General features: G+C 34.6%; 1 pseudogene; it reads right to left on the reverse strand.

Annotated features, from left to right (window-relative positions):
• Positions 1-40,471: 40,471 nt before the first annotated feature.
• On the reverse strand, positions 40,472-49,972 carry LOC149551536 (F-box protein At3g44326-like; annotated as a pseudogene).
• Between the last annotated feature and the right edge of the window lie 22,117 nt (positions 49,973-72,089).

The raw sequence follows: 72,089 nt of genomic DNA on the forward strand, positions 1-72,089 counted from the left end.
CCTTCTCTTTGCTATTTTTCCCAATGCTATTGAGAGCACTGAAATGATTCTTCACAGTAATGGCATTTCTTTCCAACTTTTTATTGACATGAATCTTCAATTTGGAAAGCATAGGTCTCATATTTTGCATCTTTAATAAGTGCATGAAAAGCTGACATTGCTCTACCACTATCTTGTTTCCGAAAAATATTTGATATAGTCTTGAAGCCCATAACCGAATGGTTCTTTCTGATTTTTTTCCTTCCAAACTAGTAATAATCGTTTCATCAATTTCAATTATCCATTTTGGTATTTTAGAACCTTCATGTCGATTATAATTAGGAGATATGTAAGGTTCTTGTGCATTAGGTTCCTGTGCATTGTTATCTTCAACATGGTCAATTATGCAATTTGGATTATGACTTGGTGGCATTTCTTCTTCAAAATTTTCATTCTTCAAATTTTTAATTTCGGAATTATCATTTTCAATAGGTACATTATCATTCCCCAACTGTACAGATTCATTATCTGACTCTATGATTTCAGCTTCGATTAATTCATCGTCAACTTGACTTATATTTAACATACCTTGTCTTTTCCTTCGGTGTTCCATTTTGTCCCTTTCCCTATATGTCACAATGTCTTCATTGGATATCTTCCTTTTGCATTTATCCTTTCGACAACTGCTGCTTCCCATTTAGATGACAAATTTGAACACCTAAGTTTATATTTTCGATTGGTTGGGCCCCAAAACACGACTTTTTGCAAAACCCGTGAAAAAAGAAGTGAAAAAGTGATGTTTTCGAGTCTCTAGGGACAAGAAAATATTGGAAATTGATGCTAGTAAAATCGGAAATCCGATTTTTCAAAGTGAATTTTTGGGGGGAAAACTTCCTATAATTTCCCTCCTTTGCCATAATTATATTAATAATATGAAAATCATTAGAGGGAAACCGACTTTAGTTTATTACTAAGCTAATAGTATAACAGTATTAATATATAATAGTATTAATAGTATACTAGTATTAATATATAATAGCATTAATATATAGTAGTATTAATATATAGTATTAATATAGCTATAGTATTAATATTATTATTATACCTATAATAGTATTAATATTATTACTATAGATATAATAGTGTAAGTATTTAGTGTTTATTTATATTATTATTATTATGCTACAATATAGTATTAATATATATATTATTATTATAGCTATAATAGTATTATTATTACTATAGATATAATAATATTAATATTTAGTGATTATTTTTATTATTATTATTATTATCATAAAATAGTATAAATAGTATATATATATCTATATATATCCTTTCATTTTTTAACCCATATACATATGAACGATTCAAATATGTCCTTAGGGGTCCTAGGACCCCTAGAGACATATGTCATCGTTTAATGGGACAAAAGGGGTCATAGGTCACCCTATGAACCCCTTTAACCCATATGAATGATTCGAATATGTCCTTAGGGGTCCTAGGACCCCTAGGGACATATGTCGTTATTTAATGGGTCAAAGGGGGTCATAGGTTACCCTATGACCCCCTTTGACCCATATGAACAATTCGAATATGTCCCTAGGGGTCCTAGAGACATATGTCATCATTTAATGAGTCAAAGGGGGTCATAGGTCACCCTATGACCCCTTTTGACCCATATGAAAGATTCAAATATGTCCCTAGAGGTTCTAAGATCTGTAGAGACATATGTCATCATTTAATGGGTCAAAGGGGGTCATAGGTCACCCTATGACCCCCTTTGACCCATATGAACGATTTGAATATGTCCCTAGGGCTAGGACCCCTAGGGACATATGTCGTCGTTTAATGGGTCAAAGGGGATCATAGGCTGACTATGACCCCCTTTGACCCATATTACCTATTTAAAATATGTCTCTAGGGATCTTAGGACCTAGAGACATATATCATCATTTAAGGTCACAGAGGGTCATAAGTCACCCTATGACCCCCTTTGACCCATATGAACGATTCAAATATGTCCTTAGGGATTCTAGGACCCCTAGCGACATATGTCATCATTTAATGGGTCAAAGGGGGTGACCTATGACCCCCTTTGACCCATATGAATGATTCAAATATGTCCCTAGAGGTCCTAGGACCCCTAGCGACATATGTCATCGTTTAATGGGTCAAAGGCGGTCATAGGTCACCCTATGAACCCCTTTGACCCATATGAATGATTCAAATATGTCCCTAGGGTTCCTAGGATGCCTAGGGACATATGCTATCATTTAATGGGTCAAAGGGGGTCATAGGTCAGCCTATGACACCCTTTGACCCATATGAATGATTCGAACATGTCTCTAGGGGTCCTAGGACCCCTAGGGACATATGCCATAATTTAATGGGTCAAAGGGGGTCACAGGTCACCCTATGGCCCCCTTTGACCCATATGGCCCATTTGAATATGTCACTAGGGGTCCTAGGACCCCTAGGGACATATGTCATCATTTAATGGGTCAAAGGGGGTCATAGGTCACCCTATGACCCCCTTTGAACCATATGACCCATTCGAATATGTCCCTAGGGGTCCAAGGAGGTCATAGGTCACCCTATGATCCCCTTTGATCCATATGACCCATTCGAATATGTCCCTTGGGGTCCTAGGACCCTTAGGGAGATATGTCATCATTTAATGGGTCAAAGGGGGTCATAGGTGCCTTTGACCCATATGGCCCATTCAAATATGTCCTTAGGGGTCCTAGGACCCCTAGGGACATATGTCATCGTTTAATGGGTCAAAGGGGCTCATAGATCAGCCTATGACCCCCTTTGACCCATATGGCCCATTCAAATATGTCCCTAGGGTTCCTAGGACCCCTAGAGACATGTCATCATTTAATGCGTCAAAGGGGGTCATAGGTCACCGTATGACCCCTTCTGACCCATATGGCTCATTCGAATATGTCTCTAGGGGTTCTAGGACCTCTAGAGACATATGTTGTCATTTAATGGGTCAAAGGTGGTCATAGCGCCATTTGAATATCTCCCTAGGGGTCCTAGGACCCCTAGGTGCTAATGTCGTCATTTAATGGGTCAAAGGGGGTCCTAGGTCACCCTACGACCCCCATTGACCCATATGACCCATTCAAATATGTCCCTGGGGGTCCTAGGACCCCTAGGGACATATGTCATCATTTAATGGGTCAAAGGGGGTCATAGGTCACCCTATGACCCTCTTTGACCCATATGACCCATTCGAATTTGTCACATATGTCATCGTTTAATGGGTGAAAGGGGTTCATAGGTCACCCTATGACCGCCTTTGACCCATATGACCCATTCAAATATGTCTCTCGGGGTTTTAGGACCCCTAGGGACATATGTCCTCATTTAATGGGTCAAAGGGAGTCATAGAGACATATTCGAATGGGTTATATGGGACAAAGGGGGTCATAGATCACCCTATGACCCCCTTTGACTCATATGACCCATTCGAATATGTCCTCAAGGGTCCGAGGACCTCTCGGGACATATGTCATCATTTAATGGGTCAAAGATGGTTATAGGTCGCCCTATGACCCCCTTTGACCCATATTACCACTTTGACATATTCAAATGGGTAATTTGGGTCAAAGGGGGTCATAGGGTGACCTATGAACCCCTTTGACCCATCTGAACGATTCGACCCTAGGGGTCCTAGGACATATGTCATCCTTTAATAGGTCAAAGGGGGTCATAGGGTGAGGTCACCCTATGACACCCTTTGACCCATATGAATGACTCAAATATGTCCTTAGGGGTCCTAGGACCCCTAGGGACATATGTCATTGTTTAATGGGTCAAAGGGGGTCATAGGTCACCCTATGACCCCCTTTGACCTATATGAATGATTTGAATATGTCCCTAGGGGTCCTAGGACCCTATGACCCCCTTTGACTCATATTACTCATTCAAATATGTCCTTAGGTGTCCTAGGACCCCTAGAGACATATGTCATCGTTTAATGGGTCAAAGGGTGTCATAGGTCACCTTATAACCCGCTTTGACCCATATGAATGATTCAAATGTGTCCCTAGGGGTCCTAGGACCCCTAGGGACATATGTCATCATTTAATGGGTCAAAGGGGGTCATAGGTCACCCTATGACTACCTTTGACCCATAGTACCCATTCAAATATGTCTCTAGGGGTCCTAGGACCCTTAGAGACATATGTCATCCTTTAATGGGTCAAAGGGGGTCATAAGTCACCCTATGTAACCCTTTGACCATATGAATGATTAAAATATTTTTCTAGAGGTCCTAGGACCCCAAGGGAGATATGTCATCATTTAATAGATAAAAAGGGGCAATAGGGTGACCTATGACCCTTTTTGACCCATATGAATGATTCGACTATGTCGCTAGGGGTCCTAGGACCCCTAGGGACATATGTAGTCCTTGAATGGGTAAAAGGGGGTCATAGATCACCCTATGACCCCCTTTGACCCATATGAATGATTCGAATATGTCCCTAGTGGTCCTAGAACCTCTAGGGACATATGTCATTATTTAATGAGTCAAAGGGGGTCATAGGTCACCCTATAGCCCCCTTTGACCGATATTACCCATTCAAATATGTCCCTAGGGGTCCTAGGACCCCTAGGGACATATGTCGTCATTTAATGGATCAAAGAGGGTCATAGGTCACCCTATGACCCCCTTTGACCCATATTACCCATTTGAATATGTCCCTATGGGTTCGAGGACCCCTAGAGACATTTGTCATCGTTTAATGGGTCAAAGAGGGTCATAGGTCACCCTATGAGCCCCTTTGACTCATATGAACGATTTGAATATGCCCTTAAAGGTCCTAGGACCCTTAGGGATATATGTCATTGTTTAATGGTTCAAATAGGGTCATAGGGCCATTTGACCCATACTACCCATTCGAATATGTCCCTAAGGGTCTTAGGACCCCTAGGGACATATGTTGTCGTTTAATGGGTCAAAGAGGGTCATAGGGTGACCTATGACCCCCTTTGACCCATATGAATGATTCAAATATGTCCCTAGGGGTCCGAGGACCCCTAGGGACATATGTTGTCATTTAATGGGTCAAAGGGGGTCACAAGGTGACCTATGACCCCCTTTAACCCAAATTACCCATTCAAATATGTCCCTAGGTGTCCTAGGACCCTTAGAGACATATGTCATCATTTAATGGGTCAAAAAGTGTCATAGGTCACCCTATAACCCCCTTTGACTCATATGAAGGATTCGAATATGTCCCTAGGTGTCCTAGGGACATATGTCATTGTTTAATGTGTCAAAGGGGGTCATAGGGTGACCTATGACTGCATTTGACCCATAATACCCATTCAAATATGTTCTTAGGGGTCTTAGGACCCATAGAGACATATGTCGTCATTTAATGGGTCAAAGGGGGTCATAAGTCACCCTATGACACCCTTTGACCATATAAATGATTCGAATATATCCTTAGGGGTCTTAGGACCCTAAGGCACATATGTCATCATTTAATGGATCAAAAGTGGTCATAGAGTGACCTATGACCTCCTTTGACCTATATGAATGATTCAAATATGTCCCTAGGGGTCCTAGACTCTTAGGGACATATGTCATTATTTAATGAGTCAAAGGGGGTCATAGGTCACGCTATGACCCCCTTTGACCCATATTACCTATTCGAATATGTCCCTAGGGGTCCTAGGACCCCTATGGACATATGTTGTCATTTAATGGGTCAAAGGGGGTCATAGGTCACCCTATGACCCCCTTTGACCCATATTAGCCATTCGAATATGTCCCTAGGGGTAGGGGTCCGAGGACCCCTAGGGACATATGTGGTTGTTTAATGGGTCAAAGAGGGTCATAGATCACCTTATGACCCCCTTTGACCCATATGAATGATTCGAATGTCCCCAGGGGTCCTAGTACCCCTAGGGACATATGTCATCGTTTAATGTGTCAAAGGGGGTCATATGTCACCCTATGACCCCCTTTGACCCATATGACTGATTCGAATATGTCCCTAAGGGTTCTAGGACCCCTAGAGACATATGTCATTGTTTAATAGGTCAAAGAGGGTCATAGGTCACCCTATGACCCCCTTTGACCCATATGAATGATTCAAATATGTCCCTAGGGGTTCTAGGACCCCTAGATACATATGTCATCATTTAATGGGTGAAAGGTGGTCATAGGGTGACCTATGACCCCGTTTGACACATATGAATGATTCAAATATGTCCCTAGCGGTTCTAGGACCCCTAGAGACATATGTCATCGTTTAATGGGTCAAAGGGGGTCATAGGTCACCCTATGACCATGTTTGACCCATATGAATGATTCAAATATGTCCCTAGAGGTTCTAGAACTCCTAAAGACATATGTCTTCGTTCAATAGGTCAAAGGGGGTGATAGGTCACCCTATGACCCCATTTGACCCATATGAATGATTTGAATATGTCCCTAGGGGTTCTAGGACCCCTAGAGACAAATGTCATCATTTAATGGGTCAAAGGGGGTCATAGGTCACCTATGACCCCCTTTGACCCATATGAACAACTCGAATATGTCCCTAGGGGTCCTAGGACCCCTAGAGACATATGTCGTTGTTTAATGGGTCAAACGGGGTCATAAGTCACCCTATGACCCCGTTTGACCCATATGACCCATTCGAATATGTCCCTAGGGGTCCTAGGACCCCTTGGAACATGTGTCATCATTTAATGGGTTAAAGATGTCCATTGACCCATATTACCCATTTGAATATGTATATATCGTCATTTAATGAATCACCCTATGACCCCCTTTGACTCATATGAACAATTCTAATATGTCCCTAGGGGTCCTAGGACCCCTAGGGACATATGTCGTCCTTTAATGGGTTAAAGGGGGTCATAGGTCACCCTATGACCCCCTTTGGCCCATATGAACAATTCAAATATGTCCTTAGGGGTCGAGGACATATGTCATCATTTAATGGCTCAAAGGGGGTCATAGGTCACCCTATGACCCCCTTTGACCCATATTATTCATTCAAATATGTCCCTAGGGGTTCTAGGACCCCTAGAGACATATGTCATCATTTAATTGGTCAAATAGGGTCATATGGTGACCTATGACCCCCTTTGACCCATATTACCCGTTTGAATATGTTCCTAGGGGTCCTAGGACACTTAGGGACATATGTCGTCATTTAACAGGTCAGAGGGACCTATGACCCCCTTTGACCCATATTACCCATTTGAATATGTCCCTAGCGGTCCTAGGACCCCTAGAGACATATGTCATCATTTAATGGGTCAAACCTTTGACCCATATGAATGATTGAAATATGTTCTTTGGTGTCCTAAGACCCGTAGGGACATATGTCGTCATTTAATGGGTCAAAAGGGGTCATAGGTCAAAAGGGATCATAGGGTGACCTATGACCCCCTTTGACCCATATTAACCATTGTAATATGTTCCTAGGGGTCTTAGGACCCCTAGCAACATATGTCGTCGTCTAATCCATCAAAGGGGGTCAATGGTTGACCTATGACCCCCTTTGACTCATATATTAATAATATACATATATATTAATAACATACATATTAATATAATAATATATAATTATAATTATAATTATATATATATTATGTTATTATATTTAATAAAAATATTATGTTATTATATTTAATGAAAATATTATGTTATTATATATATATATTAATAACATACATATTAATATAATAATATATAATACGTATTATATATATATATATAAATTACTTTATTATATTTAGTAAAAATAATAATAATAAAAAATATATTTATAGATTGTAATAAGATTAACATAATATATTATTATATATTACTAGATTATATCTTATATCTTTACATTACGTTATTATATATATATATAATATTAAAATACGTCTTTACATAGTAATATAAGTGAAATAATTTATAAATCATAAGCTATAACTTTTAAACTCAGTTTTCCCTCCAAAATGGGTTGGGATTTGAAATTTCCCACCCGAAGCATATTGGATATCCGATTAGGCTTGGTATTTACCAAGCCTACCCGGTCAACCCAAAAGATGTGTTTGAAGAGGGTTTTAGTGATGCTCAGACTTCGGGTAGCCGTCTGACAATGTTATTTTGGTCGAAATTGAATGAAACGAAAAGAGTTTTTTAATATCACTCTCTAAATTCCATCAATATAATTTCTGTCAAATTTTGAGTTTGATAAGTATTTATTAGTTAATTATAAATGAAGATTATTGTAAAGTGTTGATTGACATACTGATTAAAAAATAGCTATAACTTTAAAACGATATAACATTTTTTAAATCTAAAAGTTGTGTCACATTCTATACTTCACCTAGTATAAGAAAAAAATTAAAAATTAAAGTTTGGTAAAAATTTCTATTAGTTAGGATGGTCAGATATGAGAATTTTTTTCTAAAAAATTTTAGGTAGAAAATTCATATTTAATTATTTATTTGGAATAAAAATATCAAAAAATATGCATCACATCTGAGCATGAGTCTACTTTTCATGTCTATAATTATATTAAAAAAAATATTATGATTTAATTTTGATTAAGGTGGTCAGACATACACTTACTTTTTATTTTCGCTCTGAAATTTTCTTAGTACTGCATTAAAATTCAAACTTTTGACCAATTAATTGTTTTTTTCTCCTGATAAGGCCTAGTAGTTTAGAAACTACATTCAATTTCCTACAGATTATTTTCTTACAACTTTTTGATATAAAGTCCATAACCACTTCAAAATTATGTGTCAAGTTGACATAAACCTGATTTGCTAATTTTTCACTGCCACTTAAGGCCATAGTTTGGTACACCATGATCTGCACATACCCTTAAACAAAAACTATCCCTAAATATATTTTTGGGTGATACAGGATTGCCCTTGCACTACTAGATGCTCCTGCATCAGACAACAAGGGTAGACTGAAAAGTGACTCAATCACTTTAGGGTTGGTAGAGGAAAACCCAAATGGGAAACCTTCATTGTTGATATCCAAGTTGAAACTTCTATTAGTCGTCCCTTCCACTTCACTAGGTACTCTTCACACTGCCTATTTCTGGTACTCCTATCCGCATGACTATCTAGAATCTCTTCTATCTCCTCCTTAGAAGTAGGAATTGGACATGGCTCCACCTTCATCTACACCATCATCATGATATTCTATTAAGTCTGCAATGTTGAAGATAGGAGAAATGTGAATCCCATCTGGCAACTCCACCTCATATGCATTTCCCAAGTCATGTTTCTTCAAAATTTTGCAGGGGCCAAATTTCATCATCTTCAACTTGTTGTCAGTACCCACTGGAAACCGTTCCTTTCGTAAGTGTACCATAACCAAATCCCCTAGTTGAAACTCCTTATGTCTCCTCCTTTGTTCAGCCCTAGCTTTATATTGTCAATTCATCTTAGTAATGTGTGCATGGACCTCCTCATGTAGGCTCTTGACATGTTCAACAAATTCTTTTGCCTTGACACTTGTCCTCTCCCCTTGCTCCATCTTTCTTAATTCTAATATAGTCCTTGGGCTACTTCCATACACAATTTAGAATGGTGATCTACCAGTACTCCTATTTACAAAATTATTATAAGCAAATTCTGTTTGTGGTATAACTAAATCCCATCTCTTTTGCTTATCTCCCACTAAACACCTCAACAAATTGCGTAGACTTATATTTACCACTTCAGTCTGTCCATCAGTCTGCAGATGATGTGTAGAACTAAACTTCAATTATGTCCTCAACTTCTTCCATAAAGTCCTCCAGAAATACCCCACAAATTTAGTATCTCTGTCGAAAAAAATACTCTTTGGGAGACCATGTAGTCTCACCACCTCTCTAAAAAATAAAATTGCAATATGTAGAGTCTTGTGGCATGGGATGAAATGTGCCATCTTGGATAACCTATCAACCACCACAAAGAACAAAATCCATACTTATGTCCTCCCATGGCTTTGATGGAACAGGCAATGGCTGATAGAGTCCAATATTTTGAATAAATCCTTTGGCTACTTGACATACTTGACAACTCTGCACAAACTTATTCACATCCTGTGACATTTGAGGCCAAAAATAATGTTCTATAAGAATGGCAATTTAGTCTTATCTCAACCAAAGTGTCCTTCCATTCCTCCACTACATTTCTCCTTGATCAAAATTTCCCTCATGGAACTCATTGGAATGCACAATTGACTGCCCTTGAATAACATACCATCCTAAATCAAATAATCTAGCCACTTGGTTCTATCTACAGTAACGAGTTCTTTACAAGCCTTCAATGTTTCAACAAAATTTGGATCCTCAAGATATAGATTCTTGAGTTCATCAAACCCAACCACTTCAACTTGCATTACTACCAGCAACAATTGTCTCCTACTCAATTCATCTACAACCCTATTAGACCTTCCACTTCTATGTTTCAACACAAATGTATAGCTTTGCATAAACTCTACCCACTTCAAATATCTCTAGTTTAATTTACCTTGGCTATTTAGGTACTATAATGCCTAGTGATCAGTATATAAGAAAAATTCTTTTGGAAATAAATAATGCCTCCATTTCTTTAAGGCTTGAATAATTGCATAGAACTCTTGATCATAAACATAATACTTCTTTTTGGCATCATTCAATTTTTCACTAAAATATGCAATAGGCTTACCTTCTTGGCTCAATATAGCCCCAATAGCACTGTCACTAGCATCACAATCTACTTGGAACACTTTACTGAAATTAGTAAGTGCCAATATAGGTTGTTCTATCACCTTCTTCTTCAATAATTCAAAACTTCTTGCAGCTACTGTAGTCCACTTGAACTCTTTTCTATCCTGCCTTATTGTTTCAGTCAAGGGCACACATATGCCACTGAAATTCTTAATGAACTTGCTGTAAAAACTAACCAAACCATGAAATGATCTCACCTCAGTAACAAACCTTGGAGTAGGCCATTCCAAGATGGCTTTTACCTTCTCTAGGTCCATTTTGAGACCTTTCAGATGATTCAACAAACCCTAAGTAGACTAACTCTTTTTTTCACAAAACTACACTTCTTTAGATTAATCAACAATTTCTCTTCCCTCAACCTTTCAAGAACACTACAAATGTGCAATAAATATTCATCCAAAGTCTTGCTGAAAATTAAAATATCATCCAAATAGACAATAACAAATTTTTCCAAGAATTTCTTTAGTACCTCATTCATAAGCCGCATGAAGGTACTTGGCACATTGGTCAATCCAAAGGGCATGACTAACCACTCATAGAGACCTTCCTTGGTCTTGAATGCACTCTTCCACTTATCTCCCTCTCGTATCTGTATCTAGTGATAGCCACTCTTGAGGTCTATCTTTTTGAAGTACTGAGCTCAACTCAAGCAGTCCATAAGATCATCCATTCTCAGCAAAGGGAATCGATACTTGATGGTTATCTTGTTTATAGCTTGAGAGTCTGTGCATATTCTCCACTCTCCATCCTTCTTTGGTGGCAATACTACAGGTATTGCACATGAACTCAAGCTCTCTCGAATCAAACCCTTCCTCAATAGCTCCTGAACTTGTCTATTTAGCTCCTCAGTTTCAATAGCAATCATCCTATGAGTAGCCTTGTTAGGCAAACTAGCTCCAAAGATTAAATCTATTTAATGACTGATTTGCCTTATTGGTGGCAACCCTTTTGGAACATTATCATAGATGACATCTCCATACTCACTTAATAGGCCCAAAACTTTAGGTGGAATTTCACTATTACCTTGCTTCTCTTTTCTAGGAATCAAAGCATAACACATATGCTGATGTTTCATACCATCCAAATAGTTTTTTCTATCAAAAAAGCATATTCTAGCACTACTGCATACCTTTTCACCTTCCCTTATCAAGGGCTTCAGTTTGTGGCAAAGTCCATCCTTTGTTAGAGAGTATGTATTTGCATGACCATCATGTATAGCATGTCTATCAAACTGCCACGGTCTTTTCAACAACAAATGGTAGACATCCATTGGAATAATGTCACTGAGGACTTCATCATGGTAACTCCCAATCTTGAACTTCACCAAACATTGCTCACTAACTAGGACCTTATGATCATCCTTTACCCACACAATCTGATAGGGTTGGGGGTGTTTCTTCCTTTTGAGCTTTAGCTTAGAGACCATCTCCTCTAACACCAAGTTGTCAGTACTGCCATCATCAATAATCAAATCACAAAATTTATCCTCACACTTGCACCTGGTACAAAACAAACTCCTCCTTTGTCCAAGTTCAGTCTCACCACTTAGTAAGACCCTTTCATTTACTAAAACCTCTCCTCTTTCTATATCCTCAGAATGTGATGACTGTGCATCCTCATCCACATGAACGACCCTTGCTTGACCATCAGCTCTTCTATATGTCCTTCCTTGTCATTGAGGGTATACAAAGGCATGATGACCTTCCTCATTGTAATGAAAATAGGTCACATAGCAGCCTCCTCTTCCTCAACCTTGTCCATGTCCTCTACCTCTTCGTCTCTAATCTCCAAAGTTTTGATCACGAGAGTGGTTGAAGCCCTCGTCCCTCTAATGTCTGCTAGTACCCATATCTTCATTTTTATTTTGGGTCTCATTTCGGCCTCCAAATGACCTACCACCATCCCTTCCTCCTTGACTGAGCCCTCTTTGTCTTCCTTCAAACCTTTTGTCAAGCTTCTCTTCAACTCACAGGGAAAACTAGTATGCCTCTTCAATGCTAGTCATTCTAACCAGATTTAACTCCTCTCGAATGCTAGGTCAGAACCCTCTGAGGTAATGGGCAACCTTCTCCTTATTTTCCTCTACATGCCTTTCCCTAATAAGAAGTCAATAAAATTCCTTTGTATATTACTATATAGATTTTTCTACTTGCTTTAACCCTTGCATTTTCTTGAAAAAATCAAGCTCATAATTAATAGGAATGAACTACTTCTTTAGTTTATCCACCATGCGATCTCACCTTGTGATTTTCTCCTTTCCTCTTCTATATCTTTCTAGCTGAATCTCTTGCCACCAGGTTTTGGCATGGCCTTTGCAAAATTAACCCTATCTAGGTCCCTAATATCCTCATACTCAAAATACTTCTCTAGTTTATTGATCTAGTCGATCAGTTCATCTAGGTTTATATTTCCCAAAAACATACCCACATCAATTTTAAGTCTTTTTCCAAGCTTAGAAATGGCCCTAAAAAGCCTCTCCTCTACCTGATTTAGGACTTCCCCATTGCCTTCCCCTTCCTATCAAATATTTTCTTCTTCTTCATTTTCTTCCTTCTTTCGTTGCCTGTGACAACATTTAATCCTCTGCAGATCTCCCCCTACAATGCTTGAACTTGTCTTTGGAGGGCTCTAACCTCATGAGTAACAAATCTGGCCCTTCTACCACATTCCCTTCATGGAGGTATCTTCTTGTCTCAAACCCACAACCACATAGTCCTGGTGCAAACTACCTCACAGTCGATGCTTTGTCTACACACTCAGGAAAACCAGCTCTGATACGACTTGATGGAGACACAACCCAAGACCAAAATGAACACAATAGGAAAAAAGAAATGTTATTATTAGTGAACAACCTTTTGCTACATTTAGTACAAAGAAAACAAACCCCAAGACATGCCCTATGGGCTTACAATAGACTGAATCTAGAGAGAAATTCTGCTCATAGTGCCTTCTCCCAAACTCCACTAAGAACTACCTTTACAATGCCAAAAATGTTCTTAAATAGACCCCAATTGGTTTATGGTTAGGAATAAATTTCAGAATATGCCAGTTGGTATCCACCGCAAAATAGAAGGTTCTAGAAATCTCATTAGAAGTTGGTGTAAAAGTGGAAGAATCTAGAAACAATAGCTAAACTTCTGGGAGGCATAACTTTTGAACCGAGACTCTGATTGATGAATCGTTTACATTTTTGAAAAGCTCTCAAAGCGCTCTATAGCCCTATGAAACATCTTCATTTTTACCCCATTTTTTGGGCCCATACAAGGCCACTTAGTGCCTCAAACCTGACTTTGAAGCACTCTTAGGAGGTCTCAAGGAAACTTAAAACTATAATAACTTTCTAACTGTAAAGCCTTTTGACTTGAATTTTTTTTGGAGCATTTTAAATTACAAGTATAATCATCCCTCCAAATTACACCCTCTAACTCATCATAATTTTGGCTTAATTACAAAATAACCTATTTTCTGCTTTGACATGTATCCCAAGGTGCTCAAAAACTATAACCTAGAAAACTAATAGTGAAACTGTGAGGGTTGGAACCTTTATTTGACCCAAATGGGTATCCAAAAATGAAAACACATTAAATAGAAACTATCTCTAAGAATATTTTTGGGTGATACAAGATTGGCCTTACACCACTAGATGCTCCTGCATCACATGTGCTTGTATTACATTTAGTCATAAGCAATATGAAATTAGTAGTTGTACAAATTAATAAAATAAACACACAAGATTCTAGAAGCTTAGTTACCCAATACAGTTGGAAGACACCAGCTTTCCATAATTCATTTGATTTGGAAGAATTGTTTCTGGGTTCAACAACATGATAAATTTTGTATCAATGTTTTAAGATCATTTTCTTTTCTTATAGCACTGAATCATCTTAACAATAGATCATGGAGTGTGATTTAAAATGATGACACAAAAATTATCACATGATCTAATCTAGAAAGAGTTCTTTCAAATGCTCAATACAGGTTAATTGTGTTCATTTCTTTGATATTCTAAGGCATTAAAAATATCAATGGTTACTACTTTAATTAGCAAACAAAAGAAACTATGTAAATTATTTAGTTCTTCAAACTCTATTGAGTGCTTGCAAAAGGATGACCCTATAAGAATCTTTGGCATGAAGAATGGAAGAAGTATGATGTGTTGTCTTTGATGGCCAAAAGTATGTAATTGGCAAAGTGTGTGACAACTGGTCAAAGGAAGAAGAAAATGAAGGAAGTCAACTACAAGTAGTTATGAGTTTCACTGGCATATACTGCCATATCCAAGATGGCACAAGCAGTTTGGAGTAAGTTTGAGTTGATTTGAGTCATAAACATTGAGTCACCAATGATGTGATAGAAGGTAAAAGTGAAGCGGTGGAAGTACGCAAGGACGAACATCAACCATTGGTTCATGGTAGGACTAGTATAGCTACCAATCTAGACCCTAAGCATAGGAATTATGGATCTCCTATGAATGAAGTAGGCATGGAATTCAAATTTTGAATTCAAGAGAGTAGGATAATTTGATCATGGGTAACCGTGCCCTGACAACGAAGAAAGAGTATATACAACTAAATTAGTCATAGTTGAATGGTGTGGTTAAAGGTTATTGCTACTATGAAAGAAGGAGAGAATTGAGAACAAAGAACTCAAAAAGAAGAAAACTAGAAGAGGTAACAGTTGCACAGAAAGAGAGAAGGAATAGTGATAGGCTGTTGTGGACAACCAAGGGAGAAGTGAGAACAAAGCACTCACCAAGCAAGCAGGAAGATCAGTGTATCTTCAAGGAGACAAAAAATATTTACATGGCAAACCAGTGCCACATTCAAGGTCAAAACACTTAGTATGCTTTATTACCATTGCATCTATTTGTAAGCTCTTAACAGAGAAAGCTTCATTAGCAAGCTTATTGTAAAATCCTCTAACAAGTTGTCTCTCAAAAAAAAATTTGTAAATCCTCTAACCAAGTAGTTCTCACAAAGCTTTTGTAACCATGACAGGTTGCAGGCACTCCTAACAGGGCGCACTTTCAGAAGAAGCACCTGTAGCTCTTAATAGGACACCCCTTTACATGTATTATAAGGGTTAATGGGTATATTATCTTCACTATGGTTTTCATCCTCTCATTGAGGGTTTCCACATGCAAAAATATTTGTGTCAATTTGATGAATGTTTTTGTGTGAGTTTACTTGCTTTTATCTTACTACATTTATACTGATTCTATAAAGTGGGTTGCATTGAGGTTAGTTGAAATGGTAAGAAAAACAATCAGTTTAGTGGACAATACTGATTCACCCTCCTCTCTGTACTAGTTGGGACCAACACAGGATATGGGCTTTACTTGATTGGAATGGATGAGAAAATCTATAAAGTGGTTCGAAGGGAGTATCTTGGAAATAGGGCCGAGGATGTCAAAAATCCAGCATTGGGTTGAATTTTTTCTTTCCTATTCATCAGCTTCCAAGGAATCTTTGTGCTACTTCTCGTGAGAAAGGCACTTTAATGTTTTTGTTTTTCCCTATTTCTATTCCAAACATGTAGTCTATTTCATATAAAAGGAGTTGATATGCCCTACAGATCGTGATTATTGGGGAAACCTAGGTTTATAGCCTGGTTTGAGCTTAGAGAGACCAGCTATGGAGTATCTCTTCTCAATTTTTGCAAGCCTACTTCCAAGGACCATCATTCCTCACACTTCACTTGTTTTAACCTACAAGTTCAACGGCCTAGCAACATGGCCTCTGGGCACAGTTGTCCAAAAGGGTTTAAACCTTGGTGACTAGCTCATCAACAAAGTGTTTATACCATGACACAAAATGTTTTAAACTCAGCTAAAATTAAATTGACCTTTTAATCAGCTGCATATTCCTATTAAATATAGTCCAATCTATGCATCAGGGAATGGAAAGAGAGATTAGCTAATCCCAGGTTCTAGACATTAAAAGAAATCAACAAAATTCACCAAACACCAAACCCACCTAACTGTTCATTTACCCTCTGAATATATATTGCCTTAAGTAGTTCCTATTTCTAAAGAATTATTGACCATCAGAGGTTTGGTACACATGTAGGTGATTGGAACGCTTTAGCAGAAATGCTGCAAGAAAATATTGATTCATCACCTCTATATATAAGGCAATTTCAAGAGCTATTTTCTTTGCATAGAGTTATGGATCCAAGATAAGCTCACACCATCTAAGAAGTTGGAAAATGGAGATGAGAGAAAATAGATGATTCATGCCTATGAGTGTGTAGTCTGAACTGAGGTTGAGGATAAAATGCATGTGATACTTCATTACCCAATGATTCAGTAACAAGAAACGATTCCATATCTTTTTAGATCGGTCAATAAGGGTTCCAATGGGCCTTTGTGGCTTGTAAACAATAAAGAATAAAATGACCATTCTTAAAAATCACAAACTAAGGGGGAAAATTAAACTTGAGAAAAGAAAGTCAACTTTTGACTATTTAACATTTTTAGCCTAAGAATTAAGCCTTAGTGAAATGTTTAAACTGGCTGCATTAATCGAGCTTTACCCTACCAATCTCATTTTCTTAAGACTTCCCAGATTCATTAGCAATCCCAATTTGTGCATACCCAATTTAATAAATGGAGTCAATAAGACCTCAGTATGTTGAAGCATTTCACTACAAAGGCTTAGGAGGCGATCATTACTGTCATCTACTGGTACCTAGTGATTCATTAAATTTCTTGTGTGGGGAAATGAAGGGACATGGAGATGAGTTTTTAGAAATGACAAATTTCCTTAAACCAATATCTCAAACAATACACATAGTTTCTTAATCCTTTCACATTTTCGATAAAAGCTAGTCAAAACATGAAATAATGATCTCTACTACCTAAGGGGCAAGCGTACAATAATAGCATCCATTATCATTGGTAGTAGTAGTATTTTTGAACAACCTTGGACACCTAACCTTGAAAATCACACCAAGAATGGAGAGAATGTTGTGAGCACTAGCAATTTCTATTCTTATAGTATTGCTAAGTCAAGGGATTCTAATGCCCTTCAGATCAAACTAGTCTGTAGGACTTCGCAACATGCATCACATTAACTTTCTAGCATCATTACAAAATATACTAATTGTAGTTTTAGGTGAAGTCATTATTAAAGATTTATTTTATTTACCAAATTTTTGTTTTTAGATTTAATTGTGTATGTATCTTTTTGCTGATGCTAAATACATAAATGGAATTTAGAAATAAAATCTTACTTTATAAATGGATTGTAGAAATTTGATAATGTTATTCTATCTGTCTTGATGTAATTGATTTGCATATTATTGTAAAGAAAAATTATGCATGGTATTTTAGATCATATTTTATAATTGATAAATTGTTAATTCATCAAAATAATCTTAAAATCAAAATTGTCATTGATGCTGAAAACATTCTGTTTGTTTTTTTATTTCAAATCTTTATGACTATTGAGTGTTGGTCCTAAAATTTCCAATGAAATAAGAAGTGAAATGAGGTAGTAATCCTCCACATACTACATGAAAGAAAAATAAATTGGGTTAGTTAAATTCTTAAAATAAAATAAAGATATGAAAAGACTAAAGTTTCTTAAATTGAATAAATTATTGACATATTTGGGAGACTTATAAGAAGACTTACAAATTATTTCTTTAGAGTTTAACTCTTCATGTTTCAGTTTGAAAATATTTTTAAAGTTTTTTTGGTGTTAAATTTGTATTTGAAAAATCTTTGGAGTAATATTAATGTCATATTATTTAATTTAGTAATTAATTTTCCATAATAGTCATGTTTTATTTTTCTTATTTTTAAAAAAAATATGGTATAAGAAAAAATAAATTTGTTTTTGATAAAGATAGCAAGGAAGGACTCTGAACCCATAGAATAACAACATATTATAAACATATAGCAGTGCCTTGGGCCATTACAACCAAATGACGAGTTAGAGCAGCATTAACCACCAAGACCACCCAAACCTTCAGACAAAATTATCAAAAATAATAGAGTTCTTAACCATGCTATCTAAACCAAAGACCTCTTGTAGAATATGAACATAATTAAAGTTCATAGAGTACTTAAAGTTTAAACAACAAGACACTTTGTTGCAGCTAGAGTTTGAACACAAATAACATAAGTCTTATAAGTTCTAAAAATCATAAACCAGAAGTAACCATGTAACTAAAGAAACCTAAAAAAAAAACCCAACACTTAGTTTATTTATCTTGATTATCCCTTTTTTATGGCCTCCCAATCTTTAGCTAGCTTATTGAGTTCATCTGTCCATTTAGTGAGGTTGCACAATCCTTGATCTTCACTCTGAATATTCTTTTTTGTCCCTCCAACCTTCTTCAGCCTGCTCTTACCTATGAAGACTCCAAAGACAGTCTTTTCCATCATTTCTTGTTGAATTCTGCATATAGTGGACATCATGAGGCTATACTCAATGTTGCTAATTAATTTAGTGTACATTTTGTTCAAAGAAGTAATCCTTCTCCATAGGTTATCCATACAAGTCATTAGGTTCTTTTCCATTTTTCTTAATTTAGCATCCACCAAGTCAAGAGTAGTCTTCTTATCTTTATCCTCCTTTTTTGTAGTCATATTATCCTAGTTTTGATTTTCCGTTCCCAAATCCACCTCAATTTGAGCCTCCTACTCTTTCTCCTCAACTTCTTCCCTCTCCTCTTCCTCTTCTTCCCAAGCTTCTTGCTTCTCCTCTTCCATGTGTTCTTCTTCCTCTTCTTCATAATCTTCTTCCTTATAATTAGTGGCCTTCTTACAACCTCCAAAAATACCATGCTTAGTTTTGTAAACCATTTCTTCATCTCAAGTATCTTTCATTTCTTCTCTACTATCTTCTAAGTAACTCTTTTCTTTTTTTTTTCTTAACCTCTCCAACCTCCTTTCTCTAAAGCTAGATTTGTATTTGTTCTCAATGAAATTAGGGTTATCCTCTATATTTTCATGGTCACCCTCCAACCCCTATTATCAACATCAATAATTTCTCTTTCCATTCTGCTTCGTTAAGGGGTGGAAACAAGGTTATTTGTTGAGGAGGCATTTTTCCTTTTGGAAGGGATTTCCTTAAGGGGGGATTCTTCTAGAGAAACATACATGGACTTTTTAAGGTAGATATTTTTAGGTTAGAGATTTTTAGGTTCCTTGCTACTTTTCACCATGTTAAATGGGTTCTCCTACAATGGTTCTGAGTTAATTTCTTCAATTCTAATAGAGTAACTAGTTCTAGCATTAGGGTCCTTTTTAAATGTTGAACTTCTCCCAAAACCTGGGCAATTCAAGAATACCTATTGATACAAAACAAAAATAAGACCCTATTTGAGGAGAGGATTTTCACCACTTGCAATGTTGTTGCTCAGAGAGGAGAGCAAGTAAAATAGAACATCTATTTTTCTCCATTACATAAAAGGTTAAGCTGAGGGAAATGGTAAGTATGGTATGTGAAAAATCAAACTATTGCAGTCACTAATTATTAATCTCCTATCATAAACGATTATTAAACTGCTGAAAAAAAATTCCCAGCTAATATCGAAAAATAACACAACTGTAATTTCACTTATAAAATACGGAAATAAATGTGCAATACAATGAACACAATATTTTCGGACAAATTGTCCCTAGAAAAACCCCTAAGGGAAAACCAGTTCTACAGATGAGAAATTATATTAAACTTCAGCAAATCAAGAGATACAAAATTCCTTGCCTCTCACTGGCAGAACTCCGACAACCTCCTAATTTTTCCCGTTGATATCCCCCACTGCTATCCCCATGCTAACACTGCGCCCTTGCTAACACTACAAGATTGTTTGCTAACACTGCAAACGTTTCTCCAAAACTTCTTATCCAAATGACCCAATGACCCCTTTTTATACTACTCCTGTTGGTAAACCAACGACCAAGATTCTTCAGCAAATCAAGAGATACAAAATTCCTTGCCTCACTGGCAGAACTCCGACAACCTCCTAATTTCTCCCGCTGATATTCTCCACTGCTATCCCCATGCTAACACTGTGCCCTTGCTAACACTACAAGACTGTTTGCTGACACTGCAAACGTTTCTCCAAAACTTCTTATCCAAATGACCCAATGACCCCTTTTTATACTACTCCTGTTGGTAAACCAACGACTGAGATTAAATCAAACCAACGGCTGAGATTAAGACAACTCGACAGCCAATAATAGAATTGGTTGCAAGGTGCCCAAAAGGGAATCTCTAAAATTAGTATATATTAATCATTTACTAATTCTTGGCAAGTGGACAAACAGCTGTCCAAACCACCCATAAATACAACTGCTATTCATAGATAAGGACGAACAACTGTCCAAGCTACCCATAAATACTACTGATATTTTTGAGTCAAAAATAATAGCTATCCAACTAACAATAATTAACATGGTAAGGATTAAATTTCCCTTCACAAGTAAAATACTTCATAACCCATAAAGTAACTATAGAAAAAGGAGAGAGGAGTGATAATCTCTCATAGCCATTATTAGACTTGACACTCTTTGGCCACACAATATCCGTAACTATATTTCTTTTGTGCCACGCAATATCCATCACACTTGAGCCATGTCGGTTCCACAATTAGTTTAGGGGTAGTAACAAACATTAATATCCCAATATCGAGATTTCCCTTATGCCACGAGTTAGCAAATTTAGAAGAAATGAGATAATTAAAACCTCTCATAGCATGAATGTTATAGCTCAACCCTACATTCTAAAAGTGGTTCCAAAATCTCTATATTGTGCATCAATTCATGGCATTCCCCCAATTTTACTTTCTTCAGGGGCCCTCCCATAATTTTCACCTTACCCAATACTTGTATATCCTCTTCAATTTTGATCTTCTTCTTAACAATGTCAGCGGAATTACTATAGACTTTTAGTATGTTTTTCATTTTTTCCTTGTTCAAATTATCACCACTTAACTAGGAAGCTTCAAGAATAGCACACTCATATAAGAGAATGGAGTGAGAGAAAATGGGCTTGAAGTTAATCATTATTATGATGCCCCAATTTAAAAGATTTTCCTTATGTTTATTGATGTGACTCTTCACCTCATTGGTTGCACTCCAAATTTTCTCTCAAAACGGGGTAGAAAATCTAATCAAAATTAAATTGTACTTTTGATCTTTCTCGCATGTAATATATCTCCGGTAGAACTAAATACTTAAATCTATAATAAATACTATCATAAGTAGTTTTGGGTTTCTCAAAATCTAGTAGACCATTAGATTTGATAAAGTTTCTTTATTTTTTAAAATGTCCTTTCTAAGTTTAGTTTCCTTAGTAAATCTCTTAACAAACAATAAATCCTTTGAGTTATTAACTTTATCTTTCCTGCCAACCTTCAAAATGAAACTAGAGAAGGTCTTATGGATAATAGAATTGTGACTAATGTTTTGTATATTGCGTAAGTGCCTTTTTTGGATCTTCATGGATAGAATATAAGGCCAACTCATATCCTCAACATACTCCTTGTACAATTTTGACTATGTATCATTTAATAGGATGATTTTTAAACCCTCTATGCAATCTCTACCATTTACCTGCTTCCCTTCTGAATAGTCCAACCCCCAGTTTGCTAGACCTTCAACACATTTATTAGAGTTCACTTTGATATTTTTAGAAAAACCCACTATCATTTCCCCTTTTTTGTTTCTCACTAAACCTCATATTCATGAAATTCCATGGTTTCCCATAGAGCAACCATCAAAATTGCAGTTCAACTAGTTAGTATCAAGTGGGTACCATTTAGTTTTTTTCCTCTTCAATATACCAGTCCAATTCAAATTGATGAGGCTTTGGTTGATATTTGAGTTATGTTTTATTCTAGTATCAATAATAGAAATAAATGAAATCTCTTAGGATAAGTAGCACCATTGACATTCTCCCTAATGATCTTTTTACTATGTCGAACAAGGCCTAAACTGGTTTTCTCTTTTCTTTAAAACTCCTATTATCCCTCTATTTCCACAAAGTACAAGCCATGGTAGGAATGATCTGAATCCAATTAGGGGGATTTATTCCAAAGGTAGATCATTTGGGAAGAGTTCTTGGCATGATCCATTAAATTTGAAGAGTCTGCAACACTAATCCCCAAAATTCATAAGAAAAAGCACATTGAATAAAAATATGATCAATGGACTCCTCTTCTTTTTCACATATAACACATCTATTAGGGAGAAAAAACACCTCTTCTAGAAAAATTATCTAGAGTAAGAATTTTTTTGTGAGATACCACCCATCAAAAGAACTTGATCTTAGAGTGAGCTTTAGAAAAAAACCATATTCCATAGAGAGTTTTTGTCAAAATTCATCCCTTGAGATAGAAAGGTAGTTCTAACAGAGAAAGAATCGATATTAGTATGTTTCTAGATCCATCTATCACTTGTGTTTGAATAAAACAACAAAGTACTAGGGAGCATCTTCACCAAATCACTAACATTGTCCCTTATAATGTTAGGGATTCTTCTCAATCCTTTATGCCTTTGCCAAAGCTCAATTAAATGAATCCATTCAAATTTTTCCTCCTTTCACTCCAAGTAATTCTCCACCTTTTCTCCTAACATTCTAGTAAGCCAATTTTGGATATTAGAGTTTGGGAAAGAAGTATTATTGGAAAGAAAAATTGGTTTCTTCCCCTATAAATGTTAGAGCCAGTTTCCAGCCACCAAACAATGTACATGAATTAGCCATCCTATAACATTTTCATTGATCAAATACATATTTTAATTAGATTCCCATATTTTGGGTCTCTCTAACAAAGGAATCATCATGGAAGTGAAATGACAAATCTGGCCTCAAGACATTGAAACTAAGAACTAATATACTCTAAATGAGTCTTTTTTTCATTTTCTAGGTTGCTATATTTTCAAACTATTTTAGTAATGACAAAATAATGCTAGAGCATTAACAAAATGAAACCTCAATTTTAAATCCTCCAAAAAACTATTTGGATTTCTCTAGCAAGACATTCTTATGATCCTAAAATGGGAATAGAAAACTATCAGCCTTTAATAGTTAATTAGGCTCAAAAGTAATCTCCCTTAAAATGCCAGCTGACCCTAAAATTTATAGAAGTTTTTCACTTTAAAAATGATTGAATGAAACCATTTGAAATATGTGTAAACACAACTTACCCCTCCATAGATCTTTTTCCTTATAATAACTTTATCTTTGATAAAAATAATAATTAAGACAAGATCCATATAATTTTAGCAATGGAAAGGATTACCTGCAAAATATACTTAATATATATTAAAAAATATATGAGACAAGACCTATATAATTTTATCAATGGAGAGGATTAAACTTACTGAACATAGACTTAAAATATATTACGATCGAGTGTACTAAACTTTATAAATGCTACACAACTAGATGTATTGTATCTCCATCCAAAGTACATATCTTCATCAATAACAAAATCAAACTAATGCTCTTCCCATCAATCCATGACTTGTAGAAGCCACATCTCATGACTGTGATCTTTGAGCAAAAAGAGAAAGCCTCAAAGAAAAGTTTGATGACATGAAAATTGAGGAAGGTGAGAATGCTACCCAATATGCCTCTAGAATGAAAGAAGTGGTAAATGCAATAAGAAGTTTGGGTGGACATTTGGAAGATGACACTATTAATAGAAAATATTTAAGAACCCTGCTCCTTATCTATGATATTAGAGTTTCAACCATACAAGAGTTGAGATGTGTACTAGGAAATGCACTAACTTTTGAAGGGATAGTAGGAAGACTTACTGCATTTGAGCTTTCCAATTTTGATAACTATAGATCGAAGAATCTCAAATCTACTTTCAAGGCCAAGCTAACATTCAAAGACACTAAGGAGGTGAAATCAAAGAAGAAGAAAAAGGAAAAATATGCATCCAGTGATAGTAGCATATATGAGGAAGATGTGGAACAATTGGAAGCATTATTGGCTAGAAGATTTCACAGAGGCAAAGGTAAATTCAAAGGTAAGCTACCTATCATTTTCTTTAAATGCAATGGAGTAGGTCATATTGTTGTAAGGTGTACACAGAAAAAGAACTACAAAGAAGGAAACAAGTACAAGAACAAAAGAGAAGATGATGGTAGAGATTACAAGGATAAAGTCAAAAGATGTTATATTGTTGAAGAAGATTCTAATGAGAATGATGACTAAGTAGTCTATGTAGCTATGAAAAATGAATCAGATGAAGATGAGGCAACAACACCGGTAACCTGTGTGAACAAAAATGACAAATGGATCATAGATAGTGGATGCTCACATCACATGATAGAAGATAAAAGTAAGTTTATTACCTTTACTCAATATGATGGAAATAGTGTTAGATTTGGAAATGATGTTCCATGTCAAATCAACGGAAAAGGTTCTATTAAAATTACAGAGAAAATACCATGTGATAATGCATACTATGTTGAAGGATTGAACTACAATCTGCTGAGTGTATCACAACTAGGAAATATAGGTTGCAAAGTAGAATTTGGAAACAAAACTGCCAAAATTTATGACACTAATATAAATCTAATAGGAAAAAGTGAACAAACTAGGAGTAATCTATTTTACTTAGCTATGAAAGATGCAACCTATCTTATTGTAAAACTTGATGATGTGTGGCTATGGCATAAAATATTGTGTCATGTTAATTGTGATAATCTGATTAGTATCAACAAAATGAAGAAAGTCATAGGTTTGCCAAAATTGAAAAAGTCTAAAATAAAAACATAATGAACAAACAATGTCAATTAGGGAAGATGACTAAGTCAAGTTTCAAAAGAAAAACTTACACTTCCAAAGGAGTATTAGAGCTAGTCCATACAAACTTATGTGGCCTAATAGAAGTCCAAAGCTACCAAGGAGACAAATATATAATGTTGTTTATGGATGATTATGCTAGGATGATGATTGCTATGTTCCTAAAACAAAAATATGATGCATTTCAAATGTTCAAGTGGTATTTGGGTAGAGTTGAGAAAGAAACAAGAAAGAGTCTAAAGTGTCTAAGATCAAACAGAGGAGGAGAGTTTACATCGAAATAATTTGAGACATTTTACAATATTAAAGGAATTAAAAGAAAAACATCAGCACCAAGAACTCCCCCACAGAATGGCATTGCAAAAAGGAGGAATAGATCAGTAATAGACTATGCCAGAACATTCTTGATCGAGAAAAATGTTGTGAAGTACTGGAGAGAAGCTATAAGTACTGTTGTTTATACAATAAATCAAGTCCAAATCAAGAAAGATACAAATGCAACACTTTTTGAATTATGGTATGGTCACTCACCTAATGTAAAACATTTCAACATATTTGGTTGTAAATGTTATATTCTTAAAGATACTAGAAATAGCAAGTTTGATGCAAAGAGTGATGAAGGCATATTCCTTGGATACTCCACTAGAAGCAAAGCATATAAATGTTTGAATACCAACACTAATAAGATTGTAGAAAGTGCAAATGTAAATTTTGATGAGCATGCAAAAGTCTAAGTTGATGAATCTAAGAAACTAGAAGAGTACATATCTTTTGTATACTTCTATGAAAGAATGCGTACTAAAGATGAAACTGCCAATCAAGTTTCGAATCAACAAGAAGTTTCAATATCAGCCGAGTCATAGCCAGTGAATGCCGAGTTGCATTCAAAAGCTGAGTTACAAAATGAAAATAATGTACATTCTAATTCTGAAGTCAGTACACATGAGAGAGATGATGAAATACCAAAAAGAGATGTGCATAGTGACTCTGAAGCTAAAAGATCAAACATGGAAAAATGGACAAAACCAAAGAGTAAACAATGAATTGTAATATAACTTTTGGACTGATTCTATTCTACCTAGCTCATGTAAATTCGTAAAGTGCCAATTTCTAGTACAAAGAACAAGTTAAATAGAGAGAGTAAAGATGAACGAGGAGAGAATCTTGGAGGGGAAGAGAGAGGTATTGCATCTAATACTCATAAATATTGAGTTTCAAATTAATATTAGATATAAAATTATGTTAAATCTATTAAAAAAAAGCACAAAGTAGATGACATCTCCATTTAAAAGTTTAGTATAAAAACGATAGTCAACCATTATGCATAGGGATGCAATGTACAAAACTAATTAGTTCTTGAAAGAATCAAAAGACAAAAATGTCCAACATAAATTCAATAATTTTTTATTGATGATGTAGAATTCCTTGAATGTTAATCAAATGTCAACAAAATTGATTTCCTTGTAAATCTAGCAATTTGATTACATGCACAAAGAATAAGCCCTTAGGTCAAAACTAAAATTTGATGAGTACTGTTGGAGAGGATTCCTCCTTGAAAATACTTGCCAGAAGTCATTTTGTAATCTAGATCTAAATTGTGAGAAGCTATTTTTTAATCTAGAACCAAAGTGCTTATGAAAAACCCACTTGACTTTAACCCCAATTTTTGGCAATAGAAAATTTTTGTAATGAACAGAATGCAGGACAAGAGAGAAACAAAATGATTACATAAACAAGGATTTGTTTAAATACAAAGCAAATAAGTCGATGCCCTTGATGTAAAGGAAATATTCAAAAGCCATGTCAAATAGCCTACAGAGGAAACTTGGCAACAACATGTCACTCCCTTGCCACCAATTGCCATGACCTGAGGTTCATATTTTCTACAAAATCCCTCTGTGCATATCCTGCAATTCTCACATTAATTGTAATTGATATGTCGAATAGTTCATGTTTCAAGGAGGGATTTCTTTATCTGCAGAATACTAGCTTCATTTCTTCTCTAATAATTATGGGAAGTCCTGATGGCAGAAACTAGGCTAAAATAGAGGGAGATTATCATAGTGGTGTGCTTTTTTATGCCAGTATAGAAAGAGAGTGGGACTAACTACCTAAAAAATTGTATAGCATGCAAGACTGAGCCTATTCTTAGACCTTCTACTTTCTCAAATACATTGGATAATAGAGGAGTCAACATTCCCTTGTGTGGTGTAGGTGGATGAAAATGAGTGGCAGCTCCACATAGGAAGCAACTACATAGATAGGAACTTTTGCATATGTTTGACATTACCCCTAGAAATTTTTTTGTTGCAAGCTTTCAAGAGTGACCAGATCTAATTTGATAGGAGAACAAGACCAAGGACAAGGAAAAATAAAATGCCCTAGAAATGAAAGCAAACCTGGCAAAGTTTAACAATGATTGGGTATACAAAGTATCGTGTACTCTATGAAATTAGTAGCTATACATCATAACTATATTTTTGCATGCACATGCATTTTTCTTCACTTTTTTTATTGGAAAGTTGCTAACTCATTCTTGTTTCTACACCAAATATTTTATGATGGTATTTATAAATTTCCATGGCTACATTTTGAACTAGCTAGGTTGTTCCACTCTTTTCCTTTTTTTGTGACTGGTTTTAGTCATTCTAGTTTCTGATGTGAAAGCCTATTGGTCAAAGAGCATCTCCATGGACCAAGACCATCTACTACTATGTTTATTGGACATCTAATCAATAATTCAAAGCTACATTGAAAGTAATACAAGATTTTTGAAACTGGCCATTCTTCACTTGATTTTATTTGTTCTATTTGTTTTTATGTTTACTTTCTTTTTGTTATTAAATAGATGCAAGATTGTGTATTGTCAGTTGTTTATTTTAGCACTTTCGATATCCATTTATCTTTTAGTAATATGTTATTCCAGTTCATTTCCTTTTTGAATTTAATGCTTTATCAAGTGTAGTTAAATGATCCTTACTTCATATTTTCATAATTTTCCCTTATCAAATAATATTTTTCTATAGACAGATAGGATTTGTGAGTTGCTTCTCTAAATAGGGTATTCACAAGGACCATTGATGGATTCTACTTAGCTTGGACAATAAATTAGATCTTTGTAAGTTTGGATTCGTAAACAGTAGATAGATACTCCTCATCTTTTCAAATTGAGTATTCTATATTAATTCTCTCTCTATCGTACACATCTAAATTTCTTGCTATTAGTTCAATCAAAATTCCTAGTTTGACGTATATTATGCTAGGCAGTGATGATCTCTCTATTTCGAAATGGTCAGGGTCAATTGACATGTCTTTTCTATTAATTGCTTCGAATATGTAAAGATGTGTAGGTAAATAGTTTAGCATTTTCTTATTGTGTTCGTCAATAGCTAAGTTTATTTGAAACAAATAAGGAAATCGTGGATCATTCAGAGTGACATGTTCTATGGTACTTCACTAGAAAATAATAATATTATTATATCTTATTTATAGTTGGTTGATTTTTCATAATTCTCAATAATTCTCTCTTGACAGATAAAACTCTTATTTACATATTTTTGGGAAGTCAAATTACTTGATAGAGACTCCATCAAGATATGTCCCTTCTTTATCTTATAATTATCTCTCAACATATAAAACTCTTATTTGCTTATTTTTGGGAATTCAAGTTACTTGACGAGACTCCAACAAGATATGTCCCTTCTTTATCTTTAAATGATATGTAGAAAATTTGTAAAATATTACATAATTATGCTATATCTTGGAAGATTTTAAGCTGCCAACATGGTTGAATTATTAAATTGTAGATGAATGTATATGATAATACCATGATCTTCAAGGATTTATTATTGATTTGAATATCATAATCTTTGTTTTGCACATTGTTATAATATATTTCTTAATAATTTAACTTATGCTAGAATCTCTTTAAAATGTATGATTAATGTCTCTACCATACTTCTTCACAAATGATAAAAACATAGGAGTAATTTTATTTCCCCAAAAAAGTATTACAATATTTATTTTGTATCTCATTTTTGGTAAGAAAGTTCTTTTGGTAGCATGAAGTTTTGTATTTTCCATTTCGATGTTGTCCATTTTTACCATTTTTAGAGGAAATATCAGGTCAATTGGTAGGAAGCAAAATTTGTAAGGGAGGCTAATGTTGGAAAAAAAGTTTTGATGCTTTTTCTAATTTTATGCATATCTTTAAAATATACATAATATGAATATACATAATTTCATTCATATGGGACGGGGTACATGCTAGCTGCCATACTTTCCTTTTCTAACTATTAGGATTTTTTCTTTTTTGAATTTTAAATTTGGCATCGACGTGAATTGAGATTTTCAAATTTCAAAATTTGGGAGGCTAATTTATTAGTTGTTTTCTTTAAATTATCTTATCCTTCTAAATTTTTTAACAATTACAAGTATGTAAAAACTTCCACTCAAACATATTTCACTTTGCAATCACATTATATAAGGGGATATTAGATCATAAAAAATATAAATTTTAATTAATTTAGGGTTTGAATTGGGGATTAAGAGGTGCACCACGCTTATACTACAGTGCAAAATAGAGCAATGCTTGAACGATCTAGCAAAAAGCTACTAATGTGGGCCTTTCTCTTTTCAGGAAGAAAATAATTTGTGTGGGCCTTCTCCTTTCCAAAAAGAAATTAATTTAATATTGTCATATTAGATATTTGAATAGATATCAAATATTTAGTTAGAATAGATATTACACTATCATATATTTACTAGGAATAGATAGATTTAAGGTATCTCAAAATTTCATTAGGCCAAGCTATTTGTAAGCCACTAAAATACAAACACAAAAACTAGTAGAAAGTATTGAACTATTATAAAATCCCCTTGTGGAAATGAGAAGTTCATCTAGAAAGCCCTATACTCTATTCTTTCCTCATTTCAACTTAGTAAAAGAGAAAACATAAGACTGAAACTAATACAAACTGGAATAGAAAATAATTGATATCAAATACCATTCAATTGTCCGCAATAGTAGAGGGCGTCGGGCGCAATGCATTACATAGTGGGATCCAAAAAAAATTTGCACTGAAAGGGCCTCCCTTATCAATTTTTGTTTCTATGGGTCACTGCAAGAAGTTGGGTCTCACTTTTGGCCAAAAAGTGGAAGTGTTTTTCCTGTTTTTGAAATATTTTGTCAATTGATGCCAAAATTTGAGCCATTTAGAGATTAAATATAAAAAAACTTCAGCAATAAAAATTTTAGTGCCTAGAATATTCTTTTTGAATATGTAATTTATTTCTATACCCATATGATAGATTAATTTTTTGGTATGGATCTTTAAAAACCACTTTTTCAAAATGCCTGTTACAGGACCATACCACGCTCATGTACGAACACCATAATTTGACACAAATGAATGAATTTTTGTGAATCCTTTTAAATGGAGTTACCTGACACACCAATGATTGATGAGTATATTTTTCTTGAATTTGTTAATGAATATTTTTTTATTATTAATTTTTAATTGGCTATAAAAGAAAATTTTAAAACCTGTCGTGTACGGACACCATAATTTGATAAAAATTTCACCTTTTTCAATTTTTTTTTAAAAACTTCAAACAAATTGAATGTAGATTGATGACATATAAATTAATTTAAGAATAAAATATAAAATAAAAAAGTTATTAAAGTTTTAGTGAACATTGCTATTTTACATTTAGGTACCACCTTTGATGTGTTTTTGTTTCGTAAAAAAATTTGATTGGGAAGACCCTCTAAAAATTATGGCAAGGCATGAATTTGTCAGTTCAATGCCTTAGCCAAATCTTGAGAGGCCAAGGCATAGGCTTGGTCTCACCAAGCCTATCCCAAACCAAAATCTAAGGTAGGAAAAAAAAATCCCGCCTCATGTTGTAAGAAACAGGCACCTATTATTTGAATTTCAAAAAATGGGTACCCATTTTGAAAAGCTAAAAGCGGCATGTAAAATTTGCCGAAAACTTAAAAAATTGAATTTTTAAGAAATAGGTACTTGTTGTTTACTTAAAAAAAATGGGTGCCCGTATCTTAAAAATTTGAACTTTTTATTTTTTGAGAAACAGGTACCCATTTTTTGAAAATAAAAAAATGGGTACTCAATTCTTAAAAATAATAGGTGCCCATTTTTTAAATTTAGGGTCGGGCACCCGAGCCAAAAATAGGTGCCCATTTTTTAAAATTAGGTACCCGTTTCTAAGAGGTCTCATTTTGCGAATTTGACTTCTGCAGAATTGTGACCCAACTTTGTGCATTCACCCCTATATTACCTTCCACCCCCAATGAGATGCACCATTTTAGACATTACAACAAAGAAATGCTCATATTCTCAATGCAATTCCATTTTTGTTAGGAAAACCTCTAACTGTGGTGAACTTGTTGAAAGAGTTTATGTGTTTCTTTAACTCGTCTTTCTTGTTATTATCTATTACTATTTTATTTTTCATTCTATTTGTTTTGTTCTATAAATTCTTGTAGCTTGGATCGAAATCATAAGTTTCAAAACTAGTCATCTACTTCAGTTGTGATCAAAACAAGTATATAGTTCATTGCTTTCGTTTTTGTTTTATTTTATGGCGTGGTATTCCACCTCTGATAGCTAGAAATCTTGTTCAACTTTTTTTAGAAGCTAATGTATTTATTATTTTCATCTATTCATGTTTCCCAAAGCCCTACTTTTTGTACTCTTCCACACTATGTGCACTTTGATTACCTTTTAAAACTCTCAATTCTCAAACCTTCCAACCCTCTACATGAAAAAATTAGAAACATGAAGAAGTGCTAGGAAAAAGCTTCACCTAGGGTTGCTTGAGCACTTGATAGTAGCTATTTGTTCTCTCTGCTCAACTGCAACAATTATTCCTAAACATTCATTTTTCTCTGAAACAATTAAAGTAGAAGGAAAAATATGACTTGTACAAAGATATAAGGTGCCTACTTTCACACCTTTTGCTACTACAAGGGAACCTTTTGAAACCTTCCAATTTTTATCATTAAAAGTAACTACACAACCCTCATCACTGAGTTGCCCTACATAAATTAAATTCCTACTCAACCTTGGAACATGTCTTACCTCATGTAGTAGTCAGTGATTCTCATTTTGCAACTTAATCTTAGTTTTTCCTTTTCCAAAAATCTGACAGGGTTCATTATCCCCCAAATAAAAAAGTCCAAAATCCCCTTGGACATAATCAATGAAATAACCTCTATGAGGTGTAGCATGAAATGAAGCACTAGAATCCACAACCTAGGAATCATCAACACTTTCTAAAGATAGAAGTAAAGCATCCTCTTCAAATTTTTTACTTACCACATTTGCCTCCTTGTCTCCATCTAATTTATCTCCTTCATTTTTCTTTTGATTCAAGCAATCTTTCTTTTTGTGCCCTAGTTTCCCACAGTACTAGCAGTCATTCGGTCCTCTCAATTGATACCTCTTCCCTTTTGACTTTCCTCTTGATTTTCTAGGATTTCCAAAATTACTTCCTCTCTCAGTCATTTTGCCCCTGCTTTGTGCATTCAAAGAACTTTCTAATGTAGATCCACCTGAGGTTTTCCTATGAGTTTCCTCACTCAAAATAACACTGATCACATCATCATATTTTAGGGTATTAGATCTAGGAACCAAATTACTCACAACCATTACCAAGCCATTCCAGCTTTTAGGCAAAGAACACAAAATCAAGAGAGCCCTAATTTCTTCTTCAAAATTGATACCCACAGAAGATAACTGACTAGTAATAGTATTAAAGTCATTTAAATGATCTGTAGCAAATCCACCTTCTGCCATTTTTATATTAAATAAACACTTCATGAGAAATACCTTGTTTGAAGCAGAAGGCTTTTCATACAGTGTTGCTAGGGTTTTCATCAATTCTTCTGTCATCTTTGCTTTTGTAATATTAAATGCTACTAATGGTGCCAGGCACAATTGAATGCTTCCAAGTACCTTTTTGTCCAAAAGATCTCATTCATCATTTCACATAGATCCCCAATTCTTGGCTTTTCTTTCCAACAGCTTCCATAAATCCTTCTGATACATATAGTCTTCCATTTGCATCTTCCATAAATGGAAGTTCTACCCATTAACCTATCAACGCTCAACTTACCCTCATCTTCCATTGCTTCTACTCAACCGTGAGACTCCCACTCAACCATGAAACTTTCCTACAGAGGATAACTGAGAAAACAACTAGGCTCTGATACAACTTGTTAGGATTAATCCACAGACAGAAATAACAATTACATGCAAATATAACCAATAATAGAAAATAATAGATCACACAGAAAAGAACACAAGGCACCAAGATTTAACATGGTTCACCCAATCCCTAGGCTACGTCTACCAAATAGCAAGTCCAATATTTTTATGATCCAGTGATTACAACCTAATTACAATTTGTAATCCCTTACAACTCAATACTGCCACAAGAGCCAATTTTGCATCACACATTATGAAACAATCCCCAACCCTAATCCCTTTTATACAAATATTTTAACTACTTTAGGGTTATAATTAATAATTACATGTCGGCCCAAAATCCCAATAAAATAGGGCCCAATTTTTTTTTGAAGAATTTATGAAGTATGTACAATACTTTCCTTTTCTTGATCAGTCACCACAATCTAACAATCCTCATGAAGATTTACCAAATTCAAATCACAAATTTAGAATAAAATTAAAATAAAGGATAAGTTAGATGTAAACATCTAGTTCTAGAATACAAGAATCAATGCATTTTGGCTTGGAATTGTATATAAAGTATAAGAGTTTGATAGTTGTGGCTTCTTTCTTAAATCATCTTTGTATTGCATTAAGAGATGGAGTTGGATAGAGGTATAATTTTCCTTTTATAAACTCTATCAAAAAAACTCCTACTAGTTGTGCATGCTGTGCAATTCCTAACTTTAAACGTGTTGAAGTTGAACCCAGAAACAAAAGATGTAGAGCCACCTCATGGAAATTAATTAATATCCTATTTTGGAAAGAAAAGATGCATATCTAAGCATATTCCTAATCAAAACATGATTCCTACAATGTAACCTCTCCATGTTATCAAATGTCGCTATTCCAATCTTTCTACTTAGAGATGTTAAAATTACTGCCTAGGAAAGAAAACTCCCCTGCTCTTTCTTTTTTCCAAAAGTGGATATAATTGATTTTCTGGCTTTACATGGACTAATATTCTTAGCCCGTCCTTTGCATCCTGAAGATACAACACCATAAAAAAATCTGTCATCTCCAAGCCCTAGGGATGGGATACTAGAGAAATGTGATCTATCTAAGAGCTCTACCTCTAATTGAGGGTTTTATATGTTGGGTGGATTTTGTTATGCTTCTTTTTATGTCTATGTGAATCATACTATTTTGTTTTAGTGTTTTTGAAAATTTAAGCTATCGGAAACATTTTCCAACTCTTCATATTATGATCACTAGAATAAATTCTTAAATGATGTTTCATTAATTTCAATTTATTTGTCAAATATATTTGAAATTTTTGGGGTAGGATTTTTCAAATTGATTCATTTATGTTCTTTTTTCAACCATGATTAATTTTGCATTCTTTACATGAATTAATTTTAAGTGGATTTTTAGGGCAAGATTACACGAGTAGATTGAAATTGGGTACCTTGAGTGACTTGTAAATTTTTATGCTCTTCCATGGAAAGTCATTGTTAAATCTTTCTCTTTATAGCTAATCAAAATTCTTTATTGTAATGTCCTTGCCATAAAATAAATGTATTTAATTAAACCTTGTTAATGGGTTGATTGATTTAATGTATCCCAGACCCATTTTTATTTTGTTTTCTTAGTTTGTGTCACCATCAGCTATCTTTGTATACCCTTAGAAAGTTTTCTGATGGGTATTTAAGCATAGCTTGTAGGGATGCTTTGGATTATATTTCTCTATACTGTGAATTCCTGTTGGAGTTTTGGATTATTCACCATTTTGGAAGTGAAAGATCTTCCCTATTTGGCTTGTGCAGTTTTGGTGGGATTCAACCCTCACCCTATTGCATTGTATTGCTTCGCTCAAATTTGGAAAATAGGTGCACCATCTTTTGACATATACTAAAGGAATTCATTGTATTCAAGTTTCTACACTTATATCTAATCTATTTGTGTTTTGTATGAATACACTATCATTCATTTTTGTGTTTTGTGGTACCCTAACATTTTTGTACGGCTCTCTCCTTGCCATTCATCTTCATTGCTCCTAAAATTCTACATTCTGTACACTATTCTTACCACATCACCATACTATTCTTTCTTCTATCAGTATGACCATCTTTCCATACCATACAACTTCATCTGGCATCTGTATGACCATCCTTGTCATACCGTATAACTTATAAATTGAAGTATTCCCTTTCACCGTACGACTGTTCCCTTCCAAATGTATAGCCTACACCAATTCCACCATATGGCACATTCAGTTTTAGCCGCATGGCCTAACCAGGCCTCCCGTATGGACTTCTTGCACCATCATTCATTGATACTAAGACCGTACGGATCTGTACACTCTCTTTAGCAAAATACACATGCCATTATTTTAACATTATTTGATATATAGGAGGACTAGAACATTATAGTGGTATCAAAGCTTTTGATCTTGCCTACTTGTGGAAGTGAATGCAATTTTATACTTGGAGGAAAAGATGAAACAACCCTATTAATAGAATGGCAGATCATCGAGATCCTATGACAAAACTCATGAATCTTTTAAGAGAGTTGAATATAAATCAAATGCAAATCAACGAAACCCAAAGGCTTATGTAGGAAACTCTAAAAAAATGGACCAAGGAGAAGACAACAGGAGAACAAAATGGGCATATTGATGATTCTATTTTTGGAAGGACAAACTTTCAACCCTCTCACTCTCGACCCTTGTTACCCATCTTTCTTCCAAGGACATAAGCACCACACAAAGGAAGAGAGCCCACTTTGGGAGGATTGGTAGAACATAAATATGGAAGGTGATATATCTTATAGAGACTATGCTGATCTAAGAATGAGATATTCTGGTAGAGGAAATCGTAGATACTTTAATGATGATCTTAGGAGAAAGATTGGAAAGGTAAACTTATTGCCATTTGATGGATCTGGAGTCATTACCGCACAATCATGGGTCCTAGAGGAAGATACCTAATTCCAACTCAATCCAATGCCCAAAGAGGAAGCAATCAAGTTTGTAGCACTTCATCTATAAGGAGTGGTGCATGAGTGGTGGCATCATGGACTAGTAACTCTTGGGCACAACCATGTAACCTCTTATATCAAGTTCATTGAGAGACTCATTGATCATTTGGATGAGAAGGATCCTGAGCTAAAATTCAAAGATCTAGCTCAGCTAAAACAAATAGGCATGGTAGACAACTATGTCACTGAGTTCTAAAGGCTATTAGTATTAGTCACAGAGATCTCCGAAAGATGTCAAATTATGTTATTCATGGATGGGCTGAGAGAACCTTTGATAGGCTGAATTAAAGGGTTCAACTTGTGTACACTCAATGAAGCTATTAAGAAGGTGCATGACATGGCGACATTTGCCTCCAAAACTCACACAATTATACCAACACCATCCCCACAAGAAGAAAAAGAAAAATGAGCTAATTCAGAGAAAACCTCAATCTGATGAAGATTCTTGACAAGAGCTCTAGAGAAAAAACCTATGTTTCACGTGCAAAGAATCATGGGGTCTTGGTCATCGCTGCCATGGGAAGGGAAAGATTCATTACATTGAGGTGATGCCTAATGACAACAAAGAACAAATACTTGTAGTGACTGACAAAGAAATTATCCAGCATGAGAGAATAAATGCCCTGATACAAAAAGGGGGTTTCATTGCTACCCTCACTACACTAAGTGGAGGTGGTATCTTCAAAGTTTGCAACACACTTTAAACAAAATGAGTCCCAATCATGATTGATAATGGTGCCACACTCAATTTCATCAATTCATCTTTGATCACTAGTAAAGGGCTGCGCACAATTAAGTATGGAGGATTTGAGGTTAAGTTTGCAGGAGGAACCTCTTTACCTTACACTCATGTGATCCCATGGCTACAAATTTCCATTGGAGACTATACCCTAGCAGATGATTTCTTTGTCATAGATTTGGTTGATACTGATATCATTTTGGGCATCCAGTGGTTGGAAACTCTTGACTAGTACACTCAAAGTTTCAAAAGGATGGACTTTTCATTTGAGACAGATGGCAAGAAGGTGTTGCTAAGAGGAATGTCAAATAAAGGATTGAGGGAAGTCATAATCAAGAAGATGGAGGCAATTTTTAAATAGGATTTGGCCCTAGACACTGCAAGTAAAAATGAGATAGTCAACACCTCACCACATTCCTTGGATAATTGGTGGGCCCATCTATTGGCCGAGTATTCCAAGAACACTTTTGCATGTGAGTTGATGGATGATTATGTACATGATGAAAGATACAAAGTTATTGATGGCACCATTTACTTCGATGGGAAGATCTACTTAGTGCTTGACTTGGAACTGAAGGAGCTAATTATGGAAGGTTTATAATTGGGTTTGCAATTGCTTGAGGACAAGTAAATTTTGGGATGGAAGGACTATAATGTCCCCATCATAAAATAAATGTATTTAATTAAACCTTGTTAATGGGTCAATTGATTTAATGTATCCCTTTTTTATTTTGTTTTCATAGTTTGTGTCAACGTCATCTATCTTTGTACACCCTCAAAAAGTTTTCCAATGGGTATTTAAGCATGGCTTGTAGGTAGTCTATAGGGATGCTTTGGATTATATTTCTCTATACTTCAAATTCCTATTGGAGTTTAGCATTGTTTGCCATTTCGAAAGTGAAAGATCTTCCCTATTTGGCTTGTGCAGTTTTGGTGGGATTCAACCCTCACCCTATTCCATTGTTGCATTATATTGCTTCACTCCGATTTGACAAATAGGTCCACCATCTTTTGACACATACTGAAGGAATTCTTTGTATTCAAGTTTCTACTCTTATATCTAATCTATTTGTGTTTTGTATGAATGCACTATCATTCATTGTTGTGTTTTGTGTTATCTTGACATTTCCATAGTGCTCTCTCCTTTCCATTCACCTTCATTACTCCTCAAATTCCACATTCTGTACACTATTCTTACCATGTCACTGTATTTTTCTTTCTTCTATCCGTACAACCATCTTTTCATACTGTACAAATTCATCTAGCATCTGTATGGCCATCCCTGTCATACCATATAGCTTATAAACTGAAGTATTCCCTTTCACCATATGGTTGTTCCCTTCCAACTGTACGACCTACACCAATTCCACTATATGACATATTTAGTTTTAGCCTTACAACCTAACTAGGCCTCTCATACTGACTTCCTGTGCCATCATTCCTTGATACTGAAACCATATGGATCCGTACACTCTCTTCAGCAAAATACACATGCCATTATTTTAACATTGTTTGATATGCAGAAGGTCAGGAACATTACATTTATTGGTTGTGCATATGGTTTCTTAATATAAATTATTATTTTTGGTAGAGAACAACTAATTTTTAGTGCCATGGCTGTTTGACACCATTGAAACCTTTAAAAAGCCTAGAAACCCAAATCTTTGCAAGCTCATTTTGTAGATGCAAACCTAAAATCCTTCTAGGAAATATTACAACACCATGTACAATTGCTGATGGATTGCTCAAAGGGTATTAATTTTACATCTATTGGTTGGATCAGAAGAGAGAATGAAAATAACAAGGTGCAATAAAACAATTTCAACAAATACCTACTCTAGAAAACCTTCCATGAGGTGAACTGGGCACAAATAGTTCGTTAGAAATAAATACCTGATGAGTAGCAGCTGGTAGGCGAAGAAATTTTGTGTAGGGCTAAAGCTAAGCCTACAATGATAAAGAAACCTCACTCTGAAAACGTAACCCTAGAAAACAAGGAGAAGCCACAGTAGAAAGGATACCTGGGAATGTCAGTGAGTCAAATTGGAGACACCTATACGCTGCATGAATAATAGATGGAATGCATGCTACTTTTATGTTGATTTCTAAGTCAAGAAAATAAAAAGACTACAAGAAAAATTGTCCATAGCGAATAGAATTGGAAAGAAATTCAATGGAAGAGTAATGAAAAATGTAAATGCACCTAGATTTCAATAGGATTGTTTTAAAATTTTCCCTGACTCCCAAGCAACCATTAATTGAAAAGTGTAGTGAAAACATTAGTCCCCGCCTATAGGTGGCAGAGACTATGGGTGACTGGACTAATATTTTCATTACACTTCTAAATTAGGCATTGCTTTGGGAGTTGAGAAAATGTTAAAACAATCCCACTAAAATCCTCCTCCACACTGTATTTTCATTTATCATTATTTTCTAGCTCAATTTTCCCTGGTTCCTGACGACTTTCCTGGTAGTCTTTTCATTATATTGCGACAAAAATCTAATTATTTTTTAGTCCACCTATTCTTTCTACATTGCACAGCATGTGCCCTTTGCATGTTCGACTGACATTCCTGTGCTTTTTCTTGTCGTGGCTCCTACTTCATTTCTCAAAATACCCTCTGCCTGCTTCGCTCACATTCCAGTGCTTATATTATTCATGACTACTGCTCGCTTTCTCAAAATATGTGTTGATGATGGGGTTTTCTTATTATCACCATCTTTACCATTTTACCATTCTCGACAATCCCTTCACTTCTAGCTGTGGTTTTTAGAGTTCTATTCGTGAGTTCCTCTTCCTTTTGTTTTTTTTCTTTATTGCACATTTTCAAAGGTATTCTATTACAATTTTGTAGTTTCCATTCATTCATGCGGTGATTTTTCCTGACTTCATATATTAGGGCTTAGCTTTTTATATCTATTTCCTACATTGTTGGGTTGGAGAGGAGAGTGATGGCTCTTTGCTCGAGTATCATGCCTAAAACTATTGACGTCCACATCCTACCAATGGAAAATGATGCTTCTTCTACTACCCAGAGCTCTTACCAAAATGAGAAGACTGTCCCTCTCATTAACCCAAGCTCCCATTGTGTCTTCTAACTACATGCTAAGCTTTGTGATCTTCAATTTTTTTTGACAATCTACACTTTATAACAAGGATACAAAGTATAGAATCACAATGCAATATGTGGTGGGTAGGTAATATGGAGCTAAAGGATATAACACAACCCTTATGAGAAGTGCAATGGCTCTGCTCAGACAAATGGCTCTAGCTTGAAAGATTAGCTTCTTGTCATGTTCTCTTGTTCACCATAATCTAGCTTAACCTAATATTTTGTGTCAAATGCCCCCACAAATTCCAATCCTTCTTCACCTTCTCCACCGCCTATTACATGCAGATAAGAATATGTTTGCTAACTAGTGGTTATGAATTAATTAGCATTTAATATATTACAATTGAAAACTAGGAAGAGGCAATAGACACATATCTTGTAGATGTCCTATCAAATCACATAGATAGTAACCTTGCCTTGATTACAATCATGTTTAAAAATAAATTCCCGAAGCCTTTGATTGTTTTGGCTAATTTTATTCACATAATAGATTTTATTGCAAACTCTCTATAATATTGCATAATATTGTTATATGGGGTTTATGCCAGAAGAAAATGTGTTTCGTCATTTACTTCATTAAGGTTGCACATCTTATAGATTCTTTGTTCCCAAGGCATGTTCAAGATTGATCTACATAGCAGTTCCATTATTTAATGCGTGTGTGTTGGTTTTCAGTTTTGCAATTATGCTGAATTGTATTGCAGTACAGGAAAATTGTAGTAATTTGATTACTATTATTTGATAACAGTTTACTATTCTATATTGTATGTGCTCCATTGGCTGCACATAATCTTTAAAGTTCTAATTTCTTGTCACGATAAAAGAAGAGATTTTTTCTTAGAACTAAGAAGTTTTTTTAATCTCATTAACACTAGGCTTTATGGAACTTTTTTGTCTTCAAATTTGTGAATGTAAAATTAATCAACACCAAAACATTAGAAAGAATGGTTTATTTATTAGATATGCACACTTTCTGATGCAACTTAATAGCGTATGGATTCACCCAAAAGTATTAGTCTTGGCCTTTATAGGCAGGACTAAAAATTAGTACCATTGAGAAGAGCTACAAAGGAAAATAGAAATAACTAAAATGGACATGTAAAGGTACAATTTTTGTTGTATTTATTTAATTTCAAACATGACACATATTTGACTTTTCAACTTTGGCTCTTGTATGCAAGAAACTATTATCTTATAATTAGCCTTATTTATGATCCACCATTTAATTTTATACCTGAACTTGTCTTATCCCTAAAGTTCAAAATTGAATTTTTTAAAAATTAATTCTTATACATAATTATTACCTGCATTTTTTTTTGAAAACAAAATTTTCAGAAATTACATTCCACAACTTTCTTCCAAATCTTTGAAAAGAGATCCTGCTTTGTTTCTTCCTCTCAAGTAATGACCCCATGCTTATCCAGTCCTGAAAGAAAATTTGTGCAGCCATCTCATTGTGTAGAAGCCTTAAGTCATGCCAAAGAGCCACTTGTAGGAGCATAATAGGCTGAACTAATGACAAATGACAAGTGACATTCTTCCCTAAAGTATATGTAGTGTTTCTCAAGATTTAAAAAAACATCAATTTAGGTCCAGCTACAAGTTTCATAGGTATTGAAACTATTTAACTACAACTCTACCAAGAAGCTTTACTCATCCAACACATCCTTTGTAACCTTAAGCCCATGGATAACTTGACTTTTGAGTGTCACTTTCCTCTTATGCACTTTTTCAGTATTATTTTGATGCTCATACAATCTCCTATATCAGAGGCATAGCTATTTCCTTTGTCCACTTTTAATTTTTATACATAGTAACATTGCCTTGATTACAATTATATTTCATCTAAAACACTATATTGTGTACAAGCCTTAAGTCATGCCAAAGAGCCACTTGTAAGAGCATAATAGGCTGAACTAATGACAAATAGAAAAAAATGAAACACACTGTATCCATTTCTATCCCTCCAAAATAACCACATTAACCCAACCATAAGGAGTTGAAACATACTCACAAAGAAACTTATGTTCAAAATTTAAAACTGAAACTAGCATATGCATGATTTCACGTAGGCATGTATCTAGGCATGCATGAAAACAAAACAATTATGCTTTCTTGAAAACCTCTAAAATGTAAGAACAAATTGAATTCAATTTTCAAGTAATGGTGTAGACCATTACATATTTATGAAATGGATACTCTCATTTTAAGGAGTTCAATATGAATTTGAGTTTTAATCATGTTTCATTATACACTCTAATAGTCAAATTATTAAGTAACCATGGAATATCTAATAACATTATATACAATAGGAAAATATATCAAAATGTGATCTCAAGAATTGATGCATTCCCTTATGGTTATCACTAGTTAAATTCATTGTTCCTTATTAAGAAATACATTGTACAATTCAATGAATCCGAGTTTGGTGACTACATCATTTAGGAAAGATATTTAGTTCTATCATTCCACATTTTTAATGTCTAGAAAAATGGTTTCAATGGAAATGGCAGTTTGGTTGGTTAACCATTTTTAATCTATTCTCTAAGGGATAGACACCAATTTTCTTACATACAAGTTTTATATTTAGCTATCCTTATTGCACTATTCAAGGAAAGGAAAGAACGAGGTAAGAAAATTACAAAATCCACAATGGTATGAAGCTTGATCATGCAATTGAACACCAACAGTAGAATTAAACTCAACCTTAAAAGTGTTGGAATACTAAATGCAAGAGGCCGTTTGTCCCTGGAGCCAAACACCCATCTACCTCCTTGACGGTTTGCAAAATGATAAAAAGAATTTATGGCATGGTAGGTGAGTTTTTGAAATTAGGAAAAAGGGGAAAAAATGTGTGTGACAAAAAGGAATGTATTATTCATTCATTTAGAGAGCAGTGTAGAGAGTGCAATGATCAAGCAGATCAGAGTGAAAACAAAGTTTACTAGAATAGAGATAGAGAGATAGAGATCAGTCGTTGCAGAGACAAAAGGAATCATTGTTGTGCCTATAGTTGCATGTGTTTCTTTCTGTCATTTCTGTAAGTTTGTAGTTTATTGGTTTCAACCTAAGAAGCAATAATTGCTCAAGGTGTTATTGTATGCAGCCATTAGAGCTACAAGTTTGGAGTTTAAAGTTTGAAGTTGTTTAAAGTTTTAGGGTTATTCTAGGGTTTTCTAGTTGAAGCCGAATGCTCCCAGATTTTGTAATATTTATAATCTTAGTTGAATAGAAAAACAAGTAGGCATACTTGAATCCATTTCTCTTCATCTATTCATTATTTTTTCTGAGAAGTTTATTGTTGAATACTTCAGCTTGGCTCTTTGTCTTAAGTGGTAAAAATATTAAGTATATGAAATAGAACACTCAACATCCTCTTCTATTGTGTATCACTTTCTAGTGACTGTAGAACATTGCCTTCGAGTGCTGAGCTCTTCTTGTGCCGAGCTAACTCAGCACCTACTGCCTGTCACTCGACACCTTCATGTGCTGAGAAAATTGCCACTCGACACATTCAAGTGCAAAGCAAAACTACCACTTGGCAAAGATATGGCAGCAACCACCATCTTTTAATGTGCAAAATTATGATACAAGGGCAAATAAGATGAAAACTATAATGGTTGCAAATGATTTATGGGAGTTTGTTATAAATGGGTTCGATGATGTGACAGACCCAACTTAATATACTGCCCTCACAAATGCACAAAAGACTCATTTGAAAAAGTCAAGGAGGAAGGATGCTAAGGCATTAAGTCTTATTGGAGCAACAATGACAAAGACAATATTTCTCAAGATTGTAGCAGCAAATTATGCAAAGGAAGCATGGGATATCCTTGAGACAAACTTCAAGGGGATTGATAAAGTTCATACAGTAAAGCTACAAAATATAAAGAGGGAGTTTGAGAACATTCAAATGAAGGAAAATGAATCAATTGCAGATTTCAGTTCAAGGACCTCCAATGTGATTAACCAACTAAAATCAAATAGAGAAGACTATCAAGAGCAGACAATAGTGGAAAAGATATTGAGGAGTTTACCTCATAAATATGACAATTTGGTCATGACCATAGAAGAGGCAAAAGACTTCATTGTTTTGACAATGGATGAGTTGATTGGTACTCTTCAAACCCATGAGCATAGGATCAATAGATCTGCATCTTCTTCTTCCCAAGAGCAAGCATTCAAGGTTCAATAAAATCCAAGAGGAAGGGGGAGAGGAAGAAATGGCTCAAGTAGAAACTCTAGAGGCAGAGGCCAAGGTAATGGAGGACAAAGAAATGCTGCAGCAAAAAGCTCAAGAAGAGCAGATGGAGCAAGTAGCTCAGAAAATACTTTAAGAGGAGGTAAGAAAAACTACAACTCAAATAGGAATAATGTAGAACACTACTACTATCATAAATATGGGTATTATGCAAGTGAATGCTGGAAGAAGCAAACTGATCAGTCAAGACAAGCAAATGTGGCTAATATGAACATGGGAAGTGGAAATAATGCCACTACCTTCATCATGTGTAATGTTGGTGAAGAAGGAAGTCCTAAGGTTTGGTACCTCAATAGTGGATATAGCAACCACATGAGTGGTAATGAAACTTTTTTTTCATTCATTGACAAGAGTTTCAAATCTAAGATTAAAATGGGTAACAATGGAAGCCTACCAATTGTGCGCAAAGGATCTATTATGGTCCGTACCAAGAGAGGTGAAAAGAAAGAAATACAAAATGTGTATTTTTCCCCTAGTACGAAGCAAAATTTGATGAGCATTGGTCAGCTCATTCAAAATGGATACAAAGTGTTGATGGAGAATGACACGTGAGTCATTCAGGAAAAGGATGGGAGCAAGAATTTACTTGCAGAAGTTCAAATGACAAAGAATAGAATGTTTCCCTTGAGGATAGAGACATGTTTCTCATCTGAAGTTGGTGCTACATCTCCTAAACAATCAGCTCTAAGGATTGTGATTGAAGACCCCTCATAGCTATGGCACCTTAGGTATGGTCATCTAGGCTATGCTGGTTTAAATTTATTGTTAAATAAAAGAATGGTAGAAGGTTTTCCACATATAGGAAATTCATGTGACAAGTGTGAGGCTTGTATTTTGGGTAAGCAACATAGGCCTCCCTTTAATTCTAAAATTTTTAGGAGGGCTAGATATACATTAGAGTTAGTGCATACTGACCTAGTCACTCCTATGCAAGTTACTTTCATTGGGGGGAGTACTTATTTTATAACATTTATTGATGATTTTAGTCATAGCACATAAGTGTATTTCTTAAAGAATAAATATGAAGCATTTGATAAGTTTCTTGAGTTCAAAGCAAAGAGAATGTGGACACTATATCAAAGTCTTTAGATCAAATAGAGGAGGGGAGTATACCTCCAATTCTTTTGTAAATTTTTGCAAGAAACATGGCATAAAGAAAGAGCTCATAGCCAGCTACACACTATAGCAGAATGGAGTGGCTGAAAGAAAGAATATGACCATTGTTGAAATGGCAAGGAGCATGATGAAAGAGAAAGGTCTCCTAACTAAAATTTGGGGAGAGGCTATGGCAATAGCAGTTTACCTAATTAATATTTGTCCTACAAAGGTAGTCCATGATAGAATTCCAATGGAAGCATGGTCATGAGGAAGATGGATAGTTGAACACCTAAGGGTGTTTCGATGTGTTGCATATGCACATGTGCCTAAAGGGAAAAGGCAGAAATTAGATGACAAAGGTGTGACATACATCTTCATAGGGTAGAGCTTAGAATCAAAGATATATAGATTGTATGACCCATTTAACAACAAGATGATTCTCTCAAGAGATGTAGAATTTCTTGAAAATCAGTCATGGTATGGACTGACTAATGAATCATCAAGCACCTCAAGTAAAGTGCCAATTATGAGTGAAGAAGATGTTGATGAACAACAACAAGAAGGAGTAGATAGAAGAAAAGGCAATTAGCCTCAATCATTGTCGAGCTCCTCTAGGCATGACTGAGTGTTAGTGCTAAGTAACAGTGAAGATCGAGCTAGTTGACAAAGCAACAGTAGTGAAGATTCTGATCCCACACTCTCCTCCCTATTACCAAGAAATAACAAGAGTCTTAGGGAGATTTACCAAGATGAAATGTATGAAGATTATGATGAGAGTGTTAATTTTGCATTATTTTCTCATAGTGATCCAATATATTTTGAAGAAGTTGTTAAGGAGAAGAAATGGTGTAAAGCCATGGATGAGGAAATAGATGCTATAGGAAGAAATGAGACATGGTAGCTAATTGAATTGCCTCCCAAGAAGCAAGTGATTGGAGTGAAATGGGCCTACAAGACCAAATGCAATGTTGAAGGAAAGATTGAGAGGCATAAGGCAAGGCTGGTAGTCAAGGGCTACAAACAACAGTATGATAGAGATTATAATGAGACATATGCCCTAGTTGTAAGAATGGAAACCATGTGTGCTATCATAGAAATTGCAGCTCAACATAAATGGAAGGTATATCAAATGGATGTGAAGTTTGCCTTCCTAAATGGTGTATTGAAAGAAGAAGTGTATGTGGAGCAGCCACCTGGTTATGAAGTTGTAGTTGAAGAGAACAAAGTATATAGAGTGAAGAGAGCTCTTTATGGGCTCAAGCAAGCTCCAAGGGCATGGTACAGTAGGATTGACTCATATTTTATGAGCAATGACTTTAGCAAAAGTAATGGTGAGCCTACTCTCTACATCAAGGCAGAAAATGGAAATGTATTGATTGTTGTCTTGTATGTAGATGACTTCATTTTTACTGGTAATGACAAGGCTCTAATTGGTGAGTTCAAAGAGATCATGAAAAATGAATTTGAAATGACAGACCTAGGTCTCTTGAAATACTTTCTAGGCATAGAAGTAAAACAAATACATGATGGCATCTTCATCTCTCAAGAAAAGTATGTAGGGCAGATCTTGGAGAGATTTAAAATGCGGAATAGTAAGGCAGCCCCAACACCAATAGCAGTAGGTCTGAAGTTGAGCAAGGAAGATTATAGCAAAAGAGTGGATCCAACACTATACAAGAGTATGGTTGGAAGTTTAATATATTTGACTGCAACTTGGCTAGACTTGATGCATGAAGTAAAACTGATTTCTAGATTTATGAAAACAACAAAGGATTCCCATTGGCAAGTGGGAAAAAGGATCCTAAGCTATGTGAAAGGTACCAAGGGATTTGGGATTTTGTATAGTGTAGCAAATGAATTTAAGTTGGTGGGTTATACTGATAGTGATTGGGCTGGAAGTATAGATGATAGGAAGAGCACTTCCGTATACATGTTCCATATGGGATCGGGTGCAATTTCATGGGCATCCAAGAAGTAACCTATTGTTACTCAATTTATAGTAGAGGTTGAATACATAACAGAAAATACAGTAGCATGTCAAGCAATTTGGCTAAGGAGGACCTTAACAAATTTGAATGAAAGGAAAGAGGATGAAACCACAATTTATTGTGACAACATCTCTTCAATTGCATTGTCCAAGACTCTAGTCTTCCATGGTAGAAGTAAGCACATTGAAATCAGATATCACTTCATCAGAGAGTTGGTGGAGAATGGACATATCAAAATAGAATTTTGTAAGTTTGAGCAGCAACTAGTAGACATTTTCACAAAGCCATTAGGCATTGGAAATTTTGTACACCTAAGAGAGAGTCTTGGTGTAGTTGATTTGGATTAGCAGTGATCCTTGTTTGTTTGGCTCAGGACAAAAGGGGAATGTTGGAATATTAAATGCAAGAGGTCCTTTGTCACTGGAGCCAAATGGCCATCTACCTCCCTGATGGTTTGCAAAATGATAAAAAAATTTATTGCATGGTAGGTGAGTTTTTGAAATCAGAAAAAAGGGGGGAAAATGTGTATGACAAAAAGAAATGTATTATTCATTCATTCAGAGAGCAATGCAAAGAGTGCAATGATCAAGCAGATTACAGTAAAAATAGAGTTCAACAGAATAGAGACAGAGAGATAGAGATCGGTCATTGCAGAGATAGAAGGAATCATTCTCATGCCTACAGTTGCACATGTTTCTTCCTATCATTTCTGTAAGTTTTTAGTTTATTAGTTTCAACTTGAGAAGCAGTGATTGCTCCAGGTGTTATTGTATGTAGCCATTAGAGCTGCAAGTTTGGAGTTTAAAGTTTGAAGTTGTTTAAAGTTTTAGGGTTATTTTAGGGTTTTCTAGTTGAAGCAAAATGCTCCCAGATTTTATAATATTTATAATCTCAGTTGAATAGAAAAACAAGCAGGCATACTTGAATCCATTGCTCTTCATCTATTCATTGTTTTTTTTGAGAAGTTTATTGTTGAATACTTCAGCTTGGCTCTCTGTCTTAAGTGGTAAAAATAATAATTCTATGAAATAGAACACTCCGACATCCTCTTCTGTTGTGTATCACTTTCTAGTGACTGCCAAGCATTTCCTTTGAGTGCTGAGCTCTTCTTGTGTCGAGCTAACTCGACACCTACTACCTGTCACTCAGAACCTTCATGTGCCGAGCAACCTATCACTCTGCACCTTCATGTGCCAAGTAAATTGCCACTCGGCACCTTCAAGTGCTAAGAAAAACTGCCACTTAGCAATAGTTAGTGCCGAGCAAAGTTTTGCAAAGTTTTTGAAGTTGTGATTTATTTCTCACAACAAGCTCGATTTGAGTAAGTACAATATTGCTGGCAATAGATTGGTTTTACTAACAATGTTTTCAATTTTAATCATGTTTCATTATACACTCTAATAGCCAAAAGATATAACACAATCCTTATGAGATGCCCAATGGCTCTGCTCAGACAAATGGCTCTAGCTTGAAAGATTAGCTGCTTCTCTTGTTCACCATAATCCAACTTAAATGCCCCCAAAAATTCCAATCCTTCTCACCTTCTCCACTATGTCAATCTTTGCCAACTCATCTGTAAAGGTCTATTCCTTGTCTTCAAAGTCATACAAGTTAATGAGCTCCATTTTGAATGGGCTATTAGAGAACCGAGTGCCAATTTTTTCTTTAGCACAGGGAATGCCCAAACAACTTTGGAATATATGGTCTTATCCTTGTACATTACATCTACAGGTGACATGAAATTAGAGGGAAGAGATTCACAAACCTTCTTCACCTTGTGTCTCATGGAAGACTCATCATAAGCAATGGATGGAAAACAACTTGCATAGAGAGTTTTGGAGCCACCCAATGAAAAATATATGAATTCTTTGACATCTTAGTTCTGTGTGGAAGGCAAAAGAGAAGAAAATTTATCTTCCCATATCTTCTCGTCTTTTGCTACAGATCCAAGTTGGTAGGAAATATAGCCTACAGTTGCAAGTGTTATGCCATCCATGCGGCATAAGATATATGTGATAAGATCACCATTCAAACTCATCATATCTGATTGAAAATACACAACTCCTATCAAAAAGTGATTATGATCTCTAAAGGCTGGCTAGTTGTGAAAGCTACCTAAAATTAGGTTAATGGTGGAAAATGAAACCAAGAGAATCCTGAACTTTAGTTGTAACAACAGGGACTTTTCACAATACGATGTTTCTTGACCTCTATTATACAAAAATTCATTTACAAGTGGTCAAGACTAACAACAGGTGTAACTGGTTCAATCACTGCATGTAGTGAATGTCAATACAGGTGAAGTTTGTGAGCATAGCCCATGTATATGTGTAATTAATTCTATGCACCATATCTTAAATGAATAAGATTGTTCATATATGTTTTACTATATTTCTCATTAATGTATGCATTTTGTTAAGAACATAAAAAAACATATATTTCTTATTAAAGTAATAATATATACATTTTTTCAATGATATTTCAATCTAGTATTTAATATTTTTTTTTTCTCAAATCAAAGTAAAATATCATTTAATTTATAGGAATAAAATATGATTAAATTTGTATTCTTTAATTGCATAATAAAAGATGAGAAACAAAGATGCTCATGCAGACATCATGATCACACAATATAATAAGGAAATATGATTTAGGAAATTTCATATTCTAGGAAGCCATGATAACATAAGAATATGTAATTCCTGATCAAAATAACATGAAGTTATTTTTGTTTTAACTCTAACTAAACCCTAATTGAAAATTTGAAACCTAACCCAAATCAAACTCTAACCGTTGTCACGAAAGTTGAAAATTGATTATGAAAATCAAATTAAAGAACAATATTGATTATCTATTTATCCATAATGCAACAGACTAGAGAGATTATTAATACTAAATACTCAATTTGAAAAGATGAGGAGTATCCATCTATTGTTTATGAATCCAGACTTACAAAGATCTAATTTGTTGTCCAAGCTAAGTAAAATCCATCAATGACCCTTCTGATTGCCCTATTTAGAGTAGCAACTAACAAATCCTATCTTTCTATAGAAAAATATTAGTTGATAAGGGAAAATTCTGAAAATATGAATTAAGGATCATTTAACTACACTTGATAAAGCATTACATTCAAAAAGGAAACAAACTAGAATAACATACTACTAAAAGATAAATGGATATCGGAAGTGCTAAAAAAACAACTGACAATACACAATCTTGCATCTATTTAAATACAAAAAGAAAGTAAACATAAAAACCAATAGAACAAATAATATCAAGTGAAGAATGGCCAGTTTCAAAAATGTTGTATTACTTTTGATGTAGCTTTGAAATATTGATTAGACATCCAATAAACAGAGTACTACATGGTCTTGACTCTGATTAAATATATCAACAGAGTCTTGCCTCTGATTAAATATAGCAACTCACATATAAGTGGCTGGGCATTGGGGTTGAGTGCTTTGAATGATGCATTTCAAATTGTGGATGTAGATGCTCTCCATGATGTTTCCCAGTGGGAAACTACTGATGCAACGTTTCCAACAATGGAGATGAGCCCAGAGTCTCACTTTCTTACAGAAAAATCTCTTAGAACTAATAATTCTCCTTATATCACTGTCCATTGGTAGGATGTGGATGTCAATAGTTTTAGGCATGATCACGTCAAGGTATGGTTTTGTTGGATCTATTTGTGTTTGCGAGTGGTTTTCTTTCGATACTGATGGATAGGCAAAGGACAAAAAATAAATGCACAGAACAATACGATGTGCTGCCACACAATAAACTATGTTATATTTCATTCCACCATAATATCAAATGAGTACATACAACCTTTTATAAGAAAGCATACAATATTCTAGAGAAATCTACTATTAGCCGAGAAGACGAAACATCTACAAACTTTTGGAAAAATATTATAGCTGACTCTTTAAAAAAACCCTAAACCTAAACCTAACAATCTAGAAGCATAGTTTAAAATGAGAGATCTAGAACTCTCGATGAGAAGAAGCAATAAATGAAGTAGTTGGAGTAGGTAAGGGTAGGGAAGATTAAACGGACGGCTGGAAGCCAACATGACCAACACTCCCCCTTAATCTTCACTGCCATGTATATCTATAATACCAATACTTTCTTGAAGATGTTCAAAGACATCCTTTGCAAGAGGCTTTGTGAAAATGTCTGCCAGTTGTTCTTTGGACCTGCAAACCTTAAGAAATATGTCACCATTGTTTACTAATTCACGAATATAATGATATCTTATATCTACATGTTTACTACGTTGATGAAAGACATGATTTTTTCATAAAGGAATTGCAAAATTATTATCACAATATATTCTTGTAGGTTCTTCTTGTGGATGCTTCAAGTCTAAAAGTACTCTTCTCATCCATATTGCTTGACAGGCTGCTCATGTTGCTACAACATATTATGCTTCAGCTGATGATAATGTCACAATTGGTTGCTTCTTTGATGCCCAAGAAATAGCTCCTGACCCTAGGTGAAAGATATGTCCTAAAGTGCTTCTTTATCCATCAAAGCTACCTGTCCAGTCACTATCTGTATAGCCAATCAACTTGTAATGATTTGAATGTACATATAAGATCCCAAAGTTCTTTGTTCCAGCTATATACCTCAGAATCCTCTTTTCAGCTTTCCAATGAGTTTCTTTTGGTTTATCCATGAATCTTGAAATGAGACTAACTCCATGCATTATATATGGTCTTGTAGCTATCAAATATAAAAGGCTACCAACTAATCTTTTGAATAAAGTTGAGTCTACATTAGGACTTTCATCATTCTTGCTAAGTTTTATACCTAATGCAACTGGTGTAGGGGCTGAATTCACATTTGTCATTTTAAATCTTTTCAACAAATCAGTAGCATACTTACTTTGACAAATGATAATGCCTTGATCATTTTGATTTACTTGTATCCCAAGAAAATATCTCATGAGTCCCAAATTAGTCATATCAAATTCATTTTTCATGGCTGCCTTGAAATTGTTAATTGACATATTACCTGTGAATATCAAATCATCTACATATAAACAAACTATTAATATTTCTCCTTCATTGTTCACTTTGACATACAAAGTTGGTTCATAGCCACACTTACTAAAACCATTATTCACAAAATAAGAGTCTATTCTGCTATACCAAGCTCTAGGAGCTTGCTTCAAGCCATATAGTGCCTTCTTCAGCTTGTATACCTTATGTTCTTCTCCCAAAATTTCATATCCCGATGGTTTTTTTATATACACTTCTTCTTCTAAAATGCCATTCAAGAATGCCGATTTCAAATCCATTTGATAAACCTTCCAATTATTTTGAGCTACAATGGATAAAATCATTCTAATAGTGTCTAATCTTTCCATAGGTGCAAATGTCTCATTGTAGTCTATACCTGGTTGTTGTGTGAAGCCTTTGGCTACTAGCCTTGCCTTGTGTTTCTCTACTTTTCCATCAGCATTATATTTTGTTTTATATACCCACTTAACTCCAATCACATCCTTGCCTTTAGGAAGATCTACTAAGTCCCAAGTATCATTCTTTTCTATTGACTGAATTTCTTCATCCATGGCTGAAATCCATTTATCTTTAATAGCTTCTTCAAAATAAATTGGATCAACATGTGCTAAGAGTGCAAAATTAATGCATAAGTCATCATTTTCAGCCTCTTGTAATTCATCATATATATCTCTAAGACTTCGTGTCTTCCTTGAAGTATTTATAGTTCTTGATCTTAATGAAGCAAGTGTTGGATTAGATGATTCACTGCTATTAGTACTTGCTGGAGTAGTAGTGTTTTGAGTGGAAGGTGCCCTTGTAGGTGTTTTAGGAACATTTTTTTGTGTTGTAGAATGCACATCTTGAGTTTCCTTTTCTTCATTTTCTTGTGGAACACTAGCTGCAACTGTAGTTGACTTATCCAAGCTACCATCCCATGCTTCTTCTTCTACAAACTCAACATCACGACTTATTATTAACTTCTTTGTGATAGGATTGTATAGCCTATATGCCTTGGATTGTTCACTATATCCCACAAATATGGACTTCTCTCCTCTATCATCTAATTTTTGTCTCACTTCTTGAGGTACCAATGAGTATGCCACACAACCAAACACTCTCAAATGTGCTATATTGTGCTTCCTTCTGCTCCAAGCTTCTTCAGGTGTTTTATTTATTACTACTTTTGTTGGACATCTATTTAGTATGTATGCTGAACATGCAACTGCTTCAGCCCAATACTCATTTGGCAAGTGTTTTTCCTTTAACATACTCCTTGTCATCTCCATAATTGTTCTATTTTTTCTTTCTGCTACTCCATTTTGTTGTGGAGTGTACCTTGCTGTAAATTGTTTCCATATGCCATTTTCTTTGCAAAAATTTAGAAAATCATTTGATATGTATTCTCCACCTTGATCAGTTCTTAATGTTTTAATAGAGTATCCACTTTCTTTCTCAACTTTTGCCTTGAATTCTTTAAAGAAAGCAAATACATCTGATTTATACTTCACAAAATAAACCCAAACTTTTCTGCTGAAATCATCAATAAATGTCTAGAAATAAAGTTTTCCACTTAAGGATGGTGTTTGCATTGGTCCACAAAGATCTGAATGGACTACCTCAAGTGGATGTTTTGCTCTATAAGACTTTCCAACTGAAATTTTTTCTCTATGTTGCTTTGCCAAAATACAACTCTCACATGTTGTCTTAAGTGGCTCTATTGATGGCAACCCATAGACCATTTGTTTCTTATATAAGCATTGTAACCCTTTAAAGTTTAAATGACCAAACTTTAAATGCCATAGCCAAGATTCATTTTTGTGGAAAGCTTTGAATGTAGATTCAGCTACTTTTTGCAATTCATTTGGCTCTAAAAATAATTCACTTTGGATTTTAAGTGGGAACATTCTATTTTGAGTCATTTCAGCTTTTGCAATCAGCCTATTGCTTGGTCTTTTATCTAGAATCACACATTCACCATTTTCAAAATGTATTCTATATCCCTTTTGTACTAGTTGCCCAATGCTTATGAGATTGTGTTACAATCTGGGAACATAATATACATAAGGAATTTCCTTTTCTTCACCTTTCTTAGTTCTTATGCTAATTGACCCTTTTCCCATGACTCAGATTTGATGATCATTCCCCAACTTAACCTCTGATTTTACTGATTCATCTATTGTTGAGAATATCTCCTTAGACCCACTCATATGGTTACTACAACCACTATCTAAGAACCATACTTCTTTGGAACTCTCTTGTGCAACATTGCATGTTATCAAGATGGTGTTTTGCTCACTAGTGTTGGGCTGACTTTCGTTTGTAAAATGTGCCTTTTGCCTATTCATGTCATATTGTGTTTTTCTACACTCAGATGCAAAATGCACAAATTTATTACAATAATGACATTGGATGTTAGATTTTTCATACCTTTCTCCTTGATGATGGTTGCTCCCCCTTCCTCTTGTTGATGTAAAATTGGTTTGTGAGCTTGATGCTGGCCTTCTACTCTCAAACTGTGGATTTTCTCTTCCTCTTCTTGGTGTAAAATGTTCTCTGCCTCTACTATGATCTGATCTTCCTCTTGTTCTTCCAAATGAAAGTTGAGTCTTGAAAGCATTCCCCAATGATGAAGTTCTCGAACGATTCAACCTTTGTTCATGTGATAAGAGAGAACCCATTAACTCATATATTGATAGCAAGGAGAGATCCTTAGATTCTTTAATGGTTGCAACTCTTGAATCAAACTTATTTGGTAGACTTCTAAGTATTTTCTCTACAACTTGTTGATCCCCAAGGGTTTCTCCATATGATCTAATCTGATTTACTGTCCCCATTGTTTGAGTGAAAAATTAATCTATTGAATCTGAATCTTTCATTTGCAAATTTTCAAAATCTCTTCTAAGATTTTGTAACTTTGAAGTTTTTACCTTTCCTGTGCCCTGGTATGTTGATTGCAAGATGTCCCATGCTTGCTTTGAGCTTGTGGCAGTAGCTACCTTTGGAAATATTGCTTCTTCCACTGCCTGCTGAATAAAGAATAGTGCCTTAGCATCCTTTTTCCTATTTTTCTTTAATAAATCTTTTTCAGCTTATGAAAGAGCTTGATATGCCTGCTGGTCTACTGGTTCAGGGAACCCACTTTCAACTAAATCCCAAACATCTTGAGAACGAAAAAGTGTTTTCATTTTGATGCTCCAATAATCATAATTTTTTCCATTAAAAGTAGGAATTTGTGGCTATAAAATACTTCCACTAGTTCCTGCCATGATTTAACAGTAAGACTTTCTGACTTGTAACCACTACAAACCCTTTCCCTTCCTTCCTCACATAGAAACTATGATCTCCTCCTTAGATCTTTTCACTCTCATTTTCCCTTCACCCACAATGACATCTGCTCGTAAAAACAATGCCTAGATTTTCTAGAGCTTTGATACCAATCTGATGGATAGGTAGAGGACAAAAAATAAACGCACAGAACAATACGATGTGTTATCGCACAATAAACTATGTTATATTTCATTCCACCATAATATCAAATGAGTACATACAACCTTTTATAAGAAAGCATACAATATTCTAGAGAAATCTACTATTAGCCGAGAAGATGAAACATCTACAAACTTCTAGAAAAATATTACAACCGACTCTTTGAAAAAACCCTAAACCTAAACCTAACAATCTAGAAGCATAGTTTAAAATGAGAGATCTAGAACTCTCGATAAGAAGAAGCAATAAATGAAGTAGTTGGAGTAGGTAAGGGCAAGGAAGATTAAATGGACAGATGGAAGCCAACATCACCAACAGATACAACTTATGAATTTTTTGTGTGGATCTTGATATTGGTTCCTAGATGTATTGAATTGATTGCATTATAATTCACCTTGATCTTATCAAAAGTCCATAATAGGATTTTGTAATTAACCATCAAGTAATAATACAACATGCTCTCTTTATGGTTTCTTTCTCGATTGCGAGGATGCTGGCAAAGTCTGTGGAATTTGGCTTTACACCTACAATTACATTTGATTGGCAGCTTTTAAGCCTTTTCAAAAAATTCATTTACTACATGTTCTGCAATCATTACAATCTATTTGACCACATTTCCTATAGCCATGTTCGTCACCATAATGTACCAATTTTTAATGAGCCCAATCGCTCCCTAGTGCCGTATACCAACAAATCTCAACATACATCTCTCACTTCAACCATCGATTATGGTAATTTAGACATCGTTTAAATTGCCCTCTTAAACATCTTTCACAAAGCATAGAGAGCAGTTCAGGCCAAATTAATCTACAAATAAAGCACAGGAATAGGAAAGGTCGTATTTGAATTGTAACCATGATGTTTATTTTGATTATATTTGAACTATAATGGTAGTGAACCTAGCATAATTGAACTATTACACTTAGGGTTAGGAATTATGCTAAAAGAAAGTTTATTTTTCAAGTAATACTCAATTACATCAATTCAAATAAAAATATTATGTAACATTGAAAATAAAAAAAAAACTTTATTTTTTTCTTAAATATATTTGCAACATAATATTTTTAAAATAAAGGAAAATTAAAAAAAAAATAAAAAAAAATATAAGACCATAATCAAATAAACTGTGTTCATGCTCATACAATCACTCTTATCAGAGGCATAGCTATTGCCTTTGTCTACTGTAATTTTCATACATGGTAACCTTGCTTTGATTAAAATTATGTTTCATCTAAAATACCATTTTTGTGATTATCTACACAAATTCATTCTGGAATCTGATGCAAGTTTGTTTTCCATAATTCCAATAATGTTACACTCAACTGATTAACAATGTCATTGGAAAGAGGGTATCTATCAACCATAGGCAAAAAAGATGGATTTTCATCAAATAATTGCCTCCTTTAGCTTTACAAAGTCCAAAGGGTAGATTTATGTGCAGTTTTTATTCAACTATATTATAAGTTTGTAACACTATCCAATTTTATAATTAAAATTTACCAATTAAAGTAGGAACATACAACCGTAATACTAGAACTAATTTAAACTTTTCTATATTTGATTTTAATTGTTTTTAAGTCTCACACATTATTGCTCATTTTTCCCTAGCTATTATCTTTGTTAGTATTAAGCCTCTCAACTCATATTTGTTATCTAATAGATCTCACAAAGGATCTCACATGTTTTTTTTTTCATAGACTGTTCATGCTCGCAGCATTTATTCAACCTCTCCATCTACAACATTTTAGGTAAGTCATCCATTTCCATAGCCTTGAATTTTTTGAAAATGACATTTCTATAGGTGTTTCGTACATGCATGTTGTTCATAGTTAACTTCATTTGTAAATACAACTGACAACATAAGTATTACAACATCTTTTGTAATTGCAAACAATTTCTCTACAACAACAGTCAATATGTCACCAAAGAGATCATACCAAACAAAATAAAACCTACAAATTCCTATCATAGTAGAGACATATAAGTCATCTGAATTAGCTTCCCAACCACATATATTATCAATTGATCAAGCTCTAAAAAATCATGATTGCTTCTACATTGATTCATTCAACTACACTATTGGTGACTACTTGTTTGATGTAATACACGTCTTTCTTCATGGCCAATACACAACTAAAAAGCTTTGCAATGGACTTGTAAGCTATTTGTTGGAATCCATACACAACAGTTGTGCTATTGCTCTAAGATGCTTACAACATGAACTACACCCATCAATACTATATGACTTGCACGCCATACATGATCCAACCACCTACTTATGTAGGATGCGAATTTCGGTAGCAAGAACAAATGTAGCTAGTGAAACAGGACTTTAGGGTGACACATTTTGCATTCATTGGCTAGGACGATGGTTGAAACTCCCTATATACCTCTAGTCATTAATTCATAGGAAACCATATCTACATTTTAATAAAAATGCATCTCATCCTCTACTATCAATACTTTTCCATGACACTAATCTAATAACAAGGCATTATGAGCTTATTTTTTCAAGAAAAAGTATACATAATGCCCAACAAAACCCCCAACTAGACATCCCCATTATACATTGCACTCTAGAGAACACTTGGAAAATTATCGATCAAGCTTTTACCAACATTAACCTTTCCTAGCTTAGCATATTTAGTGCTCCATGTGGGGAGAGCATGTTTGCTACTATAGCCTTCCTAGCCGACAATCGATTTGATTCAATAGCTTTACAGTTATTCACAGCTCAATCATTGGCTATTGCTATGAAAATTTAGGATACTATTGCCACGTCATGCTTCTAATCATTGCAACACCCTCATACAATAAATGGTCCTCTTGAACAAATACAAGTATTGATATCTAAGATTGAGATTCCATATTCTACAAGTGGCCTTGAAGGATTTGAATGTTGTTTACTGTGGTTAACCCACATATTCTAGCTAACCATATATGTATGGTTAACATCTCAACTACCACAACCTCATATATACTGCAATTGCCAAGAACCAAAGAGATATATTAACTTAATCTATTTCCTGAATAATTCAGGCCATTGTCATTATGAGGCATTAAGCAAGGAAGTTACCAATGCTTATGCATCACAAGGTACTTACAATGATGTTGCATCAAACATGCCCAAAGTACAAATTCCAAAAGTGTGTTCAATAGATTCTACTACCCATCATTCATTACATTTGCTAACAACAACAATCTACAACAAGGACACAAAAAAATGCAAGCGACACAAGATAAAGCTATTGCACAGAACAAATTTGCAAATAAAAAACACTCCCCTATATAAGGGAAAAGAAAAACTGCCTTTTGTAGGGCAAGGCAGCTTCACTACCTTGCTAGAGTTGCACATGCAAGTACCATAGACAATTTAGTTGCCAAATCCATTAGACTATACCTGCATAGCCTTCATGATGTGCCCATACAATCATGCACTCTCTGTGAAATGTTATGCTTCCACAAGGACCTATACAAAGTTGATGATGCATTAGTACATGAATTGTCATTCATATCTATTTCAACTAACACGAAAATGATTTCATTAGGCCAAGCTATTTGCAAGCGATGTATAGATTCTATGACACTTGGTAAAGTCCCCATCTTTGCATCACCATACAACATGCAATGCAATACATGAATCGATTCCATTCATGGTTTGACCACATTAGAAGAAAGACTAGTCTCACTCTGAATTTTTTTTGCACAAATTTGACAACTAGGATATGAAAGGGCACAATATGGATTAAATGGTGCAATCATCAATGTGCTAGTGGATTTTAATAAAGTCCAGAAAGCATTGCCTAGACAAATGGACGAAGCTAAAACAATAGCAATCCAACTAAAGTGCAAGTTAGAATACAAAAGTGCTTATGCACAAGGCAATGTTCAGCTTGCACATGTTATACATGCCTTAGTAGAGCTATCAAAAACATCACTATATGTGAAAGAGAACACTGTGATCAATAGTGACTAGGAAAGACACTTTAACAACAATAAAGAACACAAGCAATAAGACATAGAAGAAGACATAGGTGTAGATGAAACAATAGATTTGACAAAGAACCCATAACTAAATCTCTCATTCACTAGTTTAATGATGCACACTTCATCAAAGATCTTGACACAACCATAATTGAGATTGCTCCATCCAAAGAATGTAGACCTCTAGGTATATTTCAGGATACCTACTCAGAGGAAATAAAATTTCCAACATTCTTTTATGGCTCTACTCAACCAGACCATATGAAAAACAAGTTCTCCTACTAGAAAATAGAAAAATGGGAATTCATGCATAAGAACAATGATTTTGCCACATGTATAAAAAATATCTTTTTCAAAGCGAGCAAAATCATTATCCACAAAATATCATCACTAGCATGGGTCTATATACAAAAAGGTAAGTTACAAGGGAAAAAGTTAACTGCAATAGATGTACGTAACCCCACCAACCTAGAAAGATTCATAAGATCACCATTGGGGTTTCGCTCTCTAAGGAGCATTCATACTTCTCCTGATTACTTAGAACACTACAGAAAAAATATATTTGCAATGATAAGACAACTAGGCCTCTTGACTTTCTTTGTCACCTTGAGAAGTGCATAATATTTCTGGATCCCACTATGTAATGCATTGTGCTTGACACCCTCTATTGTTGGGGACAATGATAACTTAGAAGACAAAGACCTAGACTTAAAAATTAAAAGAAACCCAGTCCTTTGTAGTTGCTATTTCAACCACAGAATCAAGGCATTCCAAAATTTGATGCTAAAGAATCAAAAAATATTTGGCAAAGTTTAAGATTACTTCTTCGTAATCGAATTCCAAAACTGAGGAAATGAACATGTCCATTTCATGCTCTGGATAAAGGATGTGCCCATATATGGACATTGCCCAATCATTGTTATCAAAAACTTCATTGACAAATACATTTCAAGTGACACAACATTGCTAGATGAAAATCTATCAAAAATGCAAACACTCGTACAGAATGTCATCTTGTCGATTCAACTTCCCATTACCCCCAATGAAAAGGAGAACAATATTAGAGCCCCTAGCAATCACTACTAGCACCCTAAAAGAAAAAGAAAAAAACATCTTCAAACAATTAGAAAGAAACAACACACAAAGGAAACTACATTTCAAAACTTCTTAGATGATTTGCAAATAAATGAAACAAAATACATCTTAATATTACAATCAATACTATCATGGAAAATTGTCCTCCTGTAATGACGCCCACCTTATATTTGGATAAATCCATTTGCCAAAGAGGTACCCCAACTATGGCATGCAAACACAGATACATAATTTATCTTGGATGCATACATTGCATCATCTTATTGTAGCTCATACATGACCAAGAAAGATCAAACATTATCAATTGCATTTCGAAAATTATGAGAGGAATGCACATACGCTTACAATGACAAGGTGAAATTTATAGGAAAATTAAGCAACACATTGCTAAACTATCAACACATGTCTAGTCGACAAGTTGTCCACCTTGTCCTTTCATTGTCATTGCATAAGAGCTCGTATAAAATTGTCTTTGTCAATACTGTACCATAAGAGAATAGGGTCCTAATGTTAAAAAGTCCAAAGCTACCTGCAAAAGAACTAGACAACTCTAAAAACATAATTTATGCCTCTGTAGTAGACAAGTATATGCATCACCCAACACACTTAGATAACTTATCATGAGCTAAGTACATAGCATTTTACTTTGGCTATACAACACATACAAAAAGAAAAGAAGGCCACTTATCATATGCTATGTAAGGTGCAACCCACATATCGATTATGAAAACTATTACCGAGAAAGGCTTATGCTATATATGCCTTTCAAAAATATTGAACAAGCACTATTACTTGGGCATGAAACATGGAGTGTAGCATTCCATGCAAATCTAAAATAGATCACAAATACTAAACAAATGGTTATAGCACAAGTAGGAACCAAGTGGGGAGACATTGAACAAGCTGCAATACAAACTATCAATGACAACTGCCCAACAATAGACTTAGATAATGAGATGCACAAACAAAACCATCATGATGTCATAGATACATATGATATCATGGCTAACCTTAAACATTATAAAACCCCAAGGTTTACACATGATGCTCGCAACTCTTCACACTCTGAAATTGGACACCCATTCCTCCTTAGTAATGATGAATACTTCAAGTTATGAAGATAGTTGAATAGATTAAAAAAACCATATTGAAAGATGGATTAATGTCAAAGAAACTAGCACCTCATAAGCTAATGTACTTGTTCTTAACAGGTGGTATTGGCACAGGAAAAACACTTTCAACTAAAGTTCTCTTTGAAGCACTTATATGTCTCTATGATAAGAAATTAGATAGTAACCCACTCAAACTGAAGGGCATTATTATAGCCTCTATAGGTAAAGCAACATTCAACATAAGTGGCATAACTACACACTCCATCTTTCAACTACCATGCAATTCTATGAAGATGCTACCCCTAGATTTGAACACACTAGACAACCTAAGCAAAAGACTTGAACAACTACAAAACTTTCTCATTGATGAAGCTTCACTCATTGGCTCCCAAATGTTGTACAACATTGACATAAGACTCTGCCAAATCAAGTACACATCAAAAAAGCCCTTTGGAAATATTGATATAATATTTTGCAGTGACATGTACCAAGCACAACCTGTTTTCAATGCTTAGATATTTGAACAACCAACAATAAATAATGAAAAGCTACCATACACATTCTAGCTTGACAATGTCCTGAATTTTGAACTAAACAATGTTATCAGGCAAACATATGAGCAATTCATCTCCATATTAAACCATGCTAGAACTTCCCAACAAATATATCAAGACCTTGCCTACATGAATAGAACATGTCACAGGCTACCTTTGTATGATCCAAAATTTCCTTATTTGTTTCAAAGAAAAATAGCTATTGATGAACACAATAGGAAAATTCTAAACTATTTACCCACATAGCTTTACATATTCGAGGCAATTGACAAAAAAAACACACCAATTGACCTTGACCATTTCCAAGTAGAGAGATCATCACTTCCTATTATAATATATCTCAAACTAGGAATTTTCATTGAACTAATAGTAGGAAATTTAGATGTGCATGATGGACTAGTTAACGGAGCTAATGACATCTTCCAACTACATTTACCTGAGAACCCAAGTATTGCATGGATACAATTCAAAAACCCCACTATTGGGAAATTACAATGCTAGAAGATGCAATCCTTGTACACAAATTCTATTTTTCCATATTGGACACCAATACAAAAAATAGCTAAGAAAATCAGGACATGGACAAATATTGTTACACGGACACAATTCCATTTCTAGCTAGCATCTACATGAACTATTCATAGAGCACAATGACTAACAATGGATGCCCTTGCATTTAATCCATATAAAGTCTTCCAACATGGCCTTGCCTACACTTTTCTATCTCACATCCAAAATATTGACTCACTTTACCTTATGCATGAGCTAGAACATAAAAAATTCAAACTATGTCCAAAATTAGACAAGGAAATGGATCGGCTTTGAAACTCTACCACATGGACTTCTGAATAAAACCTTTCCTCCATATGACCAAATCACTTCATTATATGTTCCTTGAATACATGAAGCTTCATAATGCATGGTCAAGAAATAGCCCATGACCATGACCTAATAAATACAAATGTACTCTACCTTTAGGAAACTAGACATGTGACACAAGATCACCTAAAATTTCTTAGCATTTGAACTGCTATTTTGCAATGTCTATACATGAGCTACTCACATGTCATGCAAAAACAATTTCATCACTACAAATGACAACGTTTGTAACAAAACATTTGGAATCAATAGCCACCGATCTCTTGCATCTTAGAAACCAACTACGCATCACAAATGTCTACATTACACCAAGAGCACCTATTCAAGAGCTTTTCAACCTTATAGAAAATGTCATTTCCACATTGCTATAGAATGAAAAGTTCATCATTACTAGAGACTTAAAAATTGACATGCTAAAACCCACCAACTCACAACAAGTACTGCTTGAGTTCATGCATTACCCATCGATTCTATTTGACCACTAACAAGCCAACAAGAGATACTAGAAGCTCATTAGATCACATTTGGGTTTGCAATATTGACATGTCCCATGCAAAATTCACCATACTAGATGCATATTGGATAGACTATAATTTTGTATCCTTACAATTTCATCTACAACTCACATGAATCATCAAATTGCATCTAACACAAAAAATTCTTCCTTTCATAGCTCTTTCATCAACATTTAATTTATTGCCAACTTATGCATATGCCTCCAACCAAACACTGATTACATAATATAGCTTACCACATAGTACAAGTGCACATTGCAAAAAATTGTATACTTAACATATTGATATATTTCTTCACAGCACCAAAAAAATGACAGATAAGATGGAACATAATGAGGCAAGCAAAAAATGACCCCATCTAGACACCAAGTAATGCAAAATTTCTATTAATTACCCCACCTTATGTGTACTGCTATTTCTTACCATCAAATATTATTGTTTCTACAGACATCACAATACTTATTATGCCACCAGACTAAATTATGCCTTTTCTTTTACAGCCCACAGGATGAAAGTTTTGTTGCACCTCATTCTGACATCGACGATGTCCAAGACTCAAAAAGGTAGTCTCTATACCTCATAACATAATTGTACAAACTATTATTGTTTCCATGCAAAAAATTAATCTCCCTATTCTATGGACAGATCAAGGGCTAAATCAGATCAAATATCAAGTGTGTTGGATATTCACACAACCCAATCTGGAAATGTGTTCAAAGGTGCCATACTAATTACATACGGTCCTACATTTGGTAAGGACCAACTAGGCTCTCCATGATCACAAATAGCACACATAGATATGATTGATAGAGAAGGTTAGATGACAATTACTGCAAACATAACAAACAATCTAATTTAGAAATTGATACCTAGGCTAAAACCAGGCACAAGTGTACAGTTAACAAATTTCTTCATAAAGAAAACGTCTCAATATGAAAGAGGAGATGCTGCATACTATCTCCAGCTTTGATTAGACACAATTCTTGATACTATAGACAGCATTTTTGAGCAACAAAAACTCATTCCCACTACAACAATAGCCAAGCTATTGAATTCACAAAGCAACTACCCTATCGGTTCATTAGGTGTAATTGTAATTGGATACAACCATTGAGCAAATGAATACCAGCTACATATTTGAGATGGAGAGAAAATTTTAGATAAGGCAAGTGTACACTAACTCCTCTCCATATTATTCCAACCCTCATTCATTAAAAATGTACTCTTCCAATTTATAGTCAGTAAAATCTGCTTCTCATTTGTAGCTCTACATTTTAGATTTCCACAAAGAAGCATATGCTAGACTAGAGAAACTCCTTGCCAAAACAAGAACACCATTACTCCTCCTAAAAAGTGTTACTCAGAGATTTGGTAAGGACTTGTGCAGTTTTAAATCCACCTCTACAATTGTCATTGATGAGCTAAACGATGAATGCAACCAAGTTTCACTTATTGACCTCCTCTCCACCATCTTCAAAGTAAATTCTTTAAATTATCTTCATTTTTATTACTCCATGTCCTATTTCCAAATAATCTCATCTACAGATGTCACATATAAAATATATTTAGATGGAAATATGACTCTCTTTACATGTTTGATTTTGCAGGTTACTGACACACTAAAATAAAAAAAACACCCATCTCTAACTCTATCAACTATGCTGCACTATTTTCCACCAACCACCACTACCCTTCTAGCTCTCTCTAGCCACCTCTTTCCACTGCTTAGACTATGCAATAGTCACAACATTTTCACAAGAACCCTTGCTAGAATGTGTAATAGAGACTATAGATGAAACTATTACTTGCACTCTACATGGTAAGCTACTACAAGAACACATTCCTAAACTACCAAAGATAACATATGAGCAATACAAGAAAAACATGTCAATAGTTGTTTATCTCACCATATGTTTCAACATACATGGTACATTTTCATTTGCACTCAATGGCAATATAATCTTGATTGAAAAGAATCTAGAAAATGTAAGTTCCCCACCCCTACATTATTCTATACCACAATAACTACAATATTTTCTTTCTAATATATTGCTTCATTTTATATTATGTTCAAAGCTGCAAAGACTATGAAAAGATGAACCAACTACCTACATAGAGAAACTAGTTCAAGTCACTATGTTTTTGTTTCAACTAGCTACCTTAACAGATAATCCAGTTCAAGTTACTCTATTTTTGTAGTTTATATCCAATGTATATTTGTTTTAAGTAGACTATATAAACACGCACTTTGAACTAATTTTTTCCAATGGTAACAATGATTACCTATTCTACATAATTGCACTGTAACCCAAGTAATATCTAAGTTTTCTCTTTTTTGAAGCTTCTGTAAATACAAAATATTTCCTATGAAAGTATTTCTTATAATTTGACTCCATGCATTTTGGTTTCCTGCTATTATCACTCCTATAAATTAGAAGCAATGTCAGCTGGGTTGGCTTATGGCTTCCACTCATAGTTTTTCTTAGTTATCAATTTCTAACTCTATTTGCAAATAATTGATTATAAATATATAGATAGGCAGCTATATGTATGTAATTTACAACTATAAAATGTTCCTATAGCTCTTCAGATTTGAAAGATACATACACTAAAAGGGCTTCCCTTGTCAGTTTCTGTTTCTATATTACTTTCCACCCCCAATGAGATGTATCATTTCAAACATTACAGCAAAGAAATGCTCATATTCTCAATGCAATTCCATTTTTGTTAGGAAAACCTCTGACTATGGTGAACTTCCTGAAAGAGTTTATGTGTGTCTTTAACTCCTCTTTCTTATAATTATGTGTTACTATTTTATTTTTCATTCTAGTTATTTTGTTTTTTAATTCTTGTAGCTTGGATCGAAATCATAAGTTTCAAAACTAGTCATCTGCTTCAGTTGTGATCAAAACAAGTATATAGTTCACGGCTTTCATTTTTGTTTCTCATTCTTCTATAATGATTCTTATCTGTTTGCTTGCATATGAAGTGTTTATTGTATGGTGTGGTATTCCATCTCTGATAGTTGGCAATCTTTCTCAACTTTATTCAGAAGCTAATGTATTTATTATTTTCATCTATTCATGTTTCCCAAAGCCCTACTTTTTGTACTCTTCCACACTATGTGCAATTGGATTACCTTTTAAAACTCTCAATTCTCAACCTTTCCAACCCTCTACATGAAAAACTTAGAAACATCAAGAAGTGCTAGGAAAAAGCTTCACTTAGGGTTTCTTGAGCACCTGATAGCTAGGCAAGGCCCATAGGTCACTTGGCATTTTCAACAAGTCCTTGGCCAAAGCTTAGGGAAAAACTCAGCTGGATAATCGGGTCTTATATTGCAACTCATGGGTGAATAATGACTAACTTTAACTGCTACTGATTAATGGTCATGGGTGAACAATGACTAACTTCCTCTATAGGAGTGGATTAGAATTAACAATGAAGATTTTCTCATTGCTTATGAAATATAATCTTCGCTTGAGCTTTGTTGGAATACCTTCACATGCTAGGAATTGTGTGGCAAGGGATCTCAAGAGATATTTGTCAATCTGTCGAAAGACTCCACCTCCACATAGTTGTAAGGGGATGCTAAGTGCTATTGATTAATGGTTTTAATTACTTCCTTCAATTGTGTGTCACTTTATTTTGGTATTTTGAAGAAATATTTGCTAAGAATAAGGAGGAAGTTATTTCTACAATTCCATAAGGCCATGTCTGCATAAGTGGATAAAATATCATCAAATTTACATCATTGACCAAAGTTATTTTTCCATCATTTGCTATGGAAATAGAAACTTAGTTCATATTGGCATCTACTTGCATAATAACATTTAGCCCCATTTCTCCATGCATTTGACTATGCATTAAATCTCTAAATCTTAGACTATAATCTTCCTCTATCATGTGGCTAGAGGTGTATGTTCGTAGAGGTGTATGTTAGTCAGACAGTATGAATGGTTGAAAGAAACATAGAGTTGCTAGATTGAAGCATTTGGTTTTCGATGTAACTAGTTCACTGACTAGTAGTGTTCTACATCTAATGCTGTTGGATCTATTGGTTGCAACACTTGTCAATGCTAATGCAGCTTATAAGCATAATGTGTATTTTTCAATGCATCAAAGCCAAACAAATTTTGATATTGATGCATTAACAAAAGATATGAAGACATAAAATGATCTAGGCATTTCATCATTAGAAGAATGCATTGAAATATGCCAATTCTACAAATTTGGTTATTCAAGTAGTGATCAAATTTCACTTACCTAAGTTAGAATTAATATGTTACAAGGGCTGAAATCCCCGCTACAATTAGTATGTATGCTCCTAACTAAAAGTCCTTAGGCTGTAGTTATTGAGATAATCAAGTATCTAATAAGTCATGGATTTTTTTGTGTAAATTCTCCACTACATAGCACATTAAGTCAATTCACCTAAGATTCAAGAGCAACATGCTCAATGCTAAATCATCGTAAAGAAAGATATTGATTTAAAATTCAGAAAACTGCACAAAGAGGTCACTTATACAAGAACAAAAGTGATGAAAAATTTGATCTATACAAATGAATTAAGGATGATACATTCATTGTAGATGCTCATAATAACCCAAGAAAGGAATCTCGATCAAGGAAAACTTAGGGATCGAATTAAAATGAGTCAAGGATGTGAAGCCCCATGAATTATAGACCATAGTTGAATAGAAAATATGGTCAAATTCGTAGGATCACATGTTTGGGAAACGTTACAAGATAAGCATTAGCCATAGGAGCTCAAATTACTCTAGGGACTTTCATACCTACTAGTTACAATAGTCTCAACAACATGAAATAGCTCAGGTATAAATTGAGAATTAAAAAAGGTAGTATCATTTGTCAAAGTTTGGATACGTAGATACTAGGGAAAAATTTGTCTCCAACATTGCATAATTGATGTTATAATTATAAGGAGTGAACTGTTTAAAAAAATTAGTGTGTGTCATGGTTTCTTGCATGAAAATGTTTGGTAAGAATCTTTTAGATTGTTGGCAAGAACTAGCTCATATCCCTGCCTATAGTGGGGTTGGAAGAAGGATTATGACATCAAGGGAGGAACACTATTACACAAAATTCATCTATCATCTTTCATCTAAGTGCCATGATAAAATTCATCTCTCATCTATCATCTATGTGTCATGACATTGAATGGCACAAACATCTATTCAAACCATAGGGCAATCGATGGAACCATTAAAATCTGCACGTTCAAAAGAAAATGGCATAGAATAGTAAGTGTTTATGGAAATCTTTAACTACAAAATATAAATTGGCACATGATTTCAATGTCCCTCATAGCCAAATGAACAAGGAAACACCTAGCTTTATTTTGGTGACAAGCATAGTGTTCTTGTGGCCTTTGAAAATGCAACACAAAATGGGAAGATATATAGCATAGAAAAGAAATATGGAGAATATAAAACTTACAATATTCGAGCTTTAAAAGATGTTACAGGGGACAATAAAGTAGGCCAAAATTTTGCATTACCTATAAATCATAAGTAGAGATGTAGCGGCCAAGAACTGAAATCACAATGCATCCAGTGTTTTTTTGGTTTACAGGAACTGTAGTTTGTAGTAATAAACTCAACATGTCGATGCCCTCATGTGAGAATTACATTTGTCCACTTCTATGTATAGATTTTCCACCACTTTGTAGTGCCTGCCCCTAAGTTGCATTTCAGTCATCCTTGTCAAACTCTTTTAGGCCAATTTTATGTTTGATGATTAGTATTATTATTTTAGAGATTATAAGATGTGGTTTTACACTCAATTTATATTATGATGAGATTACCTGGTACTCTATATTTCATGCATGTATGATGATTATTCAATGTTTTCAGTTATCGATGATGATTAGTTAGATGGTTTATTATCACATGTGCTTTCTTATGGATACTTACCCCATACTGCATGTGTATGGTGTGCGTGTTTGTTTTCTTTATGTATGGTGTTTCTGATGTGGTTAAGGAAGGGAGTCGTAGTCACCTGCTAGTTGGGATCTACATGATGCACCACTTCTTGCCATTGTCTGTCTAGCTTAGAATATTTTATTTGTACATGCGTGGATCTTATGCAGGTTGCAGTTACTGGGTATCAACTTCCCTGAATTGCCAGGATGAGCGTACCCTATCACATTATCTCAATGGTAAGAGAGGGGAGATAAACTCTTAAGTCCAAATCCTAAACCCTTTAGCCAATTGTCCTAATTGATAATTAGGACAAGTATCTAAGTTAAGTACCCTCCGAATGCATCAAATGATGCAATTTCGTGATTATAACCCTTTTTGTTGATTTAGTATGTATTTTTCTATGATGGGTTTTCGTATGTTGTTTTATGAGTCCTTGATGTATTTTCTATTAATTAAGTTTAATTAAAAAGATTAATTAATGATTTAATTTAATGGAGAATTAATATGATAATCTTTAATATTTAATTAATTGAGAAATTAATTAAATAAGAAGAATTTAATTTAGAGAGAAAAGTTTAAGGATAATTTAGAACATGATAATATTTATTTAATTTAATAATAATACATTTAGAGTTCATTTTTAAATAAATGCTAAATATTATTGTTATTTAAATTGATTAAATATGTTATCAATTAAGTTTCTAAAATAGATTAAAAGTTGAAAGATATTAAATTATTAAAGGTTTCTAGATTGCATGATCTAAGCATGAGTTTAAATATGAGAAATAAATTAAAAGATAAAATAAGTGAAAATAATAATGTTATTTTAATTTCATAAAGTGCACATGAGATTAAAGTAATAAATTAATTTAAAATAGAAGTCAAGTGGAATATTAAATAAAGTTATTTAATAATTCAACTTAATGTGCATGAAAAGATGAATGCAAAATAAAAGAAAAGATAATAAAAGTTAATTTTGAGTTAACTCAGTTGAGCAAAGAGTCTTCTCGGGTGAACGCACAATTAGTGCCCCGATTTGAGGAGAAAACTCCTTATCACAATTTTGGGGTTCATTTTTGGGGGACACGAATTTGGACCGCGAATTTTGGGGAGACAGAAATTTTGGGGAGACAACTTTTGGAAGCGAATTTCAGAAGGCGAATTCTAAGAAAGATTTTCAGAGAAAGTTATTGAAGAGAAGCGAGTCCTCTTACAATTTTGGGGATTGCGTATTAGCATCAGGTTCAGGTAGGATCTGGTATTTTGACCCCTAAATGATTAAAGAAATTTAATATGTTCTGTCTACTTCGTGATTGTAAGAACTTGTCTTCTCGAATGTGTGAATTCTTCGTTCTGGATCTTTTGCTATTCGATTCCATCTATGAATCTAGATTGAAAAATTAATTAGGAATCCTCGTTTGTTAGACTAAAGAAATCAAGATTTAATCGGGGAAGGGTTGAATTTTAAATTAAATGAAAATTTTAGATTGAAAATTTGAATGGTTCAATTTATCTTTTCTATTAGATTAAAATGGTAACTATTTATTTAAAAAATATATATATGTTTAATGTGCTTATG

This window comes from Cupressus sempervirens, chromosome 6 (assembly GCF_028749045.1).
Source record: "Cupressus sempervirens isolate cs-2001-9-10 chromosome 6, ASM2874904v1, whole genome shotgun sequence".
NCBI classification, from domain to species: domain Eukaryota; kingdom Viridiplantae; phylum Streptophyta; class Pinopsida; order Cupressales; family Cupressaceae; genus Cupressus; species Cupressus sempervirens.